Genomic DNA, 71,691 nt, shown 5'->3' with positions numbered 1-71,691 from the left:
AAATTTTGACTCTCTACTGCAGAGACTTCTGTGATTTCAAGTTTATATAAGATTTCTTGATATGCACTTACAAATATCTTACTGAATGTGAGGCATTTTCACTGATTGAATGCAGAGGTTTTTATTCACTTATATAAATCTCAGAAGCCTGTGAATAAGCTCTCTTTATATACTGATTTCTATTACATTATTGAGTTCAGTGATATATTAATATATCATCTATAACATTCTGAATCTGATAAGATTATTGTCAGTAGTAATATAAGGTTTCTAATCACTGAAAAATCAGAATCAGTTATCACATCTGTGACACTTATTAATAATGTCAGTGAATCAGAACCTGATATTTATCTGATTGATAATGAAGATACTTCTGTGATTCAAAGATTGCTTAAGCCAGCGTACGATTACAGATATACGCCGGCTTCTTATATATTGTAATATTGTACACTAAATTAATTAGTGACCGCTATGGCCTCTCTTTACACTTGTATACTAGTAGTTCAGAAGCGGCTGTGTTATTATCTGACAGTTGTACATTCTTTCAAATCACATTCTTTCTCATCAGATTCAGTCACACTCATGTGATCATGTCATACACTCTAGCTTCATGTGAATTAGCTCGCCACTAGTGTTTCATAATTATGTGATCTATTTCTGATTCAGCTAGCATTCTGTGTACACTCTCACAAAGAAACTTTCACTATATTACATCACTTATTCACTAACTTTTCTCATTCTTCAATCATCTTCTTCATTATTATTAAACATTATTATCATTCGAGATTTCTATCTCTTCTTCTGTTCAACTCTTTCTATCTGTTCATCTATTACATTATACACATTTCTGGTAATGACTCTCTGTTCTCATAACAAGTGTCATTGTAGTACTCATATCAGGCAGTTTGTTAGCAGTAAGTGTAACATGTTATGAAACATGATCAGAACTTGTTTATCTTCTAATAATTATCAGAACATATTATCATGAATGACATATCTTCTTCATCTTCTTATACATCTCTGATCATTTTCTTCAGCAGGTTTCTGATTGTGTTTTCTGGTATAATTTTATATGAACACAGATGCTGATATGTTTATTTTTATTCATGTAGAATTTTCACATGTTGACAGATCTGTGTCTGCTGATGATAGTGAATCTGATGTTGAATCATTGATCAAGAACTTGAAGAACATGATAATGAAGAAATTATTCATATCATGTATAACTGAGTCTTCTGTGTCTCTCTCTGCTTTCTCTGTTTCTTTCTCTACTGTCTTCTTTCAATCTTCTACACCTGTCTCTGTGTCTGATTCTCTCACTCTCACTATCTCTGTTTCAGTGACCTCTGGTTTTACCGCCTCTGCTTTCATTATCAGCTCCCCCCATTTCAAGAAGATATTGTGTAGACTTAATGAATCATATTTATCAGTATATACACTTCTGCTCTTTCTGCTGACTTCTAGAATAATTTATTATATAAAGACTGTATACAACATAACTATCTGAAGCTCAGTCATGAACACTGATTATTACATTCATTTTAAATATTTGTGATGAAGCAATTATTTATTCATATCAGAGAATCACTCTCTCTCTTAACAGTATTGAGATTATAAGTCTTTTTCTTTTTCATCTTTTCTTTCTAACACTGATTTTTCTGTTTTTAGAGAAAATCATTATGAGTTTTACTGTGTACAAAGTCATGGTATTCACAGACATTAAGAAGCTTTTCATGACTGTAAAGTTCAATATTGCAGAGACATCTGCTCTAATGAATTTCTTCAGAATGATAGATCTGTATCAGTCTATTCTCTGATATCTGTTATTTAACTTCATGATGCAGATAAAAGATATTCATGTTTTCAGAAACAGAAACATGAATATCATACTCTTTTACACCTGTGAGTGTGAGGCTTGTACATCTTATCTGAGATATTGTCATAAAAATGAGCTATTTGTACACTGTGTTCTGCTTCCTGCATTTCTCTGTGTCTCTCTCTCTCTTTCTGAGAAGTCTTGTGTGTGTTGTAATTACATGTATAATTCTAAGACCAGTGAGTGTTCATTTGATAATTATTATCCCTGCTTTTGCAGTTTTATATACTAACAATAGTTCTTAGTTACTCTGACATCAGAGATCATTTTAATTGAAGATGATAATATCACTGAGACTATTCTCTTCTGCTCTCAAGCTTCTTTCATTACTTTCTCTCTCTTCTCTGTGAGAAAGATTGTGTGCACACTGAATTGTAAGTATTCAGCTCTGAGTGACTTCTGTTATTCATTTAATTCTATGTCTTTCTCTTTTATTTCTTCTATCTTCACTTCTTCTGCTCTGACTTCTGATTCTGCAGGTTCTGCACTCTTCTTCAATTTTTCTACATATACATGTACACATTTCTATATTGACATTTCAGTCAATCTTGTGATAAATAACATTAATGTTGTACACAGAGCAGTAGAGAAATCAGAGATATGCATAGTATTATTACAAGAGTGACTTACAGCTCTCAAATCTCTTGCAGACCTTGAGTTTTGAGATTTTCTTTGTTTTTGATGTTTTTCAGATGATGTGGTGTTGGAAATAGATTAAACATGTGATGTATGAAAATGAATGAGATATGTATAATAACATTTATCTTTTATAACTGACTCTTACAGTTGATGATCAATTCATTATCTCTTTTCTTACACTTTTTCTTTATCTGCTAGTCACTACTCTTACACAACCTCTATATGATACAGTATTCAATGACTAGGTTTAACAGCTTTCATCTTTTATAATTCTGTCTCATACATTATACTGTCTCTCTTCACCTACTCAGATCACTACAGTGAACAGCTCATTGAAACTAATCTCATCTGATCTCTGAGCATCTTCAGAGGTTGAGATGACTTAATCTCATGTGTTTATGAATGTTTCAGATAGTTCATTCTCTGTGATCTCTGTGATTGAACTGATGTAAACAGTTAAATTCAACTCTGAATCTCTTTTTCTTCTGTGATCTGACTTATATACAAGTCTGCTGCTCTGAGACTGCTCTTTGTTACATTATATCTGCTGTCTACAGTGTGTTATTATATGATCAGCTACAGTCTCATCACTTATTAAAGTATAACATTTATCTGATTTCTTCATTACTTCTCATTCTTTTCTTATAATTATAAAAAGATTAGAATAAGTGAGATTATCTGATTCATAAGTGTCTATAATTTCTCTTACTTTGTGAGACTTTTTAATTATAAGTCTCTTCTTTTTCAACACTGATAATAGTGCTGCAGATAATCATAATTTTCTCAGATCTTGCATCTTTACTTTTATAAGTCATGAATTATTTATTAAGTTATGTAAGATTCATCTCTCTGATTCTTTCAATGTGTATATTCTCAGAGAATGTGATTTGAGTATTTTATATAACTCAAATCATCTAGGTTGAAACTTCTCAGAACTCTCATTGTGTATAAGAACTCATGTTCTCATCTTAAGACTTGATTTCTTAACTAGTGAGTCTTGTATTCTTTTCAATTGAATTGCTCAGTTCAGAAGTAACTTATTAGCTTTTACACATGCATGACTGATCTCTTTCAATCTTAGTTTCATGTTCATGACTGTTGTGTCTGCAACTGCTACTACTGTATCTATAACTGCTGTTTCTGCTGCATCTGTAACTGCTCTCTTTCTCACCTTTTTCAAAGCATTCTCTGGGATGCGCGGATGCAATTCATACAACAGGTAGAATGATGAACACTTGAAGACTGCATGCTGCTGAATTCGTGTGGTTAATAGCACCTGTCTGAGATATTCATCTCATAATCTTGTAGACTTACTCACTAGGTATTTCATCAGCATGTTGTCTAAGATTTCATTTCAGCATTTCATCTTTCTGTTTGTCTGTGAATGATATGATGTTATTCTACAATATTTTATCTGTAACTGACTCATGAAATGTCTCATCACTTCTTCTATGAGATTTGTATCATTATCAGTTAGAATCTCATGCAGTATTTCATAGTTGATATAGATCTTATTATGTAGAAACTTCATTATCATCTTCTCTATCATCTCTGAAACTGCTTTCATAACTGATCAGTCAGTAGTGTAATCAATAGCAGTAATTATTCATCAATTTTCATTTGATGTTCATGATAATATATCTATGAGATTCATCTCTCATTATTTGAATAATTGTATCATACACTTCATCTGATGTTATACTTTCTCACATTCTAATTCTTTCTTAGATTCTTTCATAACCTGGTAATTTAAGCACTTGTGAGTGTACATCTGAATGTTCTCAGTCATGCTTGGCCAGTATACTCTTGATTTGAGTACACTTATAAGTTCAGAGCTTTCTAAGTGACTGAATTCCTTGTGCATGTGAGTCACTAAGTTGTGTTGAAATGAAGATTCTAGATAGAGAGCTTCTGTATATTCTAGATCACAGTAAAGTATAATGTCATTTTTCAATTTTCTCAGCTTGAAGTTCAGAAGCATCTCTTCTACTACTTTCATAAGACACTTATCATCTGATATCTTGTCATTCTTCAAGTGAGAGATCATGACATTTATTCATTTTTATTCCTTGCATTCTCTCAGTGTGTTTAACATGAATATCTCTTATATCTGATTCATAGAACTCTTACTTATGAAATTAAGTCTGTAACTGATTGTATCAGATATCACAGTGTCTGATCTCTTTCAGTATTTAATATGAAGATTGTACACTTGAAACTCTGAGATTCAATGTGCTAAGCATTTGAAAGGTTTTATTATTAATTATAGATAGATAAGACTTTCATGATCTGTGATCACTGTTGTTATATATCTGTTGTTGATATATCTATCTCACAATATCAGCATGTGCTTAATTGCTAGCAATTTCTTTTCATGCACTGAGTAATTAAGCTCAGTATCTGATAGTTTTCTACTATTATATATCACTGAGTGCAGCTTGTTATTCTTACTCATCTGTAGAAGAGTGTCTCTGATAGCTTATGAAATGCATCTATCTTGATGTAGAAAGATTTATCATAATCTGATTGAATAAGCACTGAGAATATTATTACATGTTCTCTCAGTGTGAGAAAAGCCTCTTTACACACAGTATTTTAGATAATTGAATAAAACTTCTTCTTTTGCAGATTTGCATCTATTTCTCTTAAGAGATCTGAGAGTGATGTAGATATTTATATGAAATTCTTGATGAATCTGCAGTAATATGAGATCAACTCAAGAAACTGTTGTATATAGTATATATTTCTCAGCTGTGATCAATTCACTATAATATTCAATTTCTTCAGAATGAGATGTATACAGTCATCACTCACTATATATTCTATAAACTTCAACTCTTTCATTTCAAACACACACTTGATTGATTTGATATAAAGCTTATACTCTGTCAGAGTTATAAGCACTTTATCAAGATGCTTCAGATATTTGTTATATGAGTTTGAGAAGACTAGAATATTATCAAGATATACAAGATATGAGATTTCATTCTGTTTATAAAGAATTGTATTCATCATTATTTGAAAGATGATAAGTACATTTATCAGACTGAATAGCATTGTCAGGAATTTGAACTTCTTTCATTGTGTATTAAATGCAGTTCATGAGACTGACAGTTTATCTATACAGATCTATCAGTATTCTGAGAGAAGATTAATCTTTGATAGATATTAAGTGTTTTCAACTGTATTCAACTGTTATTGAATTCATGACAGTGAATATTTATTCTTGATTGTAAGCTTGTTAAGTGCTTGATAATTAATACACATCTATCACTCTTCATCTGTCTTTTTCATAAATAGAACTGGAAAGTCTTACACACTTAATGAGAATTGTATGAGACTACATTTTATAAGATCTGTGATCTGATACTTCTATTCTTCAAGATGCATTTATGACAGAGAATACACATTCTGATTGACTGATTTTGCATTCTCTGTGTCAATCTCATGTATAAATCCTCATTCTGATAGCAATTCTGATGAAAGATCTGTTCAGAAGATCTTCTCATACTTCTTCAGAAGCTTCTTTATACACTTGTTCTTCTGTATATCTTTTATCTTGGTTTTCTTCACTTTCAGGTCTCATATGATATATAGAATGCTTTTGAATGAGGTCTTACAAATCATTCTCTTTGCTTATTAATGTGTAAGCAGATTTAACTCTTCTATATCAGAGATGTGAAATGTTCTTCTCATATCAGTTGATAGAATTATATGAACTGTTTTCTTTCTATCAGTCAACTGTATATAGTATGTATATCATTGAATCTGCAGATTGAATCTTTGAAATCAATCAAGTTTAAGAATAAGATTGTATTTCACATTCTGCAGCTCTCATGCTTAAATATAGCAAGATCATTCTCTGAAGTGCAAGGGAACTCTTACTCTTACAGATAATATCAAATATTAGTTATCAGATAATCTTATACATCAGAGATTCTTCACTCAGTGAATCTCTTTCAATCTTCAGATTATATAATTATTAATATATTATATAGAAGCTTCTGTGTTTACTAACACTTTTACAGTCATCTCTCAATTCTTACTCAAGTGTCTCTTATATATTAACATTTCAGGTCTCAAGACATTGAGATAAGTATTCACTTCATCATTCTCATCTGCATCTCATTCAGAAGTCTGCTTCTTCTTTATATTCACAGAATTCAGAGAATTATCTAATACAGACATCTCTTTCACTTTGAAGACTTTTCATAGAATATCAGTAAGTGTCTCTAAGCTCACTAATTCTGTTAGTTTTTTAACTCTCTTACTTCTCTTGACTGTGTACACTGAGTGTAATCTTTTATATCATGATTTTGATATCTGCAGTTGAAGCAAGCTCAATGCTTATAATATCAAGATTTTCACTCAGAGAATCTCTTTTTCAGAGAATTCAGTACTTTAGTGATAGTATTCAGATCTAGATTCATCATATCTGAGTGTATAACTTGTATCATAGATGTCTGATTATCTGTTCTTCACTGAGATATACTTGATTACAGTATTTTCTGTTATAATTGACTCACTTATTTCTGTATAATAAGAATGTTATATGCTTCTTTCACTGTATCTGATTATGAGATTAAGCATTTTCATTTCACTCTCAACTCAGATATAAGATCATGAATGAAGATCTGTAAACAGAAAGATATTGAAAGCTCTTCATTTAATATAAGATAGTGTAAGCTGAAGTGTATGAAGTATAATATAAGATTATTTACTTATTTACACTTAGTGAAGTGTTTATAACACTTATCTCACACATTCACTTTCTCAAAGTTATATAAGATTCATTTGAAAAACTCATTTCATATTCATGAGAATGAATATCATTTCAGATCTGTAAGATTCATCTTTTTATTAGTTATTTATAATGACTTTGCTTTTCTGTGTAGAAACATGACAGATCTTAAGACTTGTTAAAATTTCATTAACTGTTTATCTGTGAGTTCACATTCAATCTGATAATATAATTATATCTGACTTAGTCAGCTGATTGCAGTATTATTTTTTTAGTTATCATTGAAGCTTAATGACTCTGACAGATCTCTTAGCTTGATATATCTCATGCTCAGATTCTTATTCTGTATAGCAGTCTTCAATAATGTGTACACTTCTGAAGAGATTATGAATAATTATGATGAGATCTTCAGATTCAGTATAGTTATCTATCTGTGTAAATATTTAATCTTCTGCTGCAGATCTAAGATCTGGTTTTCTCTATTCTTATTAATAATGATAATTATATCAGCAAAGCTCTTCATAGTAAATGCTTAATCTGCAGTGAATGTCAATTATTATTTGACTTTTATCTCAGTCTGTCACTGCATACACAAGGCCTTAATCTCATTTAGAATTCTTATACATATATAGAGCTTCAATTTCAGTTCAGCAGTCTCAGTCATTTTTCTTACTGTTTTAAGTAAACTCTCTGAGAGATTCTGCATATCTTTCAGTTCAGATAACAGAGAAGAGTGTTATTTATATCAACTAGAGAAGATATTCATTTCAGTGATTTCTTATTAATTATACAATGTCTATTATTATATCACTGTATTATTATATTGCTATATTATTATATCACTATATTATTATATGATTTTTATTATCATCATATAACTTCAGTGATGATCACTTCTTCTTTTATCTTTTTGAGTGAAGAGCAGTCTTCTTTGAATCTGATTCATCACTTTCATTTCTTTTCTCACATCTCATCTGTTTGCATACATGACATTCATCTGAGTGTGAAGTTTTTTCTTAATAAGTAAAGCAGTATCAATCAGATACTCTTTCACTCATCACTCTTTATATACTATCTTTTAAGATATTCTAGAACCACACTGATATGATAACTATGAATCACTTCATAGATGAAATTATCACACTCTGAAGAAGTCTTCACTTCTTACTGATTTTTAGACATGCTATCAGATGTGATTCAAAGATTGCTTAAGTCAGCATATGATTACAGATGTACACCGGCTTCTTATATATTGTAATATCATATACTAAATTAATTAGTGGCCGCTATGACCCCTCTTTACACTCGTACGCTAGTAGTTCGGAAGCGGCCGCGTTATTATCCGACGGTTGTACGTTCTTCCGAACCACACTTCTGATATTAATGATCTGAATTTCATATAGTTGCAGTCTGCAAAATCACTGACTACTTACACTTTAAGCTCTATTACAGATAATCTTCTGAAGTTCTACAAGAATGTCATATCTTGATCAGAGAGAATAGAAGATTATTGAAAGAAGTTCATGTAATGTGAGATTACTGATCTGAAGAGATATAATATATGAAGTTTAATCTCTAGATCTGATATTCTGAGAGATGAACTGATTGCTTTAGACTGTTAAATGTTTCTTAAGAAAGATAGACTCGCGGATCTGAATGCTGATTCTAATGATATTCTTAGAAAATTATGTTGAGTGATTTGTAATAACTAACTTAAGAAGAGTTCTAGAGAAGAGATCTACACTTCTGTCATCACTGATACTGTTAATTATATTCTTTTTACAATAGCAGTACTACACAGTTGAACACTTTATTAAGTGAATATATTAATAGTATATCTTCATGAGTGTCTTACTAAGAAGATTTATATGAGACAATTCATCAGTTTTAAGACAGATTCACTGAAAACACTTGTCTGTGTAGTTGAGAATAGTTTATACAGTCTGAACTCTGCAGTGAAGATCTGATATAATTACTTAACAACTCTATTGAGTAATCTTGAATTTATAATCAGTGTCTATGATTCAGCACTCTGATATTATATATTCAGATATCATCTCTATATAATAATCTACATTGATAATCTTAACATCATATTCAAAGTTTCTGAGAATGCTAATTAACTAGTGAGTATACTTAGTGAGAAATTGAAAGTCAAGAATCTACATCAGTCAATCAAGTATTTGAGTATAAAAGTCAATTGTTCAGATAAAGAAATTGATTTAATATATTATTAATATATTAAATATCTTATTAAAGATTTCTATCTTAATAATACAGCTATTATCAGAATATTAATGAAGAATGAATTCTGTATTAATGATTTCTCTATATCTGAGAAAGAGACTGATTTCATAATTCAGTGATACTAATATAATATGAATTGTTTATAATATCTTGCAGTTAAAACATGTTCTGATATCACTCATACTGTCTTACTACTTACTTAATGAAATATTGATTCAATATCTCAATATTGAAAGACTCTATTATACATTATATATTATTTGAAAGAGATCATGAATCTGAGCATTTTCTACAGATGTGACTTATATAAGAGGTTTGTTTCTACTGATCTTTTCATTCTCTCTAATTTCTCTGATAATTTCTACCTGTTATTCAGCTACTCAGATTCTGATTGAGTCAGTCTCTTGAATGATGATAGGAAATCAACATCTGACTATGTTTTTAAGCTTGCAGATGACCTGATTTCATGGCATTCAGTGAAATAATCTTGTGTATCTCTAAGTTTTAATAAGACTGAATATATGACTCTTAGTGAGATGGTCCGCGAAGTAACATGAATCTGAAATCTCATGATTGAGCTTGGCTTCATCACTACATCTCTGATACAGATTCTCACTGATAATAAGAGTGCTATAGATCTCACAAAGATGATAGTCATTACAGTCTGAAGTAAGCACATTGACACATGTTTTCATTTTTCATATTGACAGTTGAATCAGAGAATCATTGATTTAGAATACATTCTTACTACTTAGAAATAGTGAATGAACTCACTAAACCTCTAGACACTGTGATATTTATGTGATTCATGATTTTACTAGATCTTACAGGTGTAAAAGTTGGAAATGTTTAATTTTATATTTGTACTTGATTTTGACAGACTATCTTGATGATTTGAGTGTTTTTATATGTAATTCTTGTTATCTTGAGAGAGGGTGATGACTGTTACAGCTGTTACAGTTAGCGATTTCACTAGATCACGTGACTCATCACTATATTATGTTCTTGTAGTTAGATCTATTAATACAACCTTCAACTATTCTATAAAAATGTGGTTCGGAAGAACGTACGACCGTCGGATAATACCGCGGCCGCTTCTGAACTACTAGCGTACGCGTACGAGTGTAAAGGGGCCATAGCGTATGCTAATTAATTTAGTGTATGAGATTACAATATAAGAAGCTGGTGTACACCTGTAATTGTATGCTGGCTTAAGCAACCTTTGAATCACATCTGGTAGCATGTCTAAAAACTGGTGAGAAGCACAGGCTCCTTCAGAGTGTGATAATTCTGTCTATGAAGTGATTCATAGTTATCATGCCAGTGTGGTCCTAGAATGTCTCAAAAGATAGCATATGAAGAGTGATGAGTGGAAAAGCATTCAATTAATGCTGCTTTGCTTGTTGAGGAAAAACTTCACACCCAGGTGAATGCCATGTATGAGACATGAACAGATGAGATGTGAGAAAAAAGAAATGAAAGCAGTGAATCAGATTCAAAGAAGATCACTCTTCACTCAAAGAAATAAAAGAAGAAAGTGATCATCACTGAAGTTGTATAATGATAACAGAAATCATATAATAATATAGTGATAGAATGATATAATAATAGACATTGTATGATCAACCAGAAATCACTGAAATGAATATCTTCTCTAGCTGATACAAACAACACTCTTCTCTGCTATCTGAACTGAAAGATATACAGAACCTCTCAGAGGATTTACTCAAAGCAGTAAGAAAAGCAGCTGAGATCACTGAATCAGAATTGAAGCTCTGTATGTGTATAAGAATTCTAAATGAGATTGAGGCCTTGTGTACACAGTGACAGACTGAGGCAGAAGTCAAACAACAATTGACATTCACTGTGAATTAAGCATTCACTATGAAGAGCTTCGCTGACACAATCATCATCATCAATAAGAATAGAGAAAACCAGATCTTAGATCTGCAGCAGAAGATTGAACATTTACACAGACAGGTGACTACACTGAATCTGAAGATCTTATCATGATCATTTACAATCTCTTCAGAAGTGTACACATCATCAGAGACTGCTGTGCAGAATGAGAATCTGAGCATGAAATACATCAAGTCAGAAGATCTGCTGAAGTTATCAAGCTTTAATAGTGACTGAAAAAATGATGCTGCAATTAGCTGGCTAAGTCAGATACAATCATATTATCAGATTGAATGTGAACTCACAGACAGACAGTCAATGAAATTTTAACAAGTCTTAAGATCTGCCGCATTTCTACACAGAAAAGCAAAGTCATTATAAATAGCTGATGAAAAGATGAATCTCACAGATCTGAAGTAATATTCATTTTCACAAATATGAAATGAGTTTTTCAAATGAATCTTGCATAACTTTGAGAAAGTGAATGTATAAGATAAGTGTTATAAATACTTCACTGAGTGTAGATAAGTGAGTGATCTTATATCATACTTCACACACTTCAGTTTACACTATCTTATATTGAATAAAGAGCTTTTAATATCTTTCTGTTTACAGATCTTCATTCATGGTCTTACATCTGAGTTAAGAGTGAAATGAAAATGCTTAACCTCATAGCCAGACATAGTGAAGAAAGCATATAATATTCTCATCATATGAAAACAAGTGAGTCAATTGCAACAGAAAATACTGCAATTAAGTATGCCTCAGCAGAGAATGAGTAATCAGACTTCTATAACACAAGTCACACATCTGAATGCAATGAATCTAGATCTGAATGCTATTGCTAAAGTACTGAATTCTCTAAAAAAGAGATTCTCTGAGTGGAAACCTTGATGTCACAAGTATTGAGCTTATTTCAACTGTGAATGTCAAAATCATGATGTAAAAGATTACACTCAACATGCACAGTTAAAAAACTAGCAGGATCAGTGAGCTCAGAGACACTCACTGATATTCTATGAAAAGCCTTCAAAGTAAAAGAGATGCCTGTGTTAGATGATTCTCTGAATTCTATGAATACAAAGAAGAAGCAGGCTTCTGAATGAGGTGTGAGTGAGGATGATGAAGTGAATACTCATCTCAATGCCTTGAGACCTGAAATGTTAATGTATAGAGAGCACTTGAGTAAGAATTGAAAGATGACTGTAAAAGTGTTAGTGAACATAGAAGCTTCTATACAATATATTAATGATTATATGATCTGAAGATTGAAAGAGATCTGCTGAGTGAAGAATCCCTGATGCATAAGATTATCTGATAACTGATATTTGATATCACCTGCAAGAGTAAGAGTTCTCTTGCACTTTGAAGAATGATCTTGCTATATTTGAGCGCGAGAGCTGTAGAATGTGAAATACAATCTTATTCTCAGACTTGATTGATTTCAAAGGTTCAATCTGCAGATTCAATGATATACATGTCATATATAGTTGACTGATAGGAAGAAAATGGTTCATACAATTCTATCAACTGATATGAGAAGGACATTCCACATCTCTGATATAGAAGAGTTAAATCTGCTTACACATCAATAAGTAAAGAGAATAATTCACAAGACCTCATTCAAAAGCATTCTGTATGTCATATGAGACCTGGAAGTGAAGGAAACTAAGATAAAGAATATATGGAAGAACAAGTGTATGAAGAAGCTTCTGAAGAAGTATAAGAAGGTCTTCTGAACAGACCTTTCACTGAAATTGCTGCTGGAATGAGGATTTGTACATGAGATTGATATAAGGGATGCAAAACCAGTCAACCAGAATGTATATCTTCTGTCACAAATGCATCTTGAAGAACAGAAGCATCAGATCATCAACCTTCTAGAATGTGATCTCATATGATTCTCATCAAGTGTGTGAGGCTTTTCAGTCCTATTCATGAAAAAGGTGAGTGAAGAGTGACAGATGTGTATCAATTATCAAGCACTTAACAAGCTTATGATCAAGAATAAATATTCACTGTCACAGATTCAACAATAGTTGAATACAGTTGAAAACATCTGATATCTATTAAAGATTTATCTTCTCTCAGAATACTGACAGATCTGTGTAGATGAACTGTCAGTCTCATAAACTATGTTTAATACACAATGAGGAAAGTTCGAATTTCTAGCAATGTCATTCAGTCTGATAAATGTATCTGTCATCTTTCAAATAATGATGAATATGATTCTTCATAAACAGAATAGAATCTCATGCCTTGTATATTTCAATGATATTCTAGTCTTTTCAAACTTATACAATGAATATCTGAAGCATCTCAATGAAGTGTTTACAACTCTGACAGAGTATAAGCTCTATGTCAAATCAATCAAGTGTGTGTTTGAAATGAAAGAGTTGAAGTTTGTGAGATATGTAGTGAGTGATGACTGTATACATCTCATCTCAGAGAAATTGAATATCATAGTGAATTAGCTGTGACTGAGAAATGTACATTATATATGACAGTTTCTTGAGTTGGCCTCATATTACTGCAGATTCATCAAGAATTTCACATGAATATCTGCATCACTCTCAGATCTCTTAAGAGAAATAGATGCAAATCTGTGAAAGAAGAAGTTTTATTCAATTATCTGAAATACTGTGTGTGAAGAGGCTTTTCTCATACTAAGAGAATGTGTAACAACATTCTCAGTGCTTATTCAATCAGATTGTAATAAACCTTTCTACATTGAGATGAATACATCTGAATGAGCTATCAGAGGCGCCCTTCTACAGATGAGCAAGAACAGCAAGCTGCACTCAGTGATGTATGATGATAGAAAACTATCAGGCACTGAGCTCAATTACTCAGTGCATGAAAAGAAATTGCTAGTGATCAAGCATGTGCTGGTGTTATGAAATAGATATATCAACAACAGACATATGACAATAATGATCACAGATTATAAAAGCCTTGTCTATCTACAATCAATGACAAAATCTTCTAAACACTTAGTACATTGAATCTCAGAGTTCTAAGTATATAATCTTCATATTAAATACTGAAAAGAATCAGACACAGTGATATCTGATGTAATCAGTCACAGACCTGATTTCATGAGTGAGAATTCTGCAAATCAGGCATAAGAGATGTTTATATTAAATACACTGAGAGAATACAAGGAATCAGAATGAGTGAATGCTATGATCTCTCACTTGAAGAATGACAAGATATCAGATAATAAGCATCTTGTGAAAGTAGTAGAAGAGATACTTTCAAACTTCAAGCTGAGAAAATTGAAAAACAACATTTTACTTTATCACAATCTAGAATACACAGAAGCTCTCTATCTAGAATCTTCATTTTAACACAACTTGATGACTCACATGCACAAGAAATTCAGTCACTTAGAAAGCTCTGAACTCATGAGTGTACTTAAATCAAGAGTGTACTGGCCAAGTATAACTGAGAACATTCAGATGTATGCTCACAAGTGCCTGAATTGCCAGGTTGTGAAAGAATCTAAGAAAGGATTAGAATGTGAGAAAGCACAACATCAGATGAAGTGTATAATACAACTGTTTAAATGATGAGAGATGAACTTTATAGATATATTGTTATGAATGTCAAATGAAAATTGATGAATAATCACTGCTATTGATTATACTACTGACTGACCAGTCATGAAAGCAGTTTCAGAGATGATAGAGAAGGTGATGACAAAGTTCCTACATGATGAGATCTATGTCAACTATGAAATGCCGCGCGAGATTCTAACTGATAACAGTGTGAATCTCATAGAAGAAGTGATGAGGCATTTTATGAGTCAGTTACAGACAAGATATTGTAGAACAATATCATATCATCTGTGAATGAATGAGAAGATGAAATGCTTGAATAGAATCTTGAACAACATGCTGATAAAATATCTAGTGAGCAAGCCTACAAGACTATGAGATGAATATCTCAGGCAGGTGCTATTGATCATGCGGATTTGACAGCATGCAGTCTTCAAGTGTTCACCATTCTACTTATTGTATGGATTGCATCCGCGCATCCCGGAGGATGCTTTGAAAAAGGTGAGAGAGAGAGCAGTTGCAGATGCAGTAGGAACAGCAGTTACAGATGCAACAGTTGTGAATACAGAATCAAGATTGAAAGAGATCAGTCATGCATGTGCAAAAGCTAATGAGTTACTTCTGAACTGAGCAATTTAATTGAAAAGAATACAAGACTCACTTGTTAAGAAATCAAGTCTCAAGATGAGAATGTGAGTTCTTGTACACAATGAGAATTCTGAGAAGTTTCAATCTAGATGATTTGAGTCATATAAAATACTCAAATCACATTCTCTGAGAATATATGCATTGAAAGAATCAGAGAAATGAGTCTTATACAACTTAATCAATGATTCATAACTTGTGAAAGCAAAGATGTAAGATCTGAGTGAATTATGATTATCTACAGCACTATTATCAGTGTTGAAAAAGAAGAAGCTTACAATTGAAAAGTCTTACAAAGTAAGAGAAATTATAGATGCTTATGAATCAGATGATCTCACTTATTCTGATCTTTTCATGATTATAAGAAAAGAATGAGAAGTAATGAAGAAATCAGATGAACATCACACTTCAATAAGTGATAAGACTGTAGCTGATTGTATGATAACACACTGCAGACAGTGAGTGCAATGCAGTAAAGAGTGATCTCAGAGCAGCAGACTTGCATGTGAGTCAGATCACAGAAGAAAAAGAAATTCAGAGTTGGATTTGACTGTTTACATCAGTTCAATTACAGAGATCACAGAGGATGAACTATCTGAAACACCTGTGAATGTGTGAGACCAAGTCATCTCAATTTCTGAAGATGCTCAGAGATTGAGTGAGATTAGTTTCAATGAGCTGTTTACTGTAGTAATCTGAGTGAGTGAAGAGAGACAGTATAATATGTGAGACAGAATTATAAAAAGTTGAAAGCTGCTGAACCTAGTCACTGAATGCTGTATTATATAGAGGTCACATAAGAGTAGTGACTAGCAGATAAAGAAAAAGTGTAAGAAAAGAAAAGAAATAATGAATTGATCATCAACTGTAAGAGTCAGCTGCAAAAGACAAATGTTATCATACACATCTCATTCATTTTCATATGTTATACATTTAATCTATTTTCAACCCCACGCCACCTGAAAAACATCAAAAATAAAGAAAATCTCAAAACTTAAAATCTGTAAGAGATTTGAGAGTTACAAGCTGCTCTTATAATAATGCTGTGCACATCTCTGATTTCTCTATCACTCTGTGTACAACATTAATGTCATTGATCACAAGATTGACTGAAATGCTAATATAGAAATGCACACACATATGTGTAGAGAAATTGAAGAAGAGTGCAGGACTTACAGAATCAGAAGTCAGAACAGAGAGAGTGAAGGTGAAAGAAACAGAAGAAGAAGAAGATACAGGACTGAATGAATGATGAGAGTCACTCAGGGCTGAATGCTTACAACTCAGTGTGCACACAACCTTCTCTGCAGAGAAGAGAGAGAAAGTGATGAGAGAAGCTTGAAAGTGAAAGAGAGTAGTCTCAGTGATGTTATCATCTTCAATCAGAATAATCTCTGACACTGAAGCAACTAAGAATCATTATTAGCATATGAAAATCACAAAATCAGAGATGAGAACAGTTACTGAATGAACACTCACTGGTCTTAGAGTTGTATACATAATTACAACATGCATGAGGCTTCTCAGAAAGAGAGAGAGGGATACAGAGAAATGCAGGAAGCAGAATGCAGTGTGCAAACAGCTCATTTTCACAATGACATCTCAGACAAGATGTATGAGCCTCACACTCACAGATGTAAAAGAGTATAACATTCATGTTTCTGTTTTCAAAAACACAGATATTTTTTGCCTGCATTATAAAGTCAGATGACAGATGCCAGAGAATAGACTGATACAGATCTATTATCTTGAAGGAATTCATTAGAGCAGATATCTCTGTGATATTGAACTTTACAGTTATAAAAAGCTTCTTGATGTCTGTGAACATCATGACTTCATGTATAGTAAAACTCATAATAATTTCTTCTAAGAACAGGAAAATCAGTATCAGATCAAAAAGATGAAAAGAAAAAGACTTATAATCTTGATACTGTTGAGAGAGAGAATGATTCTCTGATATAAATGAATAATTGCTTCATCATAAATATTTAAAATGAATGTAATAATTGATGTCTGTGACTGAGCTTCAGATAGTCATGTTATACACAGTCTTTGTACAATAAATTATTCTGAGAGTTAGCAAGAAGGATGAGAGTGTACATGCTGAGAGACATGGTTCATTAAGTCTATGCAATATCTCCTTAAATTGAGGAGAGCTGATAACAAAAGCAGAGACAGCAAAACCAGGAGTGGCAGGAGTGAGGGTCGCGGGAACAGAGATAGCAGGAGCGGGAGAATCAGACACAGAGGCAGATGTAGAAGATTGAGAGAGAGCAGCAGAGAAAGGAACAGAGAAGAAAGAGAGAAATGCAGGAGACCTGATCACACATGACACAGACAATTTCTTCATTATTATGTTCTTCAAGTTCTTGATCAATGATTCAATATTGAGTTCACTATTATCAGCAGACATGGATCTGTCAATGTGTGATGATTCTATATGAATAAAAACAAATATATCAGCATCTGTGTCCATGCAAAATCATGTCAGAAAACACAATCAGAAACCTGCTGAGAAGAGAAATAGTCAAGAGTGTATAAGAAGATGTATCATCATTTATGATAATATATTGTTCTGATAATTGTTAGAAGATAAACAAGTTCTGATCATGTTTCATAACATATTACACTTACTGCTAATGAACTGTCTGATATGAGTACTACAATGATGCTTGTTATAAGAACAGGGGATCATTGTCAGAAACACATATGATGTGATAGATGAACAGATAAAAAGAGTTGAACAGAAGAAGAGGTAGGAATCTTGAATAAGATAGTGATGTTTAATGATGATAATAATGAAGAAGATGATTGAAGAATGAGAAAAGTTAGTGAATGAGTGATATAATATAGTGAAAGTTTCTTTGTGAGAGTGTATACAGAATGCTAGTTGAATCAGAGATAGATCACACAATCATGAAACACTAGTGATGAGCTAATCCACATGAAGCTAAGGTGTACAACATGGTCATGTGAGCGTGACCGAATCTGGTGAGAGAGAATGTGGTTTGAAAGAATGTATGACTGTCAGATAATACCGCGGCTACTTCTGAACTACTAGTGTACATGTACAAGTGTAAAGAGGCTATAGTGTATGCTAATTAATTTAGTGTACAAGATTACAATATAAGAAGCCGGCGTACGCCTGTAATCGTACGCTGGCTTAAGCAACCTTTGAATCACAAAAACATATAACTGCTGAATAATAACACTGTTAGACTGGCCGCTGGGATCATGAATTTCACATTTGATCTCATTTGATCTGGTCTCATACATTTCTTGGCGTGAATCCCGCTGGGACTGGCTATCAAAAAAACATGTAAAGTAACTATATATCAGATCTTAAAATGAAACCATGACTTGAAAAAAATGAGAAAGTGGTTTCATTTGATCTCATTTAGTTCCATTCTTGGCATAAAGTTACTATTTTTAGACATTTTAAGGTTTTCTTTAGACTATTTTTAATTTTTTAAAAAGTAATACTTTTTGATAACACTCAAATGAGATTTAAAGTCATTTAAAGCAATAAAAATAATTTAAATTGAGAAGTGAAAATCATGGTCTCATTTGAAAAATGTGACAAGAGTAGACAGTAAGTCTCACTGAGACAGTATGAGACTACTATCTAATGTTAAAACTGTGTAATGAGATCAGTCAAATTGGTAATAAAACTATCAAAAAATCTGGTTCTGATCTCAGACACGGTTATATAGTCAGTCTAAACACTGTCACTTCTGAACATGCTTCTGAACTAGACTGACCGCCGGGACCATGAATTTCACATTTGATCTCATTTGATCTGGTTCCATACATTTCTTGATGTGAATCCCGCTGGGACTAATCATTAAATAAACATGCAAAGTGACTATATATCAGATCTCAAAATGAAATCAAGACTTGAAAAAAATGAGAAAGTGATTCCATTTGATTTCATTTAGTCTTATTCTTGGCATAAAGTTACTATTTTTAGACATTTTAAGGTTTTTTTTAGACTATTTTTAATTTTTTAAAAAGTAACGCTTTTTGATAATGCTCAAATGAGATTTAAAGTCATTTAAAGCAATAAAAATAATTTAAATTGAGAAGTGAAAATCATGATCTCATTTGAAAAATGTGATAAGAGTAGACAGTAAGTCTCACTGAGACAGTATAGAACTACTATCTAATGTTAGAACCGTGTAATGAAATCTGTCAAATTGACAATGAAACTATCAAAAATTCTGGTTCTGGTCTCAGAGACGGTCACACGGTCAGTCTATTCTGAACACACTTATGAATGTAAAGAGGCTCTAGCAGCCACTAATTAATTTAGATAATATATATAAGAAGTCAGTGTATATCTGTAATTTTACACTGACTCAAGCAATCTTTGAATCATATCTGATAGCATGTCTAAAAACTGGTGAGAAGTGTAGACTTCTTCAGAGTGTGATAATTCTGTCTATAAAGTAATTTATAGTTATCATGTCAGTGTGATTCTAAAACACCTCAAAAGATAGTATATAAAGAACAGTGAGTAGAAGAGTATTCAATTGATACTGCTTCACTTGTTGAGAGAAAACTTCACACTCAGATGAATATCATGTATATGAAAGAATAAGATGTGAGAAAGAGAAGAGAAGTGATGAACCAGATTCAAAGAAGTCTGCTTTCTACTCAAAAGAAGAATAAAAAGAAGAGATAATTATCACTGAAGTTGTATAATGATAACAGAAATCATATAATAATATAGTAATATAATAATATAGTAATATAATAATATAGTTATTTATTATTATTATTATTATTCTTCAATTATAGATGTATACAGTCAGAGACTATTACATCTACCTGAGAACTTTTAGTTCTCAAGTTTTTTCCTATATCTGTAAAGTTAACTATTATACATTCATCAATTTCAGGTATGCAAAATCAGAAAATTTCAGCTCAGAATACAAAAACTGTTTACAAATTACAGTGTTTTAACATCTTCTAATACTTTGAAATCATTTGACAATATCATGACAAAGGAAAAGAGAACACAGTCTTAAAGATAGACACATTAAATAGATAGATAGAAAGGAATTGAAAGAAAAAGATAAAGTAAAGAGAGACTGTAATAAAACAAATTATTAAAAGATAGTATATAGCTGTTTTAACAGACTATATCTGATTGATTTTCTCCCTTTCATATTCAGATAATTCTGAATTTAGTCATTTTCTTATAGCTGCTTGAGTTTCTGATAGAAAGTCTATTAAGTACTTAATTCCTGTCTCAGTTGAGAATAAGAATCTCATATTTAATTAATTTAGATTATACTTCTCTTTCAATCTAGCTCTGAGACTATTGTATAATACACAGTGCATTATAATATACACAGAATTCTTATTTACATTGCAGAATGAGCATTCTATTGAGTCAAATCTATCATTAAATCTTTGTATATAAGATTTTAAATAGCCATGTTCTAGTTTCAGCTGTATTATAGATGAGAATATTTTCTTTTTATATTTAATTAAACAAGATTTTCACTTGAGTTTTATTTCAAATCTTGAATAATGTATACTCTTCTTTTATTTCTGTCAGCTTTCATTTCACTTGTCTAAACAAGATTCTTTTATTTTTCTCTTTATAAAAGATTAGAACATAATTTTTTACATAGATCTGCTTAATTCTACACTCTTTTTTACAGCTGAATCAGTCAATTCATTATCATGAATATTCATATAAGCAGAAACTCAGTGCAGATAAATTATCAGCTTTGATATTTTTCTCTTTTGAATCTTCAAAACAGAGTTTAAGATCAGCTTAAGATTCATTTGATTATTATGAATCTGACTATTTCTAAGTCTTTTTAAAGCAGCTTGACTATCAGAGAATATTCATGTCTCTTTCAATCTATTTTCTCTTTTATGAGATTTTATTTCAATGAGTTTGAAAGCTCTCACTATTACAAATAGTTCAGCATCAAAGACTTCAGATTCACAGTCTAGATTTCAGAAATCTGAGATAAAATTGATATTATCTTCAGTATAAGCAATGTCTGTATCTAATCTATTCAAATTCTCATTTTTTGAGTCATCTGAATAAATCAGAATAGAGTCTTTTATATTAATTGTAGAAATTCTCTTCAAATACTGTTTATATTCTTTCTCTTTAGATAGTTCACTTATTTATAAGTCTATAAGAGATTCAAGCTTTTCTCTTCAGAGAGATAACTTCTCATGATCAACTATTTCAATATTTAAAGAAAAAAATTAATTTTTAATCAGAGAGTATAGTCTGTATAGTTGAGAAGACATTTTCTTTGAAGAATTATTTTCATTTAAATCAAGAAATTGATTTCAATTCAGTTCATTTTCAGAGTTAATTGATAGAAATAAAGAAGAGACTCTTTCTCTAATTATATGATTTGAGCTCATCTTTATAACTCTCAAAGCATAGTTTATACAGGTCTTTTCAAATCTAATAGTAGAAGAAGGAATTGAAGCTTCAATTTTCATTGCTTTAATAGAAGACAATTTGAATGCTCTCAGAATTCTTCTCAAGACTCTGTTTTACAGACTTTGAAAGAGTTCAGTGAAATTCTCTTGATTATTTCATTAAACTTGAACTTCATAATCAGCTACTGGTGTAATACAGGCTATATATAACTGTCTTATAGTCTGGAAGAATAGATCTCTCTCTGTATTTAATAGTCTGATTATATTGTTCAATAGTCTTTCTGTCTTGACAGTTCTTTATTGAATGTGATATTTAAAATTCAACTTGAAGTTTAATCATACTTTTAATCATTTGATATTTACACTGAGTTTAATCTCTCTATTTAAAAGAGTTAGAGATAGTTCTTTCTCATTGAATTTAGAAAAGAAATGAATTAACTCAGTTTTATTTATATTAAATTGAATTTAATTAATATCTGCTCTAATAAAGATTTTCTTTACAGCTTCTTCAATCACTTTCAAATTCTCTTTGATAGTTTTTAAGCTGTAGACTAGATCAATATCATTCACATAACTCAGAGATCACACTATTCTCATATTTCTATTTTTGAATAGATATGCAGTGTATATTGTAAATAAAATGAGTGAGATTAAAGATTCTTACAGTACTTCTATTTTTATCTCAGTCTTGTCTTATTTCATTTTATCAAAGAAAAGTTGTATAGTTCTTTTAGATATAAAACAGTTAACTCATTTTATTAGAGAAAGTGACAGTTTTAACATCTTCAATATCTGAATTAATTTTGACTTTAAAACATAATCAAATGCTTCTTTTATATCAATAAAAACTGCAGTTGAGATCAGATCTTCATGCTTTGCTATTTGAATATTATAAATAACTGAGAGAACAGTATTAATTGCAGAATACTGTTTTCTATCTCTCATTTATTCACTGAATAAAAGAGAATTACTGATAGAACTTATAAAAGATAGTTAAGTAGCTATTATCTTTTCTAAAACCTTCTCTAGACAGTTCAATAGAGATATTACTCTATATAACTTAAAAATTGAAGTTTTTCTATTAGATTTTATAAGAATTACTTCAGTGACTTCTCTTCAGTATTCAGAATAATATTTATTTTTCAAGAGATTGAAAAAGAGCTTAAAATATTCATTCTTTAAGTAGAAGTATATATTTTGAATAATCAAGTTATTAATTGAATGAGGTTCTGCAGCAGTCTTAACTGAACTTGAGAAGATAACTGACTCTAATTTATCTTGAGTAAGATTAGATCATTTTCAGTCATTTTCATTAATATAGTTAAGAAGTGATATATTCTCTTTCTCTGAATCTGAATCTGATGAGTTTTGAAAGAGAGTTCTTATAAAAGCTTGACATTTTTTCTTAAAAGAGTTTGCTGTATATGATTCATTCTGAAACTCATATTCTAAGATTGAAAGTTTTACTACACCTCTTATTTTAGTATAGTTAAAAGCTTTAAAAACTTCTTTTTCTTATGCTTCTTCAAGAAATTTATTTCAGCAGTCTGTTTTAGCTTTTTTAATATCTGAAAAATATTCATTTCTGATAGTTTTGAACTCTTTATCAGAAATTATATCATTCTTTCAATCTCTTCTAGCAGTAGTCAATTATTTTCTTTTAGATATGATATTCTCATTTCATCAAGATTTTAAATACTCAGAAGACTTTCTCTTTGAAATATTATCTTTAATACTTACTAGAATAATAGATGTAATGAGCTTCACTCTATTCTTAAGCATTTCATTTGAGATATCTTGTTAGATACTCATAGATCTATTAATTAGCTGTCATAATCTCACTCTATATTAAGAACTAATTATAGACTTAATAACTGCAGTTCTCTCTGTTAGTATTAGAGCTTAACAGTGAGCTTACAGACTCTAGTCTATCAGAGTACTCTATCTAGAGTCTAGATATATATCTAGATCTGCTAGTCAGATAATTTTCAAAATTATTCTCTGTATTTAAGAGAGAGCTAGGCTTCAATGACAGCTCTAGTTAGAGACTTACTTAAGTAGTATATAATCACTATATTAGACTTAACTCTATATCATTAGAACCTTGACAGATGTATAGTAAAATAATAAGATATTAATATTCTATATCAGCTCTGATAAGTGTTTACAGAATCTTACTTAACTAGTAACTTGACTTATAGTAGAGAGTTCTACTCTGTATCAAGCCTTATTAATTAAACTCAGCCTCTATTACATAAGAGCTTTCATGAGTAAGAAGTGACAGATGTCAGTAATGAGATTTGAACTCACATATCTCTAATATGTGTAGTCTTAATTATCAGTCTTATTAACTGAGTTATACTAGTATTTCTATCTCATTCTTCTGCAGCAGTTAATGTAAAAAAAAGATCTTAGAATTAGTTTTTTACTTCTCTTAAAAAAGTAAGATGTTTTTCTCTGAGTTTTACACAATATTCTTACAAAGAATTAAAAACAGAGTTATTTTCTATTATAATTTCACATTCTTTTAAGTAAGAATTACTTTTTCAGTAACTGAAGAGCTTTTATTAATACTTAATTCTTTTTTACACTCTTTATTAACTGATTTGAGTTGCACACTTATTGTGTGAGAAGAATTGAATGATTTAGAATAAAATTGAATAGTTTTAATTAATTTCTCTGTAAAAAATTAACTTATTTTTTATCAGTTTTTCTCTTAAAAACTGTTATATTATCTGATTTATTATCAATTGATATTATACTTTTTCTTACTGTATCTTAAGAAAGAGATTGTAAAGATTTTATTAATTTATCTTAAAAATCAATTTTAATTTATAAAATTCTCTTTAAAAATCTAATCTAGTTACTTAACTAGTGTGAAAAAATCAGGTATTTTATATATAAAAGTCTTTCATTCTTCTTTTGAAATAGTCTGATTAACTTCTCAATTGAAAATAGCCTGATAAATCTCTCAATTGAAACAGTCTAATCAACTTTTCATTGAGTAAGTAAAATGAGTTCAAAAATAAACTCAGTTAATGTGAAAAAAGATGCTTTCTCAGATGCTATTTCTGAGATTGAAATTCTGAAGAGAAGAAAGAAAGTGAAAATAGAGAAATAACAAGTTCTTGAAATATAAGAATGTGAAAAAGTCAGTAAAATTCTTGAAAAACAGTATCTGATTGAGATGAATGAAGAAGTTCTCTTAATTCTTCATACTTAGACTAGATAACTACAGAAGATAATTAAGTTCAAACTTGAAATTTTAAATACAGTTTAAAAAACATTGAAAATTTCTAGTATAGTTACTAACTCTTCTTCTTCTTTTTCTTCTTTAAATCAGAAAAAAAAATACACTCAAGTAGCAGAATCTGCTGTTTCTAAACCTGCTGTCTTAAAATCTGCTCAAAATTCTGAAAATACTTAGAAGAAAAATGCTCATACTTCTCTTCGTAAGAAAGAAAAAATTCTGCAATTTATAAAAGGTTTTTATATTCTAAATTTTCTAATTTTATATATCTGAAATTGATAAATGTATAATAATTAGCTTTACAGATACTAGAAAAACCCTGAGAACTAAAAGTTTTCAGATAGATGTCATAGTCTCTGACTGTATACATCTATAATGAAATAATAATAATAATAATAATAACTACTTCTTTAGTAGTTTATTCATTTTTACTGATTCTTTTATTTCTATCTTATCTTCTAATTCTTGTCAGTCTTCTGTGAAATTGTCAGCAGATGACACTCTTAATCTTGTATGTAGATCTCATTTCCTAGTTATACAGCTGCTCTGCTGGATTGCAAATGTCTACTCAGGCAGAGACTCAGAGTGGTGGCTAAGGGGGATGTTGAATTGCCTCCCTTGCAGGCCAACTGCTTCCGCCTCACGCTTGCTGATCGGCCATCGCAAGCTCCCTATAAAAGGCCACGTAGCAGCTAGCTTCTCATAATAACAACCAACTACTCTAAGAACATCTCCATCATTACAGTTGCACAGTGATATTACAGGGTGCACTCACTAGAGAGAGTGAGTGCGCTTGGCAGGGTTACCTTTTAGTTTGTTTCTCATTTTACACCTACAGAAAAACGAATAAAAACAGGGAAAAAAAGATAGAACAAAACAAACATAGCTATTGATGGCGGATGGTAGGAAAGCAAACTGGAAAGAAAAAGTGAAAAAGAGCTGAAGGAAACGTTAGAGGAGGAAAAAGAAGAAAATGAAGGGCGTGTTAAAAACAATCCAGTGAAATAATTAAGGATATAATAAATAAGTAAGACTTGCTGAAGGACATTACGGGGAAAATTGAAACTTTGCTCGCCATATATTTTGTGTCGCTAGCTCGGGCTCCTTCCGTTCCGTCTTTCCTTCTACTCTTCTGTAAAAATATTACGAGCAAAAATTGGTTAAGGAAAAATGTGTCGGACCAAAGCACAGTCATCGCCAGAGCCGGGGGAAAAGAAGAGAGGTGGAGTAGCTCCAGCGAGGGCAAGTGACAAAAAGTAAAGCGGAATAAAGTGGAAAAGGCAGAGGAAAAGGAAGGAAATGAAATGAATACACACACATAAGAAAAGAGTTATAAAGGGATATCGGTAAGGAGACTTGCGGTAAAAGTATGGCCTGGAGATGGAAGAAGAAAAGGAGAAGTTGCGTGCTTGGGTTCTAGAAAAGGCCCAATTGCTCGTCGCTCGGGTGTAGTCAACGAGTACTTGCATCCAACGAGGAAGGCGATACAAGGTGGGTAATAGAAATTCCTCCGACAAAAGGCTGAGTTAGGTGGCTACCTGGGCAATAATCGCCATTGAAAAGGCTTTAGTTATAGCCGTTCATGGTCATTCTTTGAGAGTTCCTGCTCAATTCCCGGTCTGCGGAGGGGCTAATGGGTCGGCTGCCACCTGAATGCGCCGTGGCGCTGCTCTCCTTCAATGCCAGCAGCTGTTTCGCGCGGAAGGTCTCGTAGTGGATCTGGCTGGTGGTCTCGATTAGGTCCTGGAGGTGGGTGCGCGTGAGGAAATTGCGGAGGTAGACAAATTCGCAATGGTTCTCGTCTTCGACGTTTATCACGCCCCAGCGGTTCTGGCGGCCGCGGACTTGCTTACCACCGACGATGATGGATTTTTCGCTTCCGACAACCGCGAAAGGGATGATGTCCTGCACGTTGTGTTAGATGGCGGGTTTTTCTTTGAGTAAAATGTAAGTAGATTTACCTTGATTTGAGCGTTAACAGCTCGCTCCTCGTCATCCAATTCATCGTTATCATAGGGGTACATCTTGAGATTGTGGAAGGCAAACTCCTCCTTGATTCTCTCCTTGAAAGCCAATCGCTCTTCTAGGGTCAAAGAGTCGGATTTGGCAATGACAGGCACAACATTGACAACATCGGAAAGTTTCTTCAGGACGACGATATCAATTGGTTTCAGGCTGATTTTACTGTTAGTATTGCTGTGCTGAAAAGGCATTGAGAAATAGCTACGTACGCATGTCCAGAGGGCTGGATAAAGAAGAGGCAGCAATGGATACGTGTATCCTGAATATAGCGCTCACGCTGAGCAGTAAGCTCCTTTCTGAGATAGGCGGAGTGCTGATCCTTGATATACTTGACAATTGGGTCCCAGCTGCAGAGATATCAATCAGCAAGTAATTCGCAACATTATTCGTCCCATGTTTCGCGTGCTTCGCATACCATCTATCATTGTTGACCTGGTCCCCATAGCCGGGGGTGTCGACAATGTTCAATCGTAGACGCACGCCGTTCTCTTCAATTACTGTTGGGGGAGAGATAGAATAAGTATTTACATATTTATTTATATAAGATTTTTGTGCTTGGAGAGGGGAGAACGTACTATGGGAGACAGCTTGAATTTCGGTGGTTGAACGCACAGGCTCATCTGGTCTCAAGCGACCCTTGGAATCGATCAGGTGGGAGGCGAAGATGGTATTGATCAAGGTCGATTTGCCCAGTCCGGTTTGGCCTAAAGATATCGCCGATATTCAGTATTTAATGTCCATTATAAGGGTTGGAATTGAACTTTCTAGGCCGTGGCCAGCGCGAAACCCGGATTCATGTAGAGGGGGAGGGACAGTCTGAACAAAGGTATGGCACCGCACGTACCAACGCAGATGACGTTGAATTGAAAGCCACGCTTCAGTAGTTTCCGCTCGATCTGCGAGGTGATACTATCAAAACCAACATGGCTTCTGGGGAAGACGGTGTTCTGTGGAGAAGCTGGGGATTGTGGTGAAGCCATAATAAGAGCGAGGAGGAAGACAACAACAGCAGATCAAGAACAACACAGAGAGAGGTGTAGTAAAGAGGAGAATCAAAGAGTGAAGGAGAACGACAACAGCCGGGAAAAGATGAGCGGGAACAGCAACTGGGGGGGGGGTCGAAGAGGGAGCAGAAGCAGACAACAGGAGATAGAGAGAAGCAACAGCAGTAGTTAGGAACAACACGCCCCTTATTATTTTCTGGATTGTTTGAGCGTTGGTCAGGGGGAACCAGCGCTAGGCTGCTTTGGGACTAGCGAGTCACTGTAGCTCTTTCTCCTCCACTCGACTCGAGCCTCATTTTTGCTCAAACTATTTTATCTCAACCAATTCGGCCGGACAACCCATCACCACCACCCAATTTAGCTCTCCATCACGATATACGTCTCCTCCATAGGTTATTATACCGGCCCGCCCTCCGTGGACTTTATATACACGCCTGCGCTCCCCCTCCCCGGTCACCTTGGGGCCCCCAAACACACCACCGCAAGATGTCGTCCCTCCCAATAGCGTTCTCCTCCGCCTCGATGATCTCCCGGCTCTTTCCTCGACTCTCCCTCCAATTCCCACACACAACAAGCCAATTGCTACGATATACCCATACCCCGAACTCCTTCCTGGTAGCCGCTGTAGCCGCTCCCGCAGCCATCACCCTCGGAATTCCCGCGATCCTCTCTGATATCTGGGACTCGGTCCTGCGCGCCGTGCCCAAGAAGAAGACCTCCCATATGAAGAAGAGACATAGACAAATGGCCGGAAAGGCTTTGAAGGACCGCCTAGATCTGAATACCTGTTCGAGCTGTGGGCAGACTAAAAGGGCGCATTTGTTGTGTCCGACTTGCGTCAGCGGTGAGTTTTATTGGCTCCGTTGATATATACCTTGGATGAGTGTGCCTTTGACTAACGGGCTGGTGGCCCTGAAGAAATAAGACAGGAATGGAGAGATGCGGAAAAGAAGACGGCTCAAAGCTCGTGAATTTCTTTTTCTACGCTCTGTTGTATATCATGCTTTTTGGGAAGGTAAAATGCGCTGTACCATAACGCCCCGCGCAAAGGAATATATAAAGAGTGGGTTTTCTGTGGGCATAGCATTTGGCGTTTTGGATTTGATATCACGATACAATTGTATTGTTATTTTATATCTTTTTCTCTATCTATCTATTACTTTTCCAGCTACTCGCCTCGGTGTCTATAAACTCTTGGTAATATTGCAACGGAAAGCCAATCGACCATAGATTTCTAGATATTTAACTGTAAAGAAATATCACTACGTTTAAATTTGATGAAGGTGTAATGTAATATTAACAGTGATATAATAGCAAATACATACTTATCTTTTGTAATCGAAAAAAAGAAAAAAAAATCATTGTCGTACCTAGCGGATCCGAACCCCCCAACTAAATATCAGCAAAAACTCTCGAAGCCTCTCACTGACGTCTTTGGGTCAAACTTGGTATAGAACAACAATTCCACACCTCACAACAAGCAAAACCACACCACATCACCATGATAGAACACATCTCAAGCCCATAAACATGGTAGGCCATCCTCCAAAGTCTAATACATAAATCATTCAATCAAACATAAATCCCGTCTAATACACAGCGTGGGGGTAAAAAAATAGTCAAAGCAATATTTGACCCTACATACAATCGACAATGGTAAACCGCCCCCCCCATCCGCTCCTAAATATCAAAACCCAACATCAAGAAATACATTTATATATATATGTATAAAAGTATCCAGCTAAAAGAAGTACATCGACAGCTCACCCCGTCGAGATATTCTCTCTCGCCTTAACCCCGAGCCAACTGATATCCTGCTCGGGCGCATCTTCGCTCAAAGTCCACTCCACCGCCGAGACAGATTTCCCCCTAGCCCAGTCCATCGACGGCGCGCACAAGATTGGCTGCCACCACCTAGCTGCAAGCAGGGATGGCACAAGGCTTGTGAGCGTTGGGTTTGGAGGGGAGGTTAAGGTGTGGTCTTCCGTTGCGGGCGGGGTGTGGGTCGCGGATGAGGGGGTTGGTGGAGCGACTGGTGGGAAGGGCGGTATGTATTAAACCAGTCTAGCTTTTAATTTTATGCCTCCCCTTCTTTAGAGATGAATAGAAAGGCATTTGATTTGGGATTTGATACATATGGAACAGAGAATTCGGGCTAATTGTATATATGCAACGCAGACACCAAGCGGAAAGTCAGCGAGATATGGGCCGCCGCACTCTCTTCGGATGGTGAGTATCTCGCCGGCACGACGCTGGATGGACATATTAAAGTCTGGCACCTGGATGGGACCGGGGAGGATAGTAAGGTGTCTCAGATCCGCGACCTGGAGACGAAGGGTAGCTTTGGCATGTGTATTGACCTGGTGCGTTTTAAAAGTTCTGGAATTATATTTGACGGCGATGACCGTCTACGTTTTGCATTCCTCTCCCTCTCCCTACTCTGTCCTCTCCGTATATATCCCCAGATCCCCGTCGAGGTTATAACGCTCACACGTTTTTGTCGTCAATGGCATCCCCATCTCTAGTCGGCAGACGGCAGCCTGACAGCATCCGGCCACCAAAATGGGAACGTCTATATCTTCCTCAATGAGACGGGGCGGATGATACATTCTCTGTCCGGTACGTGAAATAGAAACCCCTTTTCTACCTATTTGATGAGTTAACCATGACATACCTCCCTCTTCCCTTATCACTAAAAGAAACGAAAGAAAGCTAGCTAACAAGATTTGCGAACAATACAGGCCTAGTCTTACCTGTGCGAGCCGTAACTTTCTCGCCGGGAGGAAAACTGCTTGCAGCAGCGGGCGACTCCAGAGTAATTCAGCTCTATGAAACGTCCTCTGGCGAGCAGGTAGCTACATTAACGGGGCATACGTCCTGGATTACCTCTCTGGACTGGAGTCATACCGGAGAATTTCTTTTGAGCTCGTAGGTTCCTTACCTCCTTTCTTTGTTATCTAGGACGTTCCACCCCACTATCCTTTGCTATTTTATAGCTATCAGATTGTCATCCTACTCCAGACACATCCTGCTCTCATTATTGTTAACCTTAACACTTTGAACTGGCAGATCCCTCGATGGCAAGGTTAAAGTGTGGTCGATTGAACGGAGGGCGTGTGTGGCGACGCACTCTGAGTCGGATGTGGCTATATGGAGTGCGAAGTGGTTGCCAAAAGTTGGAGCGACGGCTGAGAAGTTTGTCACGGCGAATGCTAAGGGGCGTATCACTTTTTATCGGGAGGCTACAGGGGGATGAGAATGAAAAATATAAATGGAAGGGACGGGATGAAGGGTATCTCGTACGAGATGAGGGGGTGGAGATTCATCGAGTACGACGTGGATATTAAAATGCTGCTCCGGTTTGGAGGTGAGGCGACAGAATAAGAATTAATAGGGGGAATTGTTCAGTCCTTGGTCATGTTTTAATGAGACACAACAAATATATAGACATGCAAAGGGGAAGAAGCCCCGAGTCGTTAATAATAAACGAAATATAGTCATTAACCATTCCCTCAAACACCCATCCAACAATAATCATCAAAGAATAAAGAAGACAAACATGCCCAATGTACAGAATCCCCTCACTTCAAAGCCGCCACAAACAACCTCCTCATCCTCTTCAAAAAAGCCCCAAAATCCCTATCATCGTTCACAACCATCAACTCCTGCTCCACCGCCTCCCTCTCTAGCTTCGGCCGGCAATGGAAAACTTCATAATCCCTACTCGCCGTCCCCAGCTCAAACCACGCCTCCCGCTCCCAATCCTTCTCCACTAAATGCGTGTAGACAATCCGAAGCCGATCCTCGCGCCCAGCCCCTTCAATACGCAGACACAGGTAATCCTGCCAGAACTCCAGCTCGGGCGTATTCAGGCGCGCCTGGGCATCGAGGTTTCTGGCGTGCGCCTTCTGGGCTTCCAGGCGCTGGTTGATGGTCTTTTGGGTCTCGTCTATTTGTTGCTTGAAGCGGTCGCGGGTGGCGAGGCGGGCGTCGCGTTGGGCGGTGATAGCAGTGATGGCTTCGTGCATCTCGGCAGCTTCTGCGGCTTCCTTTTGTAAGGTCTGCGCGTGGGTTTGGGATTTGAGGTCGAGGATTTCGATATCTTTTTGTTTTAGGCGGCGGTCCTCTGTAAATATAGGAATAATGGGTCATAGTATTAGTATTATTACTTTTTAATTTTAATTTTTGTTACAGTGAGAGAATCGCAAAATAGAATTAAAAGACTTATTTATATTCCTGAAAATAAAAATTGAAAGGCTTGGAAGTTTGGATGTGTCAAATAACCCAAACATGAAATCATACCTTGCAGCTCAGCTAGGTTCACGCGGAATTGATTTCTCTCCTCAAGAACTTGCTTCCTGCCCCTTTCTATAAAGCTGTCGAACTTGGCCGTGAACTGTGCCATGCGGGTGCGTAGATCCTCGAAGCCGAAGTTGATGCTGGGTAGCTGGTCCGCCATTGACGGGGCATCTGCCGACGATAGCGGCGGGCGCATGCCACTTGTAGATAGTGATGGTTCGAAGGGCATCGACATTGTTGCAGATAGCCTTGCGACGTATGTGTGATATGACAATAGTGCTTGCGAGTTGGCGTTGAGCGAGGTGTATATCTATATCGAATGGGAGGGTTCACTTTTCGCGTTCATGACGATTTGCCGGAGTGGTTGCGGCAGCAACGGGCGACCGACGCTAACTCAATCGGGCGGTTAGCTCGGCCTGCGCAAAAAACGTCCATTTAATTTATTGTTTTTTCTTGCGTCTGACATCTACCAATTTTCTACTCCGTACACACTCGCGCGGGATTGCGTCTGATGTCCTGATGCACCTTACATTAACGAGCTTGTCAAAAAGCTTTAATTGCGGACTGATCTAATTGGCCCGATATGATGTCCCGCATACCAGAAGCCCACGTTAGATGCAAACCAAATGGGTGACCATCGAACAAACACCCTGCAATACGGGCATTTGGGCAGTGCTACTTATCTACCCGATATACAAGTATGGGAATTTTCACGCAAGATCGATAAAGGTAAATCCAATAGCCATTTTCATTTTCGTATATGCCTACTTTCATTATGGCTAATATGTTACTTCTGCAAACACAATAGAGCCTTCTCTCGTGTTCTACGGCCATGTTAAATGCGCCTTCCCAGCTCCAGCAACACCCGGCGCTCGGATTGAAATCCAGGATAGCGACAGGCTGTTAACTAACAAAGATGAAGATGCTTTGCTGAAAGTTAGGCCGGAGCTGGCTCCGGGTTTGGGCCTCCTTCGCCGACATGAGGCTTCATCTCGGGCTATCACCGCTGCAGTGGCCAAGTTTGACCCTCAAGTTTCCAACCTCCTGGCCATTGGGAATGCGATCAACCTTGACCGACGTGGCGGCAGAGGTGATTCCACTGTTCCAATAGCAGTTCTTGTCTGTGGTGACTCCGCTGCGTCTATTCAGCTTGTGGAATTGGATGATGAGGGAATCGCATGGCCCCCGGACAGTGATGGCCTGGTGAAAGTCCCTACTCTCCACAGCCGGCAGAAGGCACTGTGGATGGGGACTGCTGGGCCTGTGCAACAAATATGTTTTGCGGAAACTGTGGATGAAAAGAGTACATGGTTGGCCGTGCGATTTTTACAGTCCAGTATTGTCTTCCGCCCTCAGCGGAACAAGCTTCCAATTTCTGTCCACTATGACGATATGGATTTCATGCGAGAAAACCTAGAAGATACTCGTTTAGATGCTAACCCGGTTCTGGAAATTCCCATCTCCAGCACCGGTGGAGTCCCGCATGCTGACATCACATTTAATCCATGGTATCAACAACAGATAGCGGTTGTCGATCGCTTGGGGAATTGGACTATTTGGGATATAGGGAAGCAACGCCAGAGCACTTATTGGCACGCAGACCCCGGTCCATCTGGTAGGTTGGACGGTGAACGCACCAAAAGAGATCATTACGATGGATGGGCTGCGATTTCATGGGTGGGAAATGTTCATAAGTTGCTGGTCTGCGATAGGCGGAATATTGCTTTGTATCGAATAGAGACTGATCCCATGCAGCACTACGCCGTTGACGTTAACATTCAGCAGGAGTCTGAGTGGATTCTGGACATTAAAAGGAGCCAGTCGAATCTTTCAAATATATTTGTTCTCACAACGACGCAAATACTTTGGCTACATGTTAATTCCGATGATTTCTCATCGTCCAGCCAGCGAGGAGATGGCCAGGAAATAACCGTTCTACTCTCTTGGCGCCATTTCAGGGACCCAGAAGATACCAGCCTTCAATTGGCTCCAGTGCTGATCCAAAATTGTACTACTTTTCACCTCCCTTAAGCATGGATTTATTTCTCTATCACTGGTGTGCTAATATTAGTTGTAGCTTTGTCCCTCATTATATACTCGCAACTGAACAATATGGCACAAGTCTTCCGTTTTGCTTTTTCTCCAGACGACCCATCGATTCCATTATCAGTCGCCGATCCGTTCTTCCTTCCGCTGCCTACTAGTAACAACCGTGATCCGAAAGCGCTGGAACCTTCGCCAGAGGGCGTTTACTTTTCGTCTTTGATTTTTCAGCAAATTGTAAACTCCATCGTTACCGACCCCACCAATGGCAGCAAAACCCTCACCCTCGTCAAATTTATTGGCCAGCACTCTAATTTGGAAGTTATTGAGTCCTTATACGTGGCGAAGGCGGATGGTGGGGATGAAACTTACGAGCAGTTTAGCTCGACTCCCCCACAGGTGAAAACGGAGAAAAGTTCAAAGTTGGTTGATGATGATGATGATTTCATAGTGGATGATTTGAATGCGGTAGTACTGCCACCGTACGCGGGGAGGAGATATTGGAATAGAAGTCGAAATAGCCGGGAACAACTAATACGTGCTTCTCCCTATGGTGAGAACTGGGTTGATCTGTATGAGTTGGCTTCCTCCGCTGTTACTGAGCAAATAGGAAACAGAGGGAGGTCAACCATGTCTGAGAAGGGATCCCAAACGTTCAACAATTGGTTGGAGGACTTGACTGCCAACTTTGAGGAATTAGTCTTGGGTGATTCAGCATTATCATCGAACTCCAGAACAATGTTCGTGTATATCCCCTCTTTGAATTAAGCGATATAATCCTAACCTTGCTCAAACACAGGCTTGATATCCTCCCATCCTCTCCATTTTTGGATGACATTGATCGAAGTACTCACGATTTTGATCGATTTGTGACGCGTCTGGAGGATCCTGTGCAAAATATGCTACCCCTTGGATACGAAATCACTCATCTACCGATGTCATATTACCCACCCTCGAACATCTCAATACCCGATACTGGTTCCCGCAGGATGATACCCACTAACATCACTAAACTCTACGACTCCCTTGTCCGCGACTGGCTCTTCCCTCTCCCGGGCGACTTCCCAAACAAGATCCGAATGGCCAAAGAAAAAAACATACGAAACATCGTCATGCAACTGATACTCTCAAGAATCGTTCTAACTAGACGTTCGATTCCCGAACCACACGATCCTGGTCTCTGTCTCTCCGAGACTGCCGAAGAAGACCTTTCTTCTTCCCATCCGTCCTCGTCGGCCCCGTGGCCCAGCCAAGCACCATTATTTACTCAATCGCAAAACCCTACAGTTACCACCACCTCCTCTGGTGGACAGAAGGAGCTGGAGCAATCTAGCTTCTTACAACCATCGTCTCAAAATACAACCGCAACCACAGCTACAACCATGACCCCATACGCAACCCTCCGCCTCTACACCTCCTTAAAACAACCCGACCAACCCCGCCTCCCTCGCCGCATTTCTGACATCCTCTCACACTGGAAACTCGGCACAAACCCCTCAGCCTACGACTGGCAAGCGACGGTCCGCACGCTCCGTGACGAAGAGGAGCAGGAGACCGAAAGCCAATCGGCCAGTCGACGGCGAAAAAGACGCGAGGCGAGGCGGTTACAGAGACGTCAGCAGCAGCAATCGCAACAGAGCTATCTACCGTCTTCATCTGCTACTGCTACTGCTCCTGCTTCTACCCCCACTCTTGCTTCTGTTTCTTCTATTCCTACCCCTTCAGCTTCGCAGGTGCCGGTTGTGCGGATGTGGGGGAGTCAGCAACAGCAGCAGTCGAGCCGGGGGATGGGTCAAGGGTCATTTTTGGGACCGGGGACGGACAGGGGCGCGGTTACGAGCTCACAGATGATGGTATGGAGTAGCCAAGTTACGGAGGAAGCGGATGTGCCGATGACACAGGTTGAGAGTGGGGTGTTTGCGGGTAGAAACGCGAGTAGTAGGAGGGTTGCGAAGGAGAGGAAGAAGAAGAGGGCGGCCGGGTTTTAAGTCGGAAGCAGGATCTTTCATGGGTTAGTTACATTGGACGATTTTTTTTCTTTTTTTTCTTAAGGATCGGCGATTGTCGACCCCCTATTTGAGAGTGGTGTGAATTGCACACTTTTTTTCTTTTTCTCACCCTTGTCGTAGTTAATTACTATGTTGAATCCGCTTTATCGTTAACGATATAAACGTGCACAGTTAATCATTTCGTTAATCATTTCTAACCTATATGTATAAAAAACCCCATCCAAGAATATTTGCAAGTTGTCTTATTTCCACCTCTCGACTCATCACCGTATTAATCAACCCGGGAGAATCCGTAGGCAGCCAGAGGCTAACGTGCCTAAAAGCAAGAACGCACCCAAGCAAGAAACAACCAGCAAGGAATACAAAGTAATGTAAAATCAATATAACCAATGCGGAAAAATAATATCAACAGGGAAAAACCCGCATGAATGTAAATACATAATGAAAGCCCTTCCTACCCGGGCATTTCCCCGCTTCCCAACCTCTCTCCATCCGCCCCCGCCTCCACCCCGCCGCCGGGCGTGGCTATCCCACCAACTCTCCTGTCCCAATCCGTTCCACCCGCCCACTCACCCACTCGCTCCTTTCTGGGGAAGTAAAGTCCTCGCAAAAATCACTTTAGGTCTCGGAACAAGGATTGTACGGCGCATATATAGGTGTGTGCGCGGGCGCTTTCGGCCGTGGGAGCGAGGACTTCCGGCGACAGGCCGTAAAGGATGGTAGTAATTATAACGATAATGATCTTGAGAATACAGCTCTGTTGTACTATATATCCAAGGCTAGAAGCTATGCCATAAATTTATGCATGCATATGTAAGTAGTGAATATATGCATGGTTAGTGTGGGCCATGCATGTAAGTTATTGTATTTGACGTTTTCCCTTTGACCTGAAAGGGAAACGACGACTCCGTGAATTGGTCTTATATATATATATATATGGATATAAGTTATCCAAAACCTGAACGGGACAATGGCCGAATTGATGCTATTGGCAGGTAAAGGAGGTGGTTTGATGTGGGGAGAAAATGGAGTGCGATATCTGTCACTGCAGAGCGAATTCTACCGTTCGTTCTCGTCGATCGTAAACAGCAGTTCCAAGTAATAAAACTACCCAGCCAAGTTGTGGTTTTCGGTTTTCTCTTTCAGCCGTAGAAAAAAAAAAAAAAAAAAAAAAAAAAAAAACCCAAGTCAGGTGAGTTCTCCCGGTCGCATTCATTTAGCGATGGCCGAATATGTCTATTTCATCAATGTCGCTTTCATCCTCCTCGTCTGTATCCTCTTGATGTTCGTCATCATCAGAGGCATCCGAGCCATCGATGCTTTCACTTTCATCTTCCAGTATTACCACTTCGTCATCGTCCTTTCCATCCCCAAATATCCCGAACGTAGGCCTGAAAGCTTTACTACCCCAAAAGTCGATGTCATCGTTATCGTTATTGGTTGCTGTGTTCTTATTCTCATCACTACGAGGATTCGAAATCGACCATACCGAATCGCTCCGGCGATGAAGGCCGAAATAATTCCCGATCACTGCAGGGACAGTTCGTGGAGGTATAGTGGAAAAGGATCGACGATAGCTTGCTGTTTGGTCCGCAGGCTGAGGGGTCCCAAGGCTGGGATTGGGATCGTTTGCCGGGACTGACCTTGACATAGTTGACAGCAGAGTACTTTCGGCCAGTGCTTGGGTGTCAGAGCTTTGCGGCAATCTGGTCAAGCGAATTGGTATGGAAATGTTACGGGATATGTCCCGGGCTCCATTGGTTTCATGACTGTGGGTGTTCTGATCATTGTGATCGCCAGCAGTGAGGAGACGTATCTGCATTGTGTTGTACGAGTAACATCTGCGACAATAGTCAGCAAAATAAGTTAATGAACAGTATATAAAAGGATATTGGCGTACATTTCGCATTTCAAACCCAACCAGTGGTAGTGAACAGCAGATTTCGCGGAACAGTCGTTGCAAGATATAAGAGCTCTTGTATCCCTAAAGTCCGGTGGCATTGGCTGGTCATTGATTGTACGATCTAGGCTTCTGAAGTGTGCCTCCATATTTGCAATAGTCTTGCTGCAAATAGGACATCGATAGGACGTTTTTGAGTATTGGGAAAAGCATTTCTGATGGATGCTATGGCCGCACTTCATGAATATGACAGTCTCTGGAGAGGTGAACATATATTCACCACAGATTGGACAGTCACACTGCGTTGATCTTTCGATACATCTATGGGTCTGCTGGATAGAGATAGGTATGCAGACAGAGCACGTCTAATAGGCCGTCAGTTAATTCTCAAACTTATCCAAATGAGAACAAGACATACCTTGCAGTGATAGTAATCCTTGCCAATACCTTGACCAATACGACAAATCCCGCAGTCATTGCAGTGGTAAATGCTTTTCTGGCTGTCGTTGTCCCAGAGCTTGCAAACCGAGCAGTAGTAACAAGCGGCCTGGACACCGCACGATTTACACCATTGCGCGACCGGTTGCGGAGTGCTACAAACCATGCAGAGCATGTTTTGAGTCGCTCTTCGAATTAAAACGTGATCTTCTGCTTGGTCGTGGCAAAATCTGCAAGGGTACCAGCACTTGCATGTGAAGCATTGAAGCTTTACTCTCCTCTTGTAATGTTGACAACCCAGTTGGAGATTATCCTCTTCCACTGCGTCGTCATTCGCGATTTCTTTCGGAAACGAAATGATGCTCTCAGCAGTAAGATCAGATGATGACTCATGTCGAGGTGCATAGCTAGGTCGTAGATCATCATCAGTGAGATGATAGGACAACTCGAGTGAAGCAGCAGACGTGACCGAGGTAGGAGTCGCGGTAAAGTGCCCTGAAGATCGTTTGCCATGCGAAACAGGAGTCCACGGCCGCTCTTGATCGCGAGAGCTTCCAGGCGAACGTGACTGGCCATACCTTTTGTTCAGAGATGAATTATAATTCTCCGTCATAAGGGCATGAATCAACCTGGCCTTTTCCGCATTAGAAACCTTTGCATCCCGAATATTGTGTATCCTTTCTCTCAAGGACTGCATTCCATCATCCTCCGGCAATGTTGATATGGCTTTCCCATTCCAGTTGAAATCGTTGACAACATATGGGTCACTCTGGCCGCCGCTCCTTTCGTCGAGATCTCTAGTTCGTTCCCTATCTTCTCTCCTAAGGTTCAACAGGGAATTGGACGAAGAATCCATAAGAACAGGCCCTGACCTTGGAGTTGGAGTTTGCCTGGCTCTATTATTTGAGTCCGCGGAATGCCGCCCAGCGGTACCGTCCATGTCTTCTAGGACCGCAGCATGCGATTCTACCGGAAAATGGAGAAGTGAGGGCGATAGCTGGCTCACACCAATCTCGGAACGAAGATCCGCGTAGGCGTTTTCATGATGAGGGGTAGTCGAGGAATGCGATACGTCCTCCGAGATAGCAATGGAAACCTCATTTTGGCTGGGTATGTGGCTTCCCTCAATCGAGCGATTAGGATCGGCCATGTCAGCACCAACTATCCCACCTCTAAGTTCCTCCGTTTCTGGGCCAGTTTGCTGGGTTTCTGGCCCCGCATCTGTAGGATCTGAGAGCGATCCTTGTAGTTGGCGGGCTCTCCGGAGCAGTGATTCGGACAAGTAAGAGGAAAAATAGCTGCTCATTAAGCAGAACGGCAAATAAAAGACACGCAGAGCAGTGTATTTATTATATAAGTATGTATATATCTCCAATTCTTCACATTTCCAGTCCAGTTGTGGATGTTGAGGTTGTGTGCTGGAGAGGAGGAAGGTGTAGGGCAAAAGTTGCGGCTGACGTCTGACACCAAGCACCTGACATGTGCAGCTATCCATTCCAGGGTCCTAATTCGATGCAATGTACTCCGTACATGTACATACATTATTATATATAGCACACAAGATAAGAGCATTCTATAAATTTTAGGATTTACCTGGGCTTGGAATGCATTATTGTATTTGACGTGTTTATTTATTTTAATTCCCAGATTGGTTAGTCCATCTACGGAATTGGCTGGTAAATCTAGCTATAGGGTACGGTGCTACTTTTTGTCGCAACCGTCATGCTAGCAAAAGATAGAGAGAAAGGTATCTCTGTCGATGCACCTGCTAAAACTTGAGATTTTATTCATCCTTCATGTACTTGTGTCGTTAGACATCATACCCTTTTCAAATGCGCTCCAAATGCGCCTGACGCGCTGACATCGCGGCTTCCAATTCATTTCCATTGCAGATTTGAGGTGCAATTAGGTCTTTGGTAGCTTATTACAGAAATTGGATGGGCCGATGGGAGTAAATATCCAATTTATTTTCTCATTTAAGACATAGACCAAGGCTTTCATTAAGCATCTTCAAGGTCATCTCAAATGGCCTGTATGCGATAGCCCTCATTTGGGCACGTGCTCCGGTTTGGGTGCCAAAACTAGTGTGACTATTAGATATGGAGAAGGGGCAAATATCAACTCCTTCTGGGGAGAAACAAAATCTTACAACTTGGGGTCTCCCTCCGCAAGCTTATGTGGCTGCTGCCAGAATCTGACGTGCAGCAGATTTTTAACGATTTTGTGTTCAGTGCTCGTGGAGCTAGACGCAAGTCGAAGAAACTCAAGGGTGTTAACAACTCTCCGTGGATCGAACTCATTCGGCGTGCCATTTCGAAAAGATTTCCGAAGAGTCCAGAGGAGGACGTGACGTGCAGGGCTCGAATAGCGTACGGCTTGTAGGCCGGTCCGGTAGAGATGTCTATAAGCATGGAGGACGGCGACGTTAAGAGATTGGGCCTCGAGCGCAGCGACAGTAAGCAATATCTATGGCATAAAATGAGCACAATGTAGATAGTTAAAATATTTTTATAAAAGAAAGGGAGATATCGTTGGTATCGTACTAACTTTCGACATGGCCATGGCAGCAGTCGCAGGTGAATGCGTTCCAAACCAGTATCATTGCGGAAAGCAGCGGAGACGTTTATCTCAGGCCGAGAATAACATCAGCGGCACAGCGGTGGACCTCAATGAACTCGAAAAACGGTTATTTAATCCATCCAACTGCCTTGAGCTCCCTTCCTCGATACGGCCTTGTTGTACCGAAGAGAGCTCAAGCAATAACGAGTCCCGCCAAAAATTGCTCCCTGCGATGTTGGCGTGCCAAGATATTTTAATCCCACGCTATTCCTAATACAACCTAAATCACGGTTTGAAGTCACGTGATTTGCGGGACAGCAATCTTCCGGTTTAGGGCTCGCGTTAGCCCAACCTTGGAATCTTCCCAACCTCAACCTTCCGTCGTTCCCAGCCTCACACTCATCGCTCTGTCTCAACGCGACATCTGCCGTCGTTTCTGTCAACGACGGCGTCTTTACTGAGTTCAGAACATAGAATCTCTGCATGTCTATGATTATGCTAGATCTTATATCTGGATTTGTTGAGTCTCAGCGTTTGTTCATGCACAGTCCACACTGATGATCTAGGTTTCCCAAGTTTCTGTTTTTGTTCACAAATACTCTCGTGTGTTTCTGACACCGCCCATACCATTAGCGCTATAGTTGTGATGTGCACAGCTGTCGCAAGGAGTATGTGCTAGGCCACGAATTATAACCGGCACCGTGTGAATACCTTTCCTTGCGACAAATATGACGAGGGTCGTTGCTCGAGTCACGTCGGCGCAAGCCGCCATGCGGACTCGAAGCAGAGTCCTAAAACCCAAGAAACATAAAATTATTATGGAGAGCATTACCCAGGAAAAGAAGAAACTTCGCAGTGTTGTATGTGACTTGAGTTAGCAATATCGGACTTTTGAAAATGTCCTCTTTTAACACAGGACCACAGATTTCTTTCGAGGCCAAGGCTCCCCCTGGCTATACCTTTATACCTGCCGGCAACCCCAAGTTCACTAATGCATGCAAGGAGATGTGTCGGCAAGATGGGCTCCAAGTCTTTGCTGTTTCGGTTTGTTGGCTGTCCTCCGGCTTTTCTCGTTCCGGTTTGACTTTTGTGTTCTTTTCACTGACTGGTTGGGCTAGACAACACCTCATCAACGAATGCACGACCTTTCTCAACAAGTACATAGGATTGGTTATCACTTCCCTAGCGTCGTTGTGGCCACAATATGTATGGAACTGGGTCTATTTCTTTCGTCGACGGGGAAAGTTGTACCATACTCGTCCTCTCAATATCCTGTAAAGGGTCTTGGTCGGGAACGACGGGCTGATTCCGAGGTATCCCAAAATACAATCAATGTGGAGGCGAAGGATGCAATCAAGGATTTATTCCCTAGCATCCCGACGAAAGATTTGAACCGGATAATCAAAACGGCGTTCCAAAAGGTGTGTTAATTGCCACGCTGGGGTTCGTTGCTGACTCAATTTTTAGGGTAAACGCAAAGTCGGGACTGCCGTCGAATTGCCTCTCGCACGCCGTGTGCAATTAGCTGTTGTAGCTCATATTCGTCACGTCTATACTGACTACGATCGGCTACTCAGGATTACTTCCTTTCAAGATGCCAGGGCAGCAGTTGAAGAGCCAACTCTTGCCAAGCTTGTTCAATGGCGAGGTGATGATGAGAATGGCAAAACCGTTTTAGAAGATGTATTCCGAGAGGTTATCGTTATTTCCGATGACGAAGATGACGAAGATGATGAAGATGAGAGTGACCTTGCCGACGAGGGCTTCTCCAGAGAGGGTCGACAATCGAGCGTTGAGATCGTGTCGAGTAGTGCCCTAGCAGGAGAGCTTCAAACAAGGCCTATGAATTATGGACACCTTCCTTCTGGTGACCGTGAGGCCGCCCAGGATTTTTCTGAAGATGAAGCTCCCTCTGGGTTCAGGTTCATACCCCAGCTTTCGCGAAAGAAAAGGACTGCGGACAAAAAGAGAGCCGATCGTAGGGGCTTTAGCCGATATGAAGCCTGGGATCGAGCTCGAGACCGGTACAAGGCTGGCGAATATTTACCTAATACTACTAGGCCTGATGATTGTGTGGTCGAACGCTATTCAGTTCCTCCTACCATGCAGGACACCTTGCAGGAAACGACCAGCCTCAATAGCCACCACACACGACCACTTCTTGTCCATGTACCAATTCCCCCCGGAACGCGCACTGCACGGCCCAATGATTCTACTAACGAAGCACGCTTTAACCAACCTCTGAGCTCAACGGATCACCCACCATTGGATAGCCGCCCGTATTTTCTCGAACCGAATGTAAGTTAATTTGTCTAAGCTAACAATAAGACTAGTCCTCCTCTTCTCCCTATCTTTACTTAACCCTTGAAACTAACAGCAGCCAACCTACCATGGAACTAGAAATCTCGACCGGGACCACCTGATCGGATCCAGTTGGCTGATGGTGCTGTATTTGAGAGAGCCGACATCAACACATGGCCTGAACAGGAGAGAATAGTTCAACAACCGAAGCAGTTACCTCCTACGCTTGTATCCCCCAATTTACCAGAAACGCACACTGATGAAAGGAGATTCCGTATACCTACCGGAAATTTGCATCCCCCTTCCCGCCGTGGAAGGGATATCAGTGAGTATCAGGAGCAGCGCGTGCTCCCATCAATTGAAGGACCAGAGCTTCCTAGCCGTTTCAGAAACCAGGGAGTGGGACAACCGGACCTACTACCTCGAAAAAGGGTTCCAGATGACTTCCCACCGTACTACATGAAGCCAGCCAATCCTCCTATTGAGGAAGTCTCAGGCAAGATGAACGTAATTAACATTAACGAAGACAGACACATCTCACAAAAAAGACGAGTAGAATATAATACTATACGTGGGAGCTCTCCTATGGATAGAGGTCGAGACAGAGTTATTATATCCTTACCACAGGGGCCATACGATTCCCCAGCTTATCGTAAACCAGGCCTTTCGGATGTTTCATATTTTTACACGGAGCAGCAACAACTCTCATCAAATGAACGGAGTGAAGATCTGGGCCACCATCTTGAGCGAGTTCCACTTGGTACTAAAAGGCCTTTTGATCCTGTTCCCTCAAGTTCACACTTTTCTAGTGGTTTATCTGATCGTCCCGAACATGGACATCGATATGGAGCACCTGGTCTCCATGAGGCTCGTCACGGCCTTTCCAGCCGGAATCTTTTAGAATCTTCTCGCTTTGTTTCTGCATCTGATGAACCTAGTTTTAAGATGGTCAGGAATGACGGTCGACCCGTCAGACCTAACCATGTTCCCAGTTTCAATCATCCTCAACCTCAAATTTTTGACCATGAGGACTTTGTAAACCCAAGAGGTCCAAGTTCATTCAGGGATGCCAGCCGTCCAGTTTTTGTTACACAAGAACCGCCTATCAGGCGGAAGTTGCTTCCTGATGAAAATACTCGAATTTCCAGTCTTCACTCTCACGACTTTGTACGTCCTGTTAATTTGCAGGACGCAGATGGATCTATCAGCCATGAACCACAGGGGGGGCCAGCACGTCCAGCTAGCCCTCGTAAGACAAGATATGTACCCCGTGGTGCATTCAAGGCGTACGACCGAGTCCGAGCTGAATCTCAGGCGGATCGCCCGCATTCACCACAGCCCTTCACCTCCCGAGTAGCTCCAGTTCATGAGCCCAACGATACATTTTATATTGGTCCAAACTCCCCTCCCCGAACTGGCTGTTCAACTTTGAATCCTCCCCAACCTTCTTCGGTTTTATATGATTCGCGAGTAGTTCGGCTACCTATTGATGACGATGGACGGTATGCAATGCGCTGACAGGCTTATGTCCTAAAAATGAGATCTATTCCAGCGCCCAATCGATTAACATCGATCATGCTCTTTTCTTTTCCTTTCTTTTCCTTTCTTTCTTTTATTATTATTTTTTGTGCTGTTGTTTTGACCCACTGACGAAAACATTCGTTAGAAAGTACCCCGACGACGATGGCATGCAGCACCACGTGGTACTCCGAGACGGCGGCCTTAGATGGAGACCTCGTAGCTCGCCGCTATTATGAACGAATGTCCCACGAACGCCCAAGTATCGTTCTGGGTGAATAAATGAATCATTTTTGATTCAGCGCGACACGTTCATGAGCTGAGCATGCTTCTGCTGAATTTCTCTACCATATATCCTTTTTCCTTGAAAGAAAGAATTTAATCTTATAATCTCTGTATTTATTGAGTTGGTGTTGGGTTTGCCTTAATGCGGGAGGCCAGGCGGTGACGGGTTTACTACGATAATAGACGGGGTTGGAACTTTGAACGCATTGTTTGGTTTGGAGTTTTGTGGAGGAGTTTCTGTTACGCGCCGGCGGATTCCACCGGCTCCCTCGGACTAGTTCTGCATGTTTCCGCTCTTCTTGTTCCATATTGTTGTCTTTTTTACTTTTTGTGTCATTCTCTCCCCGCGGCAATGCTGTACAGTAGTTACTTGATACCCAATTGCCTCGGAGGAGGGTTGACGTAATGCATGTACATACTGGCTTGAGACTCCAGTGGAGCCAATTTATGTGGATTAATTAATCGCCTAGGAGATCCATTTGATTTTCTTTGTATGTACAGTGCTATTAACTGACATAAATGTTGGTGAGGTGATAGTTAGCATCTATCAAATGTTTAACTAGAGCAAACAAACTAGTTTTAAGAAACAAATATTACGATTCTTTAAAGATAGCTGGCTAAAGATATTGTATTGCTATGGTGATAGCGTGCAAGTAATCCCGGAGAGCAAGGCAAGGCATGAGATTGACCCTATCTATCCTCTCCCTCTGGTATTTCTGCCTCTGATCTGATGCCACATTCGTAAAAAGAAGGCAGGAAAACCCTCCCCATAGTTATCAGAACGTTGGGGATTCCACCTATTTCAAAATATGAAAAATAATCCAGCGCTCTCTCGCTCCCTCCACCGTCCGTCAACTGCAATGAAAGTCCCTCTTCACCTATAATCGTAACCTTTGTAATGTAACAAACCCCCACGCGCCGCTCCGTGTCGCCAAACCATCAACTACCAACACTACCAACCATGTGCCGCGGCGATATACCCCGATATGTCTCTTACCCCCACCTCCCCATACCTTTTTCTCCAAATATAATTGTCCATATTTAAACGTCCTTCTGCACACCATCAGCCTCGCCCTTAGTGACTGTCTTGCCTGTTTTCTTAATGGTGGCGAGCACGGTGTCGTATTCAAGCGAAGGTTCAGTGAGGACGGTTGCGGTCTGCGATTCGAGATTGACGGTGTAGGATTTGACGCCTGTGGTTTTTTTTTTTGGGAGGGGGGGTTAGTTCTGGTTCTCTCTTTTTTTTTTTTTTCTTTCTAGTTTTCTAGTTTTCTTCTTGGGTAGGTAGGTATCTTTCGGGGAGGGGATGCAGTATGTATATCTTCTTTGATTGAGGGGAATTGATTGAGAGGAAACCAGCTAGCTACCCCGCAGCGGAAAGCCACACAGAGAGAGACACGGGCTTACCGTCAAGTTTCTTGAGGACGCGCTCGATGGCGCCTGAGCAGCCGCCACAGCTCATGGTGACGTTAAATTTGTACTCGTGTTGTGTGTCGGTCATTGTTGCTTTCGTTTTGCTATCTTTTCTTCTTTGTCTTTTGTCTCTGGAGCGGGTGTCCGTAGTAGTAAGGTAAGAAGAAGAGTCGAGGAAAGATGAACGACAGAGGGGAGGCCAAAGGAAACGTAGGGGTGTTGTTATATTTATATTATACACAGGGATAGTAGTTAAATACTATGGAGGAGGTATCTGCGACACCGAAATTAATTAATCAATCCCCCTCCCTTCCCCCCCGCCGTCCGCCTGGTTAATATTTATCAGGCTTCTTGCCCATGCTTTGTTTGTTTTTCTGAAACATAATTAATTCCCTCTTTCTATTCCGTAATCCGTAATAAATAACTTAAACGTAACTAGGGTTCAGCATCGTTCCAGTGATTCCAATTCGTTTATCCGATAGGCTTCGCCTGCTTCTCTTCTCTCTACCTCTCTCTCTCACACTCACAAGCAACTTATCTCCCTTGGATAAACGAATTGGTAAGCAAAACACGCAAAAACACCGCAATGCCCGCATTAATATCTGAGGAAACACGCAATTATCTCGCAGAGAAGACTGGGGAACATTGTTCGGCCAAAGATCTTCCAACTAAATACCAAATATAAGCTGGTTATATTAGTCAGGCGGCCGAAATCACGTCATAGAAGCTCTCGGGTTGGTGGTATATATAAGGACAGTTGTTTGGCTGGTCAACCAGTTCTATATGCCTATAGTGAGAGAATATGGACAATATCAATGGTACAGTGCAAAGAATCACATAGAGATTTGTATGTGTAACTCAGATATATTAAAAATGAATTATTGACTCTTAGAATGGCAGAATGACCAGCTGGCTATATATATACAACTTCTCTACTATGGAGAAATTCTCTAGATTGGTAGCGCTGCATGCAGCAGTGCTGTGGTTGTCAGTGATTGTAGATTTTTTTTGAAGTTATTATCCCAATAACTTTAAATTATTCAAATCCCAGGAGCTTGGACCAACTGGTAGGTAGTTAATATGTAAGTTAACTACTGTACATACACGCATACAACTCCAAGTGCTTTGCAAAATTCACTTCACACTTCAACATAATTCAATTTATTTCTAATCACTCTGTATATATGACCAAATTGAAATTTCAATATTTGTCATTATTGACCTGACATTTTCACCACTGACTGACTGTCTATCTGTCTTTGAGTGAGGAGTTGGCCAAATTTGTTTGATCATTGTCATGTCAAGTCAAACAAACTCTACCAGGTTCTTCATCCTGCCAGGTCTTTTCAGCTCGCACCTCTTTCTTTCTGACTAGGAGGGAACAAGGGGAAAAAGCGAAATAAAAGAGAGAATGCATCATCTTGAAATGGAAGAGACACACTCAAGGCAAGATAAGAAGAAAGCACATTTGGAAAACAACACCCAGTCCACAATGCGAGAGTCGGGAAGGGGAAAAGGCCGTCAATTTAAAATAAATATATAAAGAAAAAAAAGAAAAAGAAAAAGCGACAAGTAACCCACAACAACAAGCGCCGCCGTGTTACCTTACTCTCTCCTCCTCCTCCCCCTGCTCCTCATCCTTCCACTCAGCGCAACACAACGGACACGTTACCACACAACGGCTTTGCCCTAGGCCACCTCTCAAGCACTGAGCCTCCCACCTGCTGAAACACGCCTTGTGCAGGTTTCCGCCACACTGCGCTTTGCACCAGACAAGTCCCCGCTGGCTAGTAATAGAACTGTCAACACCGTCGGTGTCTTCCCTGACCTCGACATACGGTTCCATGCAGATACCGCATTCTGCGTCGATGGTTTGCGGGTGACGGGTCATGGCCCATGGGCCCAGGGCACCGCTTGAATATTATAGATTTGAAATATTATCAATATAATTTATATTTTTTTTAAGTAATAGTAATAATTTCATAATATTTAATAAATAAATAAATCAGTCACATTATTAAATATAATACAGAATATTCAATTCAATTCAATTCAATTATATACTGTGAGTTTTAAAGAGTATACAGAGCTGTTATACTATTACGTACAAAGTTTTCTTGCTTTTTTATATCTATATCATCTTAAGTCTTTGATGACAGTCAGAGATGAAGCATTTAAACTATATATTCAAAGTAAAATTATCTGTTAGATGAAACTGAGACAGAATATATTATTTAAGTTATTACTTTGATAAAATGTAAACTTCTTAAGCAGTTCTTAATATGTAAGAATAAGTACTTGCAGGTGATTATTTAGAGATTGACAGCTTAATGTAATATATACTAATAATTACTAAAAGTATTCACAGTAAAAAAATAAATGTAAAAATTAAATATACAATAGTATTTAAATTAAGTTATAAATAATAATTATAAACTTCAGTCTATATAATTGTATATAATTAAGAACTGTTAATTTTATCAATTATATAAGAAATTGAAATAAAGATAAAAAATCTGTAAAAAGTGAGATTTTTTATACATTTTTCTCTTTTTAAAACTTTATCTGTGAAAGTTTTTTATTAAATAATTTTATAAAATCAGACTTAGTATTATAAGAGTACTTATTAAAAACTCTTTATATTTATAAAAATTTTAATAAGAAAAAATTCTTTATTACTATAAAGAGAAAAAAAATCTATTATTTAATTCTTTATTATAAGATTTTATTAATTTATTTTAAAAATTAATTTTAGTTTATTAGATTATCTTTAAAAATCTAACCTAGTTACTGAACTAGTATGAAAAAAATCAGGTGTTTTATATATAAAAGCCTTTCATTCTTTCTTTGAAATAGTTTGATCAACTTTTCATTGAGTAAGTAAAATAAGTTTAAAAATACACATAGTTAATGTAGAAAAGGTTGCTTTCTCAGATGCTATTTCTAAGATTAAAATTCTGAAGAGAAGAAAGAAAGAAAAAATAGAGAAATAACAAGTTCTTGAAATATAAGAACTTGAAAAAGTCAGTAAAATTCTTGAAAAACAGTGTCTAATTGAGATGAATGAAGAAGTTCTGTTAATTCTTCATACTCAGACTAAATAACTATAGAAGATGATTAAGTTCAAACTTGAAATTTCAAATACAGTTAAAAAAATATTGAAAATTCTGAGTATAATCACTGACTCTTCTTCTTCTTTTTCTTCTTTAAATCAGAAAAAAACATATACTCAAGCAGCAGAATCTGCTGTTTCTAAATCTATTATTTTAAAACCTGCTTGAAATTCTGAAAATACTCAGAAGAAAAATGCTCATACTTCTCTTCATAAGAAAGAAGAGAAGAAAATATAAAAAGAGAAAAACTTTCAAATCTTCAGAAATAGAAGACTTATTCTCAAAGTCTTAAATAGAGAGATTCTGCAGAAGAACAAGCTGAACTTAAATCTTATTTTTAAAATTATAAATGAAATTAATCAGCAGTTCTTTTCTCAGTTAATAAGTGATATTAAAGTTTAAAAATTAGTTATAGCTTGAATTAAGTTATCTTTCTTTGAAATTTCTATTGTTCTAACTATAATATCTGAATTCAGTGTGAAATTCTTTATTAAGAATGAGAATATCTGAAAATTAGTAATAGAATCTCTATTAAAAAAAATAATTCTATCTGAAAGAGATGAAAAGTAAAACAAATTCATTCTTTATAATATTTCAGTTGAAATTTTCAACTGTGAGAAAGAAATACTACTTCTTAAAAATAAGTTAGAAGAATACAATTCTATTCAACTGAGAAAGAAGTATGTATAACTGAATTCAATTAAATTGTAATATAGCGGAACTGAAATAGTGACTAGTCAGCAGTGTCATGTAGAAGTAGTTGTTTGAGAAGCTGTATAAATGAGCTTAACTATCTTGCTTAAATAGTGAGCTCATAGGCTACAAGGTTATTGTGAGAATATCACAGATATGATACTTAGTATACTAAGAAGATTGTATGAGACATGCAGTAACTCTTGTATATATTTCAGTAGAAGAAAAATAAATCACTGACTTCTTTAATGAGAAGTCAGTATCTAGCTATTCTATATAGATAATGAGTGAATACTCTTCTCTCATTTCATGAGCAAGAATAGCTGAAGTAATATCTCAGCAGCATCTCATTGTCAAGAAAGAGTAATCTGCTGATCTTGTATAAAAGTAAGATTCTCATATTCATCAATCAGATCTTTCTATGATATATCTGAATAATATTATAGAGTGATTGAAAACCAGTTCAGATAGAATGAAATTATCTACATGAAAGTGATGAGCTGTGTGAAACTGTAACAGAGTCTTGATACAGCTGAGAGTGTGATAATACTCTTCTCTTTAAGAGTATAGTCTCTATGTTCTCAAGATTATCAGATTAGGAATTATCTTTATTATATAGCAATGATTATCAATCAATTGACAGTGTATGTGCTGCATGTGATATAAAGAAATAGATGAGTTTTTCTGCTGACTGTGTAGGTCTTTCTTTTCTCACTATCATTCAAATCAAACATGTGATAAGTGGGTTTCTTATATATCAATTTGAAATGTGAAAAATGTAGTTAATAAGTGACTTGCAGATCTCTCAATATATTTCATTCTATATATGAAATTCCCTGCAAAAGTGATATGTTTTAAAGACAAAGCTAATAGTAGTGACAGGATTTTTTGAAAAGATTCTTTCTCTGTGAAACATTTTTCTTCTCTCTCTCTCAATCATAATAGTGAGTGCATGAGAGTATCATTCTTGAAGAATAATCAAGAACTTATTCTGACATTTTCTAGTGAGTAACAAACATCTTTGTAGTGCAGCAGCGGCCTTCATGGCCGCCAAGAAAGCCAGGTTGAAGGTGAAGACAGTGATATCAATGAGCTGTGAGAGTACTACTTTCATTGTCACATCTCCTTCTTCTCCTGCTTCTTTTACAGTCATGGTGATAGTCACTGTACCTTGCAGTGAAGTGTCATTCCTTCTGCCAGTCAGTTCATTCATGTCTGATTCATCTCTTACCCCTCTCACTGCTGTTGCAACACTGCTCTCTCCCCCCGATTAATACAGTGATGTATGACTCTGTGTGATCATTCAGAGAGGAACCTGAAAAGAGCTTGATTCTGAAAACAGTGACTCTGAGAAGCTTAATCTGTAGTTTCTCTTTCACAGCACATCTGAGCTCTGCTCAGAATACTGCTGAGTTGAGTCTGCAGAGTTCTGCAGTTTCTTCATCTTCTCTCTGTGAGAAGGCTCTAATACAGTCTCTGACTGATATCACTACTTGTCTGTGCTGCATCAAGCAGCTGAAGAAGAAGGGGATTTTATATATCTATCTCTTCTCTCACTTCTGTTATTTCTGTTATATCTGCAACAATAACTTCTATCTCTCTGTAAGTATTATCTCACAGAAAGACATCATATCAGTTCTGATAAGAAGTTTAGATATCTAAGCAGTACAGAGTGAGAGTCTCAGAGCTTTAAGTATTGATAAATTCTGTCAAGACTGAAGAGATCTCTCTTACTCATCTGTAAAAGAAGATGAAAGTATGAATCTCTGAGATGAAAAAATATCTCAGAATGACTAATCTTAAGAAGAGATCAGTCAGTGCTGCTGTTAAAAGTATTATAGAGATTAATCACTGATTAGAGAGAATCTCACTTCAGTTAAAGCAGATGACTGAGATACTTTATAAGTTAATAAGTTAATACTTTCAGTATCTCTTATACTCTTCTATAGCATGCTTCTCTACAGTACTACAGCACTAACTTCTCAACAGATAAAGATATCAGTATCAGAGACTTCAATAGTGAAGAATGAGTTTGATGAGAGTGTAGTTATTAATGAGTAAGCTCTGGTCTCTCTTTTTACTTTTTCAGCAGACTGCAGCTCTATTAGAATAGCAGCAGTCTGCAGATTAATAATATTAATCTTTTTATTAATTTTTAATATTTCTTTTCTCTAATCACTTCAGAAATTTTACACTTGTATAGTCTTATTAAACTTCTAAAAATTCTTTAAGAGAAAATAGAAGAAGAGTGTTACAGAGTTTATAAGATATTAGCTCATCACTGTAAAATTATCTTTAAAAAAACTCTTTAGAAAAAATGAGAAGTTTTAAGTGATATTTCTTATTTAATATCTCTGACATGTAATAGAACAGTCTCTACTAGCTGTTTTATAGATTACAATCTCTTTCTCAGTATTTTTCAAATACTTAAGTGATTCTCATGAATTCTCTAATAATGAATAATCTTCTTATTTAACAAGATATTGAAGCTTGCTGTAATATATTCACTTATTCAATATTTTCTTCATAAGATATTCAGTATCACTCTTAATCTTAATATTATCTGACTGAGATAGCTCTGCTCTGAGATGTTACTTATAGAGCTTCAAATAGAAAATATGAAAAATAGAATGAATTGATTTCAATTCTGTGAATAATTTTAACTCATATGTCTGCTTACTCATCACTCTTATTATCAGAAAAGATTCTAGTCATCACTCACTGAGCTTCTTATACAGTCTTATTATCTTGATATTCTTTACTAAAAGTAGTACTTGATTCTCTATTAAGAACTTTATTGAAAGATGTTTTCAATTATAGTATTTTATCTATCACTTCTGAGTATGATGAATACTTTTCATCATCTTCTTATAAATTTTGTTTAAAAGTTTCAATCTCACTTTTACTTCTAACACTGAGAGATACTCTGTTCTTTGTATCTGTCTGACATTCTGACTGTCTATCTCTCTCTTTGAAATGTTGTCTATGATGTCACTGAGTAATGAAGAATTATATTTATAATAAGTATAGAAAGAAGATATCTTTAAGATTATATTCTTTACATTGTTATATATGAATTCAGTGATTAGAAGATGTTTGAGTCAATTATTCTGATAATATAAATAGAATGCTTGAAGATGCTGTTTTAGTGTCTAATTCTGGCATTCAGTCTGATCATCAGTCTGCAGATGAAAAGCAGTACTGAGAAGATATCTTATTATAAGATGATAGTAAAAAGCTGATCAGTACTTGCTGATGAAGAGAGATTCTCAATCTGTTATTAATGATTTCAGAGCACTGTGATCATGAATAATGATATCTAAAAACAGGTCAGTCAATTCAGAGGCTTTAATCTTTTTATAAGTAGAAATATATCTGATCATCTTCATAAAGTGATCAACAATGATTAAAATTGAGTCATATTCTTTGACTCTTATTGACTTCAGTAGATCAACTATGAAATTCATCAATAGATTCTATCATAGACTCTTTGAAACAGGCAGTGATATCAACTCACTGTATTACTTATACTATGAAATCTTTATTCTTTGATAGATATTGTAAGTCTCAATATACTCTTTGACATCTGTTCAGAGCTTGTTTCAAGTATATTTACATTTTAGAAGCTTCTCAGTCTTCTCTAATCTGAAGTGTTCTGCATGAAGATCATTATGATAAATTCTCAATAACTTCTAGTGCACTGTTCTACTATAAGAAATAAAGACTGAATCATTTAGCAGTAGAAGTTCATATTCTTCTAGTTATCAGTGACTTGATTTCTTAGCAGCACTGCCCTGCTCAGGGCCTGTCTCTTTCAAGTTTAAACTGAACTCTTTCTTCTTTAACTTCTGAATTCAAGCTGTAGTAAAGATATCTTTCTTCTGTAACTTATTAATGAATTTCAAAAGTAGTCAGATTGAAAGATTGTAGATCATTTCATTCTTTATCAATTCAATGATTGTAAGATATAACATGAGAAGCTTATGATCTTCAGTGTCAGTTCTCTGTGAGAATCTGGATTCTCTTTTATCTTCTATACTGAGTCACACAGCTGCCTCTCTGACGTCATTTCTAAGCTTTAGAGAATCTCAATCCTCTGCAGCCAGCTTCTTCTGCAGTGATGACAGAGATTCTTTTATAGAATTCTTCTTCACATCAATGATATTATAATCAGGCTGTCTAGACAGTGTGTTGATGAGATTAAGCTAATCTGAACAGTATCAGATATAGAAATCATACTCTGAAAGCAGCTATGCTCACCTGGCTTGATGTTCTGTCAAGCTCTTTGTTGTCAAGAAGTAATGCAGATTTGCATAATCAGTGAGAACTTACACTGAGTACTTACTACTCTGAAGATAATGTCACTAGATCTTAAAGAATTTAATAATTGCTAATATCTTCTGATCATGAGTATCATACCTTCTCTGTATAAGTGATAACTTCTTGAAGAAGAAGATCACTGATCTTCATTTGCAGTGTCTTATAGACTCTGTGAAAAAGTCTTCTCTCACAGACAATTCATTATCTGTTTTTTCAGAGATGATTATTCTCTGATTCTTTCAATGTTGAAAGATCTTCAGTGTCAACTGTGAAAAGATTTCACAGATCTTATTTCTGAATGCATCAGTCTCACACTGACTGAGTAAGTCAGAATTAAAGTGATTCAGTATTGTGACATCTGTGAAAGCTTGTTTTAATTCTGCAAACACCTGTGCAGTGTCTTGAGTGAGAATAAACAGTTCTGTTTTTCTGTCTTTCATACTTCTCTTCAACAGATCTGTAAGAGAGGCAGTAATTCATGAATATGCATAGATGAATCATCTGTAGAAATTCACAAATTCTAGAAACATCTGTATCTCACAGTACATCTGCAGTGTTGGCCAGTTCTCAATGACAGAGACTCAGCTTCTGTTCATTGAAATGCTATTTATCTCAATAACATAACCTAAGAAATCAATCTCCTGTATGTAGAATGAGTATTTTTCAGTGTTTACATAGAGTTGATGCTGTCTCAAGCAACTCAACACTTCTCAAACATGAGTATCATGTTCTTTCTTCATTTTTGAGAAGATTAGAATGTTGTCTAAGTATACTATGTAGAAGACATTGACAAGGCCCTGCAGTGTCTCATTTATATAGATCTGAAAGATGACTGAAGTATTACAAAGATTAAAAGATAAAACAAGATATTCAAAATTGCTGTACTTGATATAAAAAGCTGTTTTTCAAATATCATCTTCATTAACTCTGATTCTATAATAGACATTTCATATATCAATCTTTGAGAACATCTTTGCTTTAGATAATTGATTGATCATCTCATTGATTAACAGTAATGAATAGTGATTCTTAATCATCATCTTATTAAAGCCTCTGTAGTCTATATATAGACATAGTCTATTATTCTTCTTAAGTACAAAGAGTATAGACATCTCTGCTGAACTCTTTGATGAATGTATTCAGTTCTTTGATTATGCTTCTTCAAGATATTTGTGCAGAATATTCAACTCCTTTACAGACAAGTTGTAAAGAGACCTGTACAGTGCTGTTGCACTGTCTTTAAGATAAATCTTATGTTACATCTTGATGTCAGGAAACTTCACTACTTCTCTTTCTGAAAAGACATTCTTAAAATCTGTAAAGAGACATTGTGTACATCTGTCTTCAATAACAGATACTGCTGCTAATCTTGCAGTGAGAGTGATGACTTCTTCATCTATCTTCAAGTCTCAATCACCTGCTACACAGTATATCAACTCAATCTTTTTCTCAAGATTCTTCTGATGAAACTCTTCAGGTTTCTCTATCACTGTCTCTTCATCAGTGAGATGATACCATCATGTCTGAGTGACTCAGTCAATGAGAGAATTGTTTTCTCTCAATTATAGAAGATCTAGAATAATGTTCTTATCTATGATGTTGACTGTGTGAAGAAGCAGACTGCTCTTCTTGAAGATTTCTTCTGAGTCTGTGATCACACACTTTGCTTGAATTATGTCAAAACAGTGACATTTCATTTCATCTGTAAATTTCATATAATCTGACAGGTCTATCTTCTTTCAACTCTTTATCAAAGAAAAGGAATAGAATATGAAGTTGATATCTGTCTCAGAGTTGAGTAGACATCTCACTGATATCTTCTCATTCAGAGTATGTATTGTGATTGTAATATGAACTCAGAGATGTGAGAATTGTCAATTCTTTTCTTTCTCTTCTTTATCTTCTGTGAATATATTTGTCAGAAGAGGAGTTGACTTTAAGAAGATATCTTCTCAGTTTCTTCTCTTCTTCAGCTTCTTACAATCACTGACATAGTGATCATCAGCTCTGCAGTTGAAATAGAAATCTTTATCAAATCTTTTTTAATGTTTCTTCACAGTGAGTGAAGAATCAGAACACTTGAAATTCTTCTTTACTTTCTTCACACTGAAGCTGTCATGATGCTGTTTAAATCTCATTGTTAATTACTTAGAAGAGGTTTTATTGACCTTTTTCTCAGAGAATTGATTATTCAAATAGATCTGAGAAGCCAGGTTGACAAGCTCAGTGTGATTGATTGATGAACTCTGATATTATAATATCATTATTCACATCTTATGAGTCAGCTTTGTGAGATAAAGCTATGTTTTTAATTGATTCAAATCATCAGTTAATTCCTCTCAATATTCTTCAAATCTTGCATTGAAATTGAAAGAATTCTCATTATCTCATTGATATAATGAGTTGAACTGCTGCACTGCTGTGAAGCTGTGATTGCAGTGATCTTTGATTTAATTAAGTAGAAAGTTCTTGAATTCTTCTCAAGTTATAACAGTATTGATACACTCAAGCTCTCTCTTCTTAATGACTCAAGTAGTTGCAGAGATGTCTTCAAGGAGGTTGACAGTGTATATTACTCATATCTTATGAGTATTATACTGGCTCAGGTTAAGGTGGAATTTCTGTTCAAGAGTACAGATAAAGCTGTGAAATTCAGATAAGATGTTTCTCTTATATCTCAGAGAATCTCTGATCTTAATCTCTCTATCTCCATGATAGATGTAGGTGTGTAGAGGCTGCAGTAGTGGCAGAGTGATTAAAGAGCTCATGTCAAAATATGCAGTGAGTTCAGAAATCTCAGATTTCTGCTGAGATAGAGATGTACACACTCTAGAAAATAATGTAGTGTTTTCTTCAGAAAGTGAGGTCAGGTCAGTCCCAGCATGAGTGCATGAGGCTATATCAGTCTGTTAGAGCTCAACTGATTCAAACATATAATCAGGTCAAGTGATTCAAATTGTAATGTGACAGAACTGAAACAGTGACTAGTCAGCAGTATTATATAGAAGTAGTTGTTTGAGAAGCTGTATGAGTGAGCTTGACTATCTTGCTTGAATAGTGAGCTTGTAGGTTACAAGATTATTGCGAGGATATCACAGATATGATACTTAGTATACTAAGAAGATTGTATGAGGCACATAGTAACTCTTGTATATATTTCAGTAGAAGGAAAATGAATCACTGACTTCTTTGATGAGGAGTCAGTATCTAGCTATTCTATATAGACAATGGGCGGATACCCTCCTCCCATTCCATGAGTGAGAATAGCTGAAGTGATACCTCAGCGGCGTCTCATTGCTAAGGAAGAGTAATCTGCTGACCTCATATAAAAGCAGGGTTCTCATATTCATCAATTGGATCTTTCTATGATACATCCGAATTATGTCATAGAGTGGTTGGAAACCAGTTCAGACAGGATGAAATTATTCACATGAAAGTGATGGGCCGTGTGGAACCGCAACGGGGCCTTGACGCGGCCGGGAGCGTGACATAAATTGAGATAAAACAGAAGAAATATCTCTATTCTAATTTATATAAAAGATACTTAAACAATTAAAAATCTCTGAAGTAAGAGTGACAGATTTGAAAATAAGTATTCATAAATACAAAGACTTAAGAATAAATCTCAAAGTATAAACACAGTGTTTAAACTATCAAAGATATAAATACTTTACAATCTCTTATTTCAGAGACTCAAAATATGAATTCTGTGTTAAAAATTATCAAACTACTGAGTATAAATATAAAATATACTCAAAAAGAGATGAAATATGTTAATATACTCTGCTTAAATTCTTTAACTGTGAGAAAAAGCATGCATCTAGCTCAAAAGAATGCACATTTACTTCAAGAATTTAAAAGAACTGAAGAAAAGAAGAAGCTTGTAACAGGCTGCATCTGATCAATTATATAGACTATTTCATTACACTTCACAGATTCCGCTGAAAGCTTCAATTCTCAGTCTGCTAAAAGCTTCAATTCTCAGTCACTGATTCTCAGCTGAAAAACTCATGAAATTTCACTTCACAGATTTCACTAAAAGCTCTAATTCTCAGTCTGTTAAAAGCTTCAATTCTCAGTCACTGATTCTCAGTTAAAAAATTCATGAATTTTCTATTCTTCTGCTCTGAAGCTTCACTATGTACATGTATAAATATTCACTCTGATTGTTAATTTCTGTACTTTCTCTTTCTTTTCTTCTTTAACATTTTTCACTTTGTTATATAAGATCTATAAATATTATATCAATCTATTTAGTGTAGATCTCTTACACTTGAAAAATATTCATTATCTTCTTATTAGAAATGATTATTCATTGAGAAGATATCTGAATGTATAGCAATGTGTAAGAAATAAGAGAAATAAACAATCAGTTAAGCAGACACTGAGTCTCAATCAGTTAAGTAAACACTGAGTCTCTAAATAGAAGCTTACTCATCATTCACTCTAATTCTGTAATAAGATCTTATAAAGAGAATGTCAGTGAAAGATCTGAGAGTTCTGATATTTTAAATGTATAAAATATTCATATAATTACACTTCTTCTGATTTCACAGATATCACACATCTGATGAACAATATGTCTAATAATAATATAAGAGAACTTTTAAATACAAGTATAGATACAGTGCTACAGTAACTCTAAGCAATGTTGAAATTACAACAATAATAGATAGTTAATATACATGTAACTTAATAACATTAATATAAGAAAATTCAACAGTTATTTCAAGTAGAAATCTTTGTATAAGCAATTTCAACACTGACTGAATTAGACTGACTGCTGAGACTATGAATTTCATATTTAATCTTATTTAATCTGATCTTATATTATTATTATTATTATTATTCTTCAATTATAGATGTATACAGTCAGAGACTATAATATCTATCTGAGAATTTTTAAATCTCAGAGTTTTTTCTATATCTATAAAGTCAACTATTGTAAGAGGTCTACGCTGAATAGATTGATATAATATATAGATCTTATATAATAAAGAGAAAAACATTAGAGAAGAAAAGAAAGAGAAAGTGTGAAAATCAGTAATCAGAGTGAATATTTATACACATATATAGTAATATATATAGTGAAACTTCAGAGTAGAAGAATAGAGGTTTTTATACATAGTAAAGCTTCAGAGCAGAAGAATAGAAATTCTGTATTATTATTATTATTATTCTTTCATTATACTCATATACAAGCGGAGCTTATGATGAGTTCTTATGTGATATTAAATACAGATTAAGTATTGATTATACAGAAGAAAATACAGGTATTGAGATTATACTAAGATAACAAGAATATAGAAAAATACAAAGAAGTGATAATTAGATACATATGATAATAACTTCTTAGCTCAGAAACATAGAGCAATTCATTGAAGTGATTTGTACATCTCTGTATTTATTAGAAATCTAAGATGCTTGAGTTCTGGATTTAATGTATTCTCTGCGGGTTTCGAACCCACACACCTTGGTTTCCCACGCCAAGATGCTACCGGGTGGCCGCATTAATCATTCGGCCACCGGAGCATAGAAATTCTGTAGGTTTTTAGCTGAGAATCAGTGATTAAGAATCAGAGTGATAAGAATCTGTAAAGTGTAATAAAATAGTCTATATAATTAATCAGATGTAGCTTATTACATTAGTCTCTTCTCTCTTTCTTAGTTATATATAGCTCTTATCAGTTAAGAGCTGTGATGTCAGATAATACAGAACTCAGAGTTCAGATCAGATGATTATAACTGACTTATTTTATAAGATATTATCAGCTGCAGCTAGACTGGCTGCTGAAATCATGAATTTCACATTTAATCTCATTTAATCTGATCTCATACATTTCTTGATATGAATCTCACTGAGACTAGTCATTAAAAAAACATGTAAAGTGACTATATATCAGATCTTAAAATGAAATCATGACTTGAAAAAAATAAGAAAGTGATCTCATTTAATTTCATTTAATCTCATTCTTGATATAAAGTTACTATTTTTGAACATTTTAAGGTTTTTTTTAGACTATTTTTAATTTTTTAAAAAGTAACACTTTTTGATAACACTTAAATGAGATTTAAAGTCATTTAAAGCAATAAAAATAATTTAAATTGAGAAGTGAAAATCATAATCTTATTTGAAAAATGTGATAAGAGTAGACAGTAAGTCTCACTGAGACAGTATGAGACTACTATCTAATGTTAAAACTGTGTAATGAAATCAGTTGAATTGATAATGAGACTATCAAAAAATCTAGTTCTGGTCTCAGATACAGTCACACAGTCAGTCTACTCTGAACTCTGAAGTATCTCTGAATTTGAGATAATCACAGATTATAAAAATCTTAAGTATTTGATAATTATTTACAAACTTACTAAATATCAGATATGATAATCTGAGCTATTAAGTTATCTTCATTTCATTATATACTATTACTCTGATGATCAGAACTTGATAATAGATACTCTCTTATAATAAGAGTAAGATATATCTTCTAATGTAACAGACACTCATTGAATGAACTAAGAATATCAGCTCTTAGATCTGAAGATCCTAGTTGATTAAGATAAAACAACTCATGACATTATATATACTTCTCTAATTAAACCACTCTCTGTTCAAACTATCATTAATACTGATACTGATATCTTAACTTCTTCTACACTGAATGAACTATGATATATAACAGCTTAAGTCAATGAACTTCTTCAGACTCATACTAAAGCAGTATAATAAGAAGTGTCTTAATTCTCTTCAGAATTACATATAAAGACTGACATCTTGAAATATTCAATTGATGATAATAACACTTGATAATTTTATAAATGATATTTAATTTCTCAGTCTGAATCTCTATACACTCAGATAATACAAGAGATGCATGATTTGTATATAACTGATTATTCAGATTATAAATAACTGTATTACATAATCTCTTATAGACTGACCATGTGACCGTGTTTGAGATCAGAATCAGACTTTTTGATAGTCTCATTATCAATTCAACTGATCTCATTACACGGTTTTAACATTAGATAGTAGTTTCATACTGTCTCAGTGAGACTTACTGTCTACTCTTATCACATTTTTCAAATGAGATCATGATTTTCACTTCTCAATTTAAATTATTTTTATTGCTTTAAATGACTTTAAATCTCATTTGAGTGTTATCAAAAAGCATTACTTTTTAAAAAATTAAAAATAGTCTAAAAAAAACATTAAAATGTCTAAAAATAGTAACTTTATGCCAAGAATGAGACTAAATAAAATCAAATGAGATCACTTTCTTATTTTTTTCAAGTTATGATTTCATTTTAAGATCTGATATATAGTCACTTTACCTGTTTTTTTGATAATCAGTCCCAGCAGAATTCACGCCAAGAAATGTATGAGACCAGACCAAATGAGATCAAATGTGAAATTCATGATTCTGGCGGCCAGTCTAATCTCTTAAGAGTTCTACTGATCTGAGATATTAAACAGTATTAGATACTTTGTCTGAAACTACAATTACTGTTCTTTCATTATCTTGTGAAAGAACTATAGAAAAGATCTACTGAAATTACTTAATATCTCTGACAGAATCTGATAAGATGTAGTAATTAACTTCACTATTAATCTCTCTGAGAGTAAGAGTTGTAAGAATGTTCTGATTATTATTAATTAATTGAGTAAGAATGTAATATTAAAGTCTTGTAATAAGATAAATATTAAACAAGTCACTAAAGCCTTTCTACAGAGCTCATTTCATTAAATGTATAACTTGCTAAGATTTATAGTATCTGATTAAGACTGTTAATTTATAAACACTCTCTGAACAAGAATCTGTTAAGTTCTTAAGATTACACACTGTTTATAAACTATCTATCACTCTGAGACTGATAATATATCAGAATGAATAATTCAGACTATAAAGAACTATCTTTATAAGTTCTATGTTTATTCATAGAATAATTAATATGATCTTCTTTTACATACAGAGATCACTATCAATGATTAAAATACTTTTTTAACAGATGTAAGTCTGTTCTTTCTTATATACAGTTATTACATGACAATGTTAAATCTTCTAGAGATTACACAGTTCACACTGAACTCTCACAGTCAAATTCAGATCACTGATAATATAGTAATAAAGCTCTGAGATATCTATGACTGAGTAGAAGTCTCTATAATAAGTACTAAATAAGATTAAGAAGATCAAGTTAATATCTGATAAGATTCTACAGAGCAGTATAAGATAGAAGATCTTATATAATTAAATCTTAAAAATATACAGATTACATACTTATTCTATACAATGAATTATTACTATATAAAATACACAGTGATAGAAGTTCTAGACAGTTATAACTACTGTCTTAATACTCTATCAGAGATTTATAATGTGTTTTATACAAGCTTACTTCACTGCACTATTATCAACTCATTTTCTTCTCAACTGACTTTTAACTGACAGCCGCCAGGAATCATAGAGGAAGATAATATACATGAGTAAGAAATTGAAGATATTCTCAATGAGAGCTCTTATAACTGTAAATGATAATATCTTATAAAATGAGTTAGCTATAATTACCTGATCTGAACTCTGAGTTCTGTGTTATCTGAGACTGCGGCTCTTGACTGATAAGAACTATGCACAGTCACGTCTCTGAAAAGAGAGAGTTAATATGATAATCTGCGTCTGATTAATTATATAGACTATTTCATTACACTTCACAGATTTCACTGAAAGCTCCGATTCTCAGTTCACTAAAAGCTCTGATTTTCAGTCACTGATTCTCAGCTGAAAAACTCATGAAATTTCACTTCACAGATTCTTCTGAAAGCTCTGATTCTCAGTCTGCTAAAAGCTTTAATTCTCAGTCACTGATTCTCAGCTGAAAAACTTATGAAATTTCTATTCTTCTGCTCTGAAGATTCACTGTGTATATATATAAATGTTTACTTTAATTACTGATTCTCATACTTTCTCTTTCTTTTCTTCTCTAATGTTTTTCACTTTGTTATATAAGATTTATAAATATTATACTAATCTATTCAGCGTAGACCTCTTACAAAGGTCAAAGTCAATCTAAAACTGAAGATAATAGTTCAGTCAGTAAATCTACAACTATAAGCTTAAAAAGAAGAAACTATTAATTATCTAAGTTCTCAAACTTAAACTCTTCAGCTAAATATAAACAGAATTTGAATTCTCAAATATCTGTTAAGATTAGAGAATTGAGAAATAACTCTGTTAATAATTTAGAAAGAATATAAGCAGTTGAAATTCCTGCATTTTAAAATAGTTATAATCTACTATCTAATAATAGTGATTAAATTCTACTTCATCTCTAATCTCTTTTAGTATAAATATACAACAAAAATAATAAAAAAAGTTTAAAAACTCTTCAAAAATCACATTTATTCAAAACAATGTGAATAGAAACTTAAATTACATTTATTCTTATCTTCAGATTGCATTTAAATAAAAAGTTAATTTTATACTTCTTTAAGAATCAACCTTGATACTGAGTAAAAGTAAATTATTTCTCATTCAAGCTATTACTGCTTTCTACCTAAAAATCTGAGATAAAATCAAGAGTAGTGATTCATAAAAGAAAAAGATCAAGATATTAATTTCATCTAAGATTTAATATTATATCTGAGTCTGATATTCTAGTGAGTGATATTATAGATAAAGAGAATAAGTTTAATACTATACAACTTATAAATATCTATAATAAAAAGTTATTGAAAGAAAACAACAATATCTGAATAATTAATAGAGGATTTATAAGTATAACTCTACACTAAATCAATTCTACAGTTATGAAAAATTGTTGAGAGTATATATTTAACTATTACACTGATGATATATAATATTCTGACAATTTCATTGACAGAGATGAGAATGAAGTAAAAATTCAACTCAAACTGAGATATTTATCACTATCACTAAGAACAATTATAAGAAGAAATAATCAAGAAACTTATGATTATAAAACATGAAATTATCAGACAGTTTAATATCTCTGATTATAATATATCAGAGAAATGTAGTTTTCATAAGAAAGTAAAGAATTAACTTATACAAGAATATATTTAGTTATTTTATAAATGTTATCAATAATTGTTACTAAATTCTGATTATATAAGCAATCACTGAATAAACTGAATAAGACTGATTTTAACTCTCAGTTTCAGTCTCATTCTGATTTTGTAAGAATGATTATCTTTCATAGTTTATTCTGAGAAATTACTTTCATTTCACTGTTCTTGAATTAAATCTGGTCATTTTTTATGTCATTTCTCTCAGAAATGATTCATTTTCAGATTTTTTTAGACTTGGTTCTGATGAGACTCATGCCAAGAAATGTATGAGACCAGACTAAATGAAATCAAATGTGAAATTCATGGTCTCACCGGTTAGTCTACTTGCTGATATTTATACAGATGAAACTACAATTTCACCTGCACTTATTTATCACAGAGAATCAAGAGATATGCAAGATACATAACTTAAAGATTTTGATTTTAAAAAGAATCAGACATACTTTACTGCTTCAGAAAATGAATGAAGTAATAATAAATATGTATTAATCTAGCTGAAATATGTATTTGATTTTCATACAAAGTAAAAAGTAAGAAATTATTATCATCTACTTATATTAGATAATCATTCATCTCATATAAATATAACATTCATTGATTATGTGAATCAGAATTAAATTTTACTCACTATTCTTTCTTCTTACTCTACACACTGTTTACAGTCACTAGATGTTGAAATATTTGACTCACTTGCAAAGACATATTCAGATCAACTAGATTTCTATACATGTTGCCCCAGTGGCTGAATGGTTAATGCGGCCACTCAGTAGCGCCTTGGCGTGGGAAACCAAGGTGTGTGAGTTCAAAACCCGCAGGGGATACATTAAATCCGGAACTCAAGCACCTCAGGTTTCTAATAAATACAGAGGTGTACAAATCGCTTCAATAAAAATCACTCTATGTTCCTGGGCTGGGAAGTTATTATTGTATGTATCTAATTGTCACTTCTTTGTATTTCCTATGTTCTTGTTATCTTGGCGTGGTCTCAACACCTGTATTTCCTTCTGTATAATCAACACTTGACCTGTATTTAACATCACGCAAGGACTCATCATAAGCTCCACTTGTATATGAGTATAATGAAAGAATAATAATAATAATAATAATCTATACATGTTCTGACTATAACTTTATTCAGATCACAAAGCAAGATTTTTGATAATTATTTCATGCTGCATGAGAAATCTCTACAACTGCAGAAAATATCAAATCTGTTTTTATAATCACTAGCATATATTCTACAGATTCTACCCGCATTGTTGAAAAGATTCAATCATACTTAGTTACACTCTCAGAACTGCTTCAGCAGCATACATCTATATCTATACAAGCTTTGCAAGTTCTGATAAAGTAGGCAAATTAACATTATCACTGACTTTCAGCTGATATTAAAAAAATTCTTCATGCTGAGAAGAATATTACTTTGAACAGAGAGATTCTCTTAATAGAGAATAGAAATCTTCAGACTGCTCTAAATAATGAGAGAAAACAACATAAACAGAGTAAATGTATGAGATTGCTTAATTCATCAAATCTCTCACTTACTTAATTCTTTTCTCTCATCAAGGTGCAGACTGTGAGAGAGTAAGCAGATGCTAATGAAGCTGTAAAAATCAATGATCAGGTACATAAGAAGAATATAAAGCTTCAATAAGTGATTCTTTATAAGTAAAAGCAGATAGAGCTTATAAAGTAAAAGAAACAATGTGAGAAGTAATGATTAGAAGCTGCTCAATATCATAAGAAGATGAAAGCTGCAGCTGCAGTTAAATGTCTTATAGAGAAGTAACAGTGAGATGAATGAAAGCTTCAACTGTAAAAAGAGAAGAAAGAACATACTGCTAAACATTATGAAGTATAGTTAGTAAAGCAGACATTCACAGAGATCTCAAAGATGTCTATAAGAAGATTAACAGTGAGTTTAAAACACTGTAGAAGCTCTATACAATCTTCTGAAAGTAGTAATAAGTGTTACACATATATCTCTTTAATAAAATTAAATAATATTTCTTCTCTAACATCTTCTACACTGTGATCCGATTTAATCATTTAAAAACCATGAGTTTCACATTTCAGGCAGATTATTAGGCCAAGCAACTATTCTCTGAATTAATCATATATATTTATATGATGTATTCTGCATATAGTTTTAATCTTTAATAAATAATATTAATATCTTATTGTATTGTTATGCTATGATTGAAAATTAACAGCTCTATAGAGTGCTTTTTGAAGTTTATTGAGTGAATGAGTTCATTGAGTGATGAGTCACGTTATTAGAAAAACTTTGAGAACTAAAAGTTTTCAGATAGATATCATAGTCTCTGACTACATACATCTATAATGAAAGAATAATAATAATAATAAAGAATAAATACAGTTTGAGTTTCTATTTACATTATTTTGAATAAATGTGACTATAGATGCTAGCCGCCCGCAGAATGCATTTTAAGCTAATTACATTTAACTCTTTATAATTAATCAATTACTGCATCTGTTCTCTCAGATCAATTACTAATTTTCAGAGATATTAATTAATAACTATCACTGCTTACTTAGTGATATACATTAAGCTTTCAGTTGCTGATCTCAGTCTTATTAAATACTCTTAGATCTATCAATTAGCTGTCATACTCTTACTCTGTATTAGAGATTAATTATAGACTTAATAACTATAGTTCTTCACACTAGTATTAAGTTTTAGCAGAGAGCTGGCAGACTTTAGTCTATCAGAGTACTCTGTCTACAGTCTAAATATATATTTAAGCCTGCTAGTTAAGTAGTTTTCAAAATCATTTTCTGTATTTTGAGAGAGAGTTAGACTTTAATGATAGCTCTAGTTAGAGACTAGCTTAACTAGTGTATAATTACTACATTGAACTTAGCTCTATTTTGTTAGAATCTTAACATGTATATAGTAAATTAATAAGATATTAATATCTTATATCAGCTCTGATAATATTTATAGAATCTTACTTAATTAATAGTTTAACTTATAGTAGATTCAGATAAATTTACTTTACACTAAGTTTACTAGTTAAACTCAGCCTCTATTATATGAGAGCTTTTATAAGTAAGAAGTAGTAGGTCTCAGTGATAAGATTTAAACTCATACATCTTTAATATATACAGTCTTAATTATCAGTTTTATCAAGTAACGTAATCAATCACTCAATCCCTGCGTACACTCAACGCTCACTCAATCTTCATTTTTTCATTCATCTTCAAACACTTACAACATGTATCATGAAGCATTTATATAAGTAGTAATTGATGATTTAAATGCGCAATTGATCTCTAATTACACTAAGACTGTTAAAAAATATGAAATCAGTCAATATACATTATAACAGTGATATAGAGATGTTCAAATATCAAGAAAGAAATCAAGCTCTATTTACTGCAAAAATCTTTCAGATTCACAAGAAGAACAGCTTCTTTTTCATATTAATTAATTAACAGATTGCAGTTTTTCTTGTACATCTTAAATTCTTCATAATTTTGTTATTGAGATTTTAAAAGCATCTATTGAAATTAACTGAGTGTTACAATTGTATCAGTATTATAAGAGTGTAATCAACTCACTCTATCTTTAAAATATTAATTAAAAACACAAGATTGCAGACAATTCAATATATTTTAAGCATTATTTTAATCTTATAATAGATTTCTTTCTTCTACTGATTTTTTACTTCTTACTAATTAATTTATAGCTATAGATAAAAATCACTTAATTGTGGTTCGGAAGAACGTACGACCGTCGGATAATAACGCGGCCGCTTCCGAACTACTAGCATACACGTATGAGTGTAAAGAGGCCATAGCATATGCTAATTAATTTAGTATACAAGATTACAATATAAGAAGCCGGCATATGCCTGTAATCATATGCTGGCTTAAGCAACCTTTGAATCACATCTGGTAGCATGTCTAAAAACTGGTGAGAAGCGCAGGCTCCTCCAGGATGTGATAATTCCATCTACAAAGTGATTCATAGTTATCATGCCAGAGTGGTCCTAGAAACACCTCAAAAGATAGTGTACAAAGAGCGGTGAGTGGAAGAACATCTGATTGATGCTGCTTCACTTGTTGGGGGAAAACTCCACGCCCAGGCGAATGCCACGTATGCGAACGGATGAGGTGTGAGAAAGGGTTAGAACGCGAGGAAGCACAACATCAGGTGGAGTGTACGATACAACCGTTCGAACGATGGGGGGTGGACCTCATAGGCATATTGCCGCGAATGCCAAATGGAAATCGATGGATAATCACTGCTATTGATTACGCTACTGGCTGGCCAGTCGTGAAAGCAGTTCCAGAGGTGACAGAGGAGGTGGTGGTGAAGTTCCTACATGATGAGATCTATGTCAACTATGGAATGCCACGCGAGATCCTAACTGATAACAGTGCAAACCTTGTAGAAGGAGTGATGAGGCATTTCATGAGCCAGTTACAGACAGGACATTGTAGAACAACACTATATTATTCACAGATGAACAGGAAGATGAAACACTTGAATGAAATCTTGAGCAACATGCTGATAAAATATCTAGTGAACAAGTCTATGAGATTATGAGATGAATATCTTGACCAGGCACTATTAGTCATGCGAATTCAGCAGCATGCAGTCTTCAAGCATTCACCATTCTATCTGTTGTATGGATTGCATCCGCGCATCTCAGAGAATGCTTCAGAAAAGGTGAAGAAGAAAACAGTGATTACAGACACAGCAGTAGCAGTTGCAGACACAACAGTTGCAGACACAGAACTACATGCATATATAAAAGCTAACAAGTTACTTCTGAACTGAGCAATTCAATTAAAAAGAATACAAGACTTACTTATTAAGAAATTAAGTCTCAAGATAAAAATGTGAGTTCTCATACACAATGAGAGTTCTGAGAAGTTTCAATCTAGATGATTTAAGCTATATAAAATACTTAAATCACATTCTCTGAGAATATATGCATTGAAAGAATCAGAGAGACAGATCTTATATAACTTAATCAATAATTCATAACTTATAAAAGTAAAGATGCAAGATCTGAGTGAATTATAATTATCTACAGTACTATTATCAGTATTGAAAAAGAAGAAGCTTATAATTGAAAAGTCTTATAAAGTAAGAGAAATTATAGACACTTATAAATCAGATAATCTCACTTATTTCAATCTTTTCACAATTATAAGAAGAGAATGAGAAGAAATAAAGAAATCAGATAAATATTACACTTTAATAAGTAATAAGACTGTAGTCAGTTATATAATAACATACTACAGATAGCAGATATAACATAGTAAAGAATAGTCTTAGAGTAGTAGACTTATACATAAGTCAGATTACAGAAGAAAAAGAAATTCAGAGTTGAATTTAACTATTTATATCAGTTTAATTACAGAGATTACAGAGAATAAACTATCTGAAACATTCACAGATATATAAGATTAAGTCATCTTAACTTCTGAGAATGCTCAGAGATTGAGTGAAATTAGTTTCAATGAGCTGTTCACTGTAGTAATCTGAGTGAGTGAAGAGAGACAGTATAATATATAAGACAGAATTACAAAAGATAGAAGCTGTCAAATCTAGTTATTAAACACTGTATTATATAGAGATTGTATAAGAGTAATAACTAACAGATAAAGAAAAAGTGTAAGAAAAGAAATAATGAATTGATTACTAATCATAAGAGTTGACTGTAAAAGATAAATGTTATCATATACACTTCATTCATTTTCATATATTATATATTAATCTATTTTCAACATTATATCATCTGAAAAACATCAAAAATAAAAGAAATCTCAAAACTTGAGATCTGTAAGAAATTCAAGAGCTGTAAGCTGCTCTTATAATAACACTGTATATATCTCTGATTTCTCTATCACTCTGTGTATGACATTAATGTCATTTATTGCAAGATTGACTGAAATGCTAATATAGAAATGTGCACACATATACATAGAGAAATTAAAGAAGAGCACAGAACCTGCAGAATCAGAAGCCAGAACAGAAGAGACAGAGATGAAAGAAATAGAAGAAAGAGAAGATACAGAACTGAATAAACAACAGCAGAAGTCACTCAGAGTTAAACACTTATAACTCAGTATGTACACAATCTTCTCTGCAGAGAAGAAGAAGAGAGAGAAAGTAACAGAAGAAGCTTGAGAGTGAGAGAGAGTAGTCTCAGCAGCATTGTCATCTTCAATCAGAATGATCTCTGATGTCAGAGCAACTAAGAATTATTATTAGTGTATGAAAATTACAAAAGCAGAAATAATAATTACTGAATGAACACTCACTGATCTTAGAATTGTATACATAATTACAATACATATAAGACTTCTCAGAAAGAGAGAGAGAGACACAGAGAAATACAGAAAGCAGAATACAGTATGTGAAC

At 35.7% G+C, this 71,691-nt stretch overlaps 9 protein-coding genes across 9 annotated transcripts; 3 read left to right on the top strand and 6 right to left on the bottom strand.

Moving 5' to 3' along the window:
- Nucleotides 1-25,725: 25,725 nt before the first annotated feature.
- Nucleotides 25,726-28,654, bottom strand: BDCG_01403 (septin like spn2). The gene is made up of 6 exons (XM_045416905.1): nucleotides 28,147-28,654; nucleotides 27,878-28,006; nucleotides 27,718-27,799; nucleotides 27,512-27,649; nucleotides 27,242-27,455; nucleotides 25,726-27,185 (listed from the first exon to the last, which is right to left on the bottom strand). Exons 1-6 carry the CDS (start codon nucleotides 28,280-28,282, stop codon nucleotides 26,847-26,849), a joined length of 1,038 nt encoding a protein of 345 aa, XP_045273866.1. The 5' UTR covers nucleotides 28,283-28,654; the 3' UTR covers nucleotides 25,726-26,846.
- On the top strand, nucleotides 28,617-32,137 carry BDCG_01402 (WD domain-containing protein). The gene is made up of 8 exons (XM_045416904.1): nucleotides 28,617-29,150; nucleotides 29,225-29,839; nucleotides 29,926-29,962; nucleotides 30,069-30,353; nucleotides 30,485-30,669; nucleotides 30,832-30,925; nucleotides 31,048-31,234; nucleotides 31,376-32,137. The coding sequence occupies exons 2-8, from the start codon at nucleotides 29,837-29,839 to the stop codon at nucleotides 31,560-31,562; spliced, it is 978 nt and encodes a 325-aa protein (XP_045273865.1). The 5' UTR covers nucleotides 28,617-29,150; nucleotides 29,225-29,836; the 3' UTR covers nucleotides 31,563-32,137.
- BDCG_01401 (kinetochore protein spc25) lies at nucleotides 31,602-32,955 on the bottom strand. Its single transcript, XM_045416903.1, has 2 exons — nucleotides 32,609-32,955; nucleotides 31,602-32,432 (listed from the first exon to the last, which is right to left on the bottom strand). Exons 1-2 carry the CDS (start codon nucleotides 32,838-32,840, stop codon nucleotides 31,888-31,890), a joined length of 777 nt encoding a protein of 258 aa, XP_045273864.1. The 5' UTR covers nucleotides 32,841-32,955; the 3' UTR covers nucleotides 31,602-31,887.
- Nucleotides 32,956-33,054: 99 nt separating this feature from the next.
- On the top strand, nucleotides 33,055-37,570 carry BDCG_01400 (uncharacterized protein). The gene is made up of 4 exons (XM_045416902.1): nucleotides 33,055-33,334; nucleotides 33,414-34,613; nucleotides 34,683-35,388; nucleotides 35,448-37,570. The coding sequence occupies exons 1-4, from the start codon at nucleotides 33,232-33,234 to the stop codon at nucleotides 36,634-36,636; spliced, it is 3,198 nt and encodes a 1,065-aa protein (XP_045273863.1). The 5' UTR covers nucleotides 33,055-33,231; the 3' UTR covers nucleotides 36,637-37,570.
- Nucleotides 37,571-37,771: 201 nt separating this feature from the next.
- Nucleotides 37,772-40,490, bottom strand: BDCG_01399 (CHY and RING finger domain-containing protein; the record flags this gene model as incomplete). The annotated part of the gene is made up of 3 exons (XM_045416901.1): nucleotides 37,772-38,498; nucleotides 38,558-38,922; nucleotides 38,976-40,490. The coding sequence occupies 3 exons, from the start codon at nucleotides 40,488-40,490 to the stop codon at nucleotides 37,874-37,876; spliced, it is 2,505 nt and encodes an 834-aa protein (XP_045273862.1). The 3' UTR covers nucleotides 37,772-37,873.
- A 477-nt stretch (nucleotides 40,491-40,967) lies between these two features.
- BDCG_01398 (uncharacterized protein) lies at nucleotides 40,968-41,557 on the bottom strand (the record flags this gene model as incomplete). Its single annotated transcript, XM_045416900.1, has 3 exons — nucleotides 40,968-41,085; nucleotides 41,145-41,461; nucleotides 41,543-41,557. 3 exons carry the CDS (start codon nucleotides 41,555-41,557, stop codon nucleotides 40,968-40,970), a joined length of 450 nt encoding a protein of 149 aa, XP_045273861.1.
- A 725-nt stretch (nucleotides 41,558-42,282) lies between these two features.
- BDCG_01397 (uncharacterized protein) lies at nucleotides 42,283-45,612 on the top strand (the record flags this gene model as incomplete). The annotated part of the gene is made up of 6 exons (XM_045416899.1): nucleotides 42,283-42,414; nucleotides 42,479-42,598; nucleotides 42,673-42,975; nucleotides 43,022-43,852; nucleotides 43,955-45,357; nucleotides 45,522-45,612. 6 exons carry the CDS (start codon nucleotides 42,283-42,285, stop codon nucleotides 45,610-45,612), a joined length of 2,880 nt encoding a protein of 959 aa, XP_045273860.1.
- Nucleotides 45,613-45,979: 367 nt separating this feature from the next.
- Nucleotides 45,980-47,985, bottom strand: BDCG_01396 (copper metallochaperone ATX1). Its single transcript, XM_045416898.1, has 2 exons — nucleotides 47,066-47,985; nucleotides 45,980-46,851 (listed from the first exon to the last, which is right to left on the bottom strand). Exons 1-2 carry the CDS (start codon nucleotides 47,157-47,159, stop codon nucleotides 46,700-46,702), a joined length of 246 nt encoding a protein of 81 aa, XP_045273859.1. The 5' UTR covers nucleotides 47,160-47,985; the 3' UTR covers nucleotides 45,980-46,699.
- Nucleotides 47,986-48,258: 273 nt separating this feature from the next.
- BDCG_16353 (uncharacterized protein) lies at nucleotides 48,259-48,977 on the bottom strand. The gene has a single exon (XM_045425599.1). The coding sequence runs from the start codon at nucleotides 48,960-48,962 to the stop codon at nucleotides 48,672-48,674; it is 291 nt and encodes a 96-aa protein (XP_045279573.1). The 5' UTR covers nucleotides 48,963-48,977; the 3' UTR covers nucleotides 48,259-48,671.
- Between the last annotated feature and the right edge of the window lie 22,714 nt (nucleotides 48,978-71,691).

The sequence above is a fragment of the Blastomyces dermatitidis genome (assembly GCF_000003525.1).
Source record: "Blastomyces dermatitidis ER-3 genomic scaffold supercont1.2, whole genome shotgun sequence".
Classification (NCBI taxonomy): domain Eukaryota; kingdom Fungi; phylum Ascomycota; class Eurotiomycetes; order Onygenales; family Ajellomycetaceae; genus Blastomyces; species Blastomyces dermatitidis.
Note: the sequence above shows the minus strand (reverse complement) of the source record. Positions and strands in the feature narration are given on the sequence as shown.

Excerpts from the sequence above, each read along its gene's own strand:
- BDCG_01403 (XM_045416905.1), bottom strand. The coding sequence starts at position 28,282 with ATGGCTTCACCACAATCCCCAGCTTCTCCACAGAACACCGTCTTCCCC. Across the intron at positions 28,007-28,146 it reads ATTCAACGTCATCTGCGTTG|GCCAAACCGGACTGGGCAAA; the intron begins GTACGTGCGGTG and ends CGATATCTTTAG. Across the intron at positions 27,456-27,511 it reads ATCCAGCCCTCTGGACATGC|CCTGAAACCAATTGATATCG; the intron begins GTACGTAGCTAT and ends CAGTAAAATCAG.
- BDCG_16353 (XM_045425599.1), bottom strand. The coding sequence starts at position 48,962 with ATGACCCGTCACCCGCAAACCATCGACGCAGAATGCGGTATCTGCATG.
- BDCG_01401 (XM_045416903.1), bottom strand. The coding sequence starts at position 32,840 with ATGTCGATGCCCTTCGAACCATCACTATCTACAAGTGGCATGCGCCCG. Across the intron at positions 32,433-32,608 it reads GAACCTAGCTGAGCTGCAAG|AGGACCGCCGCCTAAAACAA; the intron begins GTATGATTTCAT and ends CTATATTTACAG.
- BDCG_01400 (XM_045416902.1), top strand. The coding sequence starts at position 33,232 with ATGGGTGACCATCGAACAAACACCCTGCAATACGGGCATTTGGGCAGT. Across the intron at positions 33,335-33,413 it reads TTCACGCAAGATCGATAAAG|AGCCTTCTCTCGTGTTCTAC; the intron begins GTAAATCCAATA and ends CAAACACAATAG. Across the intron at positions 35,389-35,447 it reads TCATCGAACTCCAGAACAAT|GCTTGATATCCTCCCATCCT; the intron begins GTTCGTGTATAT and ends GCTCAAACACAG.
- BDCG_01396 (XM_045416898.1), bottom strand. The coding sequence starts at position 47,159 with ATGACCGACACACAACACGAGTACAAATTTAACGTCACCATGAGCTGT. Across the intron at positions 46,852-47,065 it reads CGTCCTCAAGAAACTTGACG|GCGTCAAATCCTACACCGTC; the intron begins GTAAGCCCGTGT and ends AAAAAACCACAG.
- BDCG_01402 (XM_045416904.1), top strand. Across the intron at positions 29,963-30,068 it reads CCTACATACAATCGACAATG|CTCACCCCGTCGAGATATTC; the intron begins GTAAACCGCCCC and ends GTACATCGACAG. Across the intron at positions 30,354-30,484 it reads AGCGACTGGTGGGAAGGGCG|ACACCAAGCGGAAAGTCAGC; the intron begins GTATGTATTAAA and ends TATGCAACGCAG.